Source organism: Euphorbia lathyris, chromosome 6 (assembly GCF_963576675.1).
Source record: "Euphorbia lathyris chromosome 6, ddEupLath1.1, whole genome shotgun sequence".
Lineage (NCBI taxonomy): Eukaryota > Viridiplantae > Streptophyta > Magnoliopsida > Malpighiales > Euphorbiaceae > Euphorbia > Euphorbia lathyris.
In genome coordinates this window covers 68,856,033-68,928,121 of record NC_088915.1, presented here as the reverse complement: position 1 = coordinate 68,928,121, position 72,089 = coordinate 68,856,033, and the positions used below count along the sequence as shown (strand labels likewise).

Below are 72,089 nucleotides of genomic sequence, written 5' to 3'. Positions count from 1 at the left end.
CATATCAACTTATCGGATTTGCACACGTATTCCAGGTATGATTTGTGTATATATGTTTGGTGTATGAATGCGCCCGAATGCGATTACCAAATTTGCATCTGTGTCGCATTTAGTGTTGAATGCGCTCAAATGCGACAAGGTTGGGTTGCTAACCTTGTCGCATTGGAGCGCATTCAAATATAATGCGACATGATTGGGTTGTAAACCTTGTCGCATTCGAGCGCATTCAAATGGAATGCGACAAGATTGGGTTCTAACCTTGTCGCATTCGAGCGCATTCAAATGGAATGCGACAATGTTATAATTCTTATCAAGGGATAAATCTTATTTGCAGACTTGGATTCTTGAGTTGTGGAATGTGACTCATGCATATTACACGATGAGAAGTGGCAACCCACTTCCACGCTTGCTGAGATGGACCCAGAGAATAGTCCCCTCAAACAAAGCAGTCAGAGAAACGTTTTCTGTAAGTGGAATGAGATTTGTATGTTTCTCTTTATTTTGTATTTGTTTACCAATACATTGCTATTTTTATTTTTTGCAATGTAAGGTTGCTGATCCTCCAGACGCGCGTCTTGTGGTTGAGGATGATGAGAAAGAGTTCGATTGGTACACGTATTTGGTGGACCATGTTGAAGGACGGGAAGCTGATATAAATGCAATATTTGCCCCAATAATGAAAGGTAAGGAGAAGGTTGAAGCTGAGGAAGAGGAAGGTGATGGGGAGGAGGAAGGTGATGAGGAGGAGGGGGATGATGAGGAGGGTGATGATGAAGAGGGAGGTGATGGAGGTGATGGAGGTGATGATGAAGAGGGTGGTGAGGAAGGGGATGATGAAGTTGATAGATATATCATTACATCACGGTCACAAACGACCGAGATAAAACAACTTCAAAAAGTTCTAACGGATGTGCTTGATAGGCATCATAGGTGGTGCAAGGGACAATTTAGCAAGGTCGACAGTAGGTTGGGCAACCTAGATGAACGAGTATCATTGATTGAGGGGGATATAAAATAATTAAAGGCGATGGGTCGACCCAATGCTAATGTGGAGAATGAGGAGGCTGAGACCAGTAAAGTTCGGGAGGAGCCGATGGTCCAAGAGGAGCCGATGAAAGATGGAAAGGAACAAGAGGCAGCTATGGTTCAAGAGGAGTCGATGAAAGATGGAAAGGAACAAGAGGCAGCCATGGTTCAAGATGATTTGACCAAGGGCAATGAGGAGGTTGAGAATGTTATTGTCGTACTAGACGATTCTGTGCCCGAGGAAGTTGCGCAAGTAGATGAGGTTGTCCATCTTGATGATTCTGTGCCTGAGAAAGTGGCACCAAAGTTGCAGCAAGAGGTACAAGTTGGTTGAATTTATACATATGCGCAAGAGGTACAAGATGTTGCATTATAGCTTGTCGCATTGGAGCGCATTCCTCTCTAATGCGACAAGATGTTGCATTATAGCTTGTCGCATTGGAGCGCATTCCTCTCTAATGCGACAAGATGTTGCATTATAGCTTGTCGCATTGGAGCGCATTCCTCTCTAATGCGATAAGATGTTGCACTATAGCTTGTCGCATTGGAGCGCATTCCTCTTCAATGCGACAAGATGTTGAATTACAGCTTCAAGGATGAATTATTCATTACCATTTTTTTCCTTTGTAGGTGGTTGCTCCAAAAGAAGATAAAGGTAGAGGGACCGGGAAAGATGAAGATAAGGAAAATACTCGAGGAGGTATAGTTCCAACCCGAGGTGGAGGCACAGTTAGAGGAAAAGGAGCAGCACGTGGAAAAGGTAAACGGGTTGCTAAGGTTAGCAAGTATTTGAATTCGCCGTGGACCGATCCATTAAAGTACACCGATCCAGTAGCATTATATGGTGGCCAAATCAAGTCCGGATTTGAGGAAAGACCAGCTATTTGTAATGTTGATGATCAGCGCCACCGAATAGATGCATGTTTGATAGAGGAGCTAGAAGCGTGGATCAACGGGCCTGAATCAACTGAGGGAATACGTTTGAAAGGTTTAGAAATGTACAGTTTAGATGCAAAATTTTTCAATACACTTCGGGATGTGGGGACGTATATCTGGAATGAGGTAACATTAATCAATCCAATATCCTATTCATTTGTAATTATGTGACTTTTACTGTATTAAATGTTTACATAATCTTGTTGTAGCATATCAATGGTTGGCTGTATTTACTGAGACGACAGTCAGTACAAACTGATGTGGATGCAGAATGGACTACTGTTGATACTGACTTTTTTGGATGTATGTGCCAAGCCATGTTTGTGAGGGGGTTCAATGAACCGGGGTGGGATAGTGAAGACTATTTCGTACGAAGAGTAAAAGGTGATGCAGATAATTTTGTATGCCCTTGGCACACAGTGAAGAGAGTGTTTATTCCGATAAATTACAAGCAAGAGCACTGGATCATAGGAGTGTTAGAGTTGCGGTCTATGCACTTATATATCTATGACAGTCTTGTATCAAACATGTCGGAGCAACCTTTGGATGCGGTCCTCCAAACACCCTTGCAAGTCATTGTTAGAGTAATGGAATTGAGTGGCTATTTCGTAGATGGACGGGAAAATGTGCGACGGATGATCACTTGGAGTAGAGTTCCAGGGGTGCCACAACAAATGTCCGGCTCAAATGACTGTGGCGTTTGGACTTGCATAAACGCACAATTCTTAAGTGGATTACATGATCTCCCGCATGACGACTCTTATGTATATCCATACAATTCTACGGATGGCACTTTCTTTCGTTTACGACTTACGGTTGAGTTGTTTCATGGACGTTTGTTAGACTTCAAATGATATTGTAATCTGATTCATGATCTTGTTATATATGTAATATTTATGTAATATTTGTTATAAACCTTGTCGCATTTGAATGGAATGCGCTCAAATGCGACACGAAGTATTCACACAAGGAATTTGCTGAACCGCATTTGAGCGCATTCAACACTCAAATGCGACTAGGATTGTTATAAACCTTGTCACATTTGAATGGAATGCGCTCAAATGCGACACGAAGTATTCACACAAGGAATTTGCTGAACCGCATTTGAGCGCATTCAACACACAAATGCGACTATGATTGTTGTAAACCTTGTCGCATTTGAATGGAATGCGCTCAAATGCGACACGAAGTATTCACACAAGCTAAAGTATTGTCGCGTCAAATACAAGATAAATTTGTTTGTACCCAATAAAATCATACAGTATTAAAACAAGAACATGCTAAAGACAAATGATATTAATGAACTCGATCATAAATGCTTCGAGGTAGTAGTGTTAGAACAACTTGCTGAACTTGAGATTACACTAGGAAGCCGAGTAGTGTTTGGAAGCATGGATGGACAATTCAAACGATTATGACCGATGCTTCCGCATCTGCTACACCTTGTGCGAATTACATCTTCACCCACAGATGGCCTTCTTTTTTGACCTTTTGGTCGACCAGCAGACCGCCCCTCCTTCTTGGGAGGAAGCACTTTCATAGGATTCTCGTTCACTTTCCATTCTGATTGATGACCAAGTGGATATATCGACTCACCCCATGCCAACTTAAGTGACTCGTTGGTGTAGTAGCGATGCACCCACCTATAGGCGTTATCCATCCTATGTTTGGAAGCAACTTTGCATACGTGTTCATATGGAAATTGGGCTAGTTGCCATTTCCTGCACGTACATGTTCCTGCATTTAAATCAACAAGTCCACCCTTAACCCGATCACCGATTTGAAAGGTGTGATTATCCACAGGGAAATATGAACAACGTATTGCTGCCCCTACACGCTTTATCATCTTTTCTTCCGGCTTCCTTACCAAATAGCCCACACGTTCTTCTGCAGAAACATATTAATCTCGTAAATAATTACGTATGTATAAATAAAATAAAATAAAATAGAATACACGTTTATAACCTGCTTCTATACGTCTCTCGTAAAACCATTTTTGTAGTGTCATACGTATGAACTCAACCAACATTGTGATTGGTAGACGTCTAACCTCCACCATTAACGCGTTGAATGATTCTGCGACATTCGTCGTGATAATGTTATACCGACGACCACAGAAGAATACACGAGACCATTTCTCTTTTCCAGCTTGCAGTAAATATTCGGCAGCACCGGAATGTAGTGAACGAAGTGTTGCAAAGGATTCCTCAAAATCAGATACCCGATAGGATTTTGCACATTTCCAAAACGCCTCATCTATCTTACGAATTCCACGAAATTTGGCCTTAACATTTTGTTGCAGATGACGAGCGCACGCCCCGTGAACAGCATTAGGAAAAACCAAACTAACTGCATGTATAATGCTTTGGTTCCGATCTGATATAATGGCTAGATCTTCAACATCATTCAGACACTCTTTCAATTTATTGAAAAACCAGAGCCATGATTCATTACTTTCTTTCGGTCCAACTCCAAATGCAACAGGAAAGATCATTTTGTTCGCATCAATACCAACTGCAATGTATAATATGCCGGGATATTTACCTTTTAGAAAAGTTCCATCAACGGCAATGACAGGTCGAATATGTAGTTTAAAACCTCTCAATGATGCACCCATAGCCATAAAGAAAAATCTAAATTGATCATCATCATCTGTCTCGATATGTGTCACGGTACCCGAATTTGTACTTTTCAACATCTCACAGTAGTCCGGCAACAACATGAACGATTCCTCCGGCGAACCACTTTGTGCTTCCAATGCCCAGTGTCTTGCTCTCCAAGCTTGCATATAAGAGAGATTAACGGAAAAATCTCATTCAAAATCGAAAACAATATCCTTTGGTCGATGCACCCGATTTTCCAAATCAAACCTGCTTTGGAGTAGTATCCCTGCAACACGTTTCCCCGCTTGCCTATGGTGCAAACATATCTGATCTCTCCCACATGTTGGGGTTTTGTGTCCTATAGTCAATTGTTGCAGGATACAAACTTATTGTAAATGAATTGTTCTTTATATCATTTGTTTTAATGAGATATATGTTTTATAACTATATAAATGCAATCCTTTTTAAGCACTAAATAAAGTCTAATAAAAGGAAATCCGTAAGTTTGTTTAAAGTGATTATAAAGTGTTCATACAAGCATGAAGTGAGACAAAACTTTATAATAAACTAATAAACTTAAAACCACCCCAAGTCAAGTGATATATTTAGGATTGATATATCACAGTTGAGACTTGTATGTAACAATGTCTTCTGTCCCACAGAAAGCTGATCTCACAAGCTTCACATATATAGATATCTGGACAGTTACATAGATCCGGTGAAACGTTGTTCATTAGGATTGGGGATCCGACTTGAGATAACAGGATGGGTAGATTCATCATTGTCAACTGTTCATCTCATTGGTATTAATAGGTATAACTAATCCTCAGACTCAAAGGAATGTTAATTGGTCATCCTGAATTACTGAATGTGAGACTTTGATCCTGTGGTCCCACGATCCTTAACAGAGATGACTCTGGGGTGTGAACTGCAAAGGTTGGGTGTCACAGGAAATAATTTCAGGGTAGTTATACATTGGATTGAGCATTTATCACTCCCGATAAATGGGAGATACATCCAAGGATCGCTTGTGGAAGACTCGACTCTAAACCCTTGCAAGGTGATAGCTTAAGAGTAGAAATTCGGATTTCACTTAACCTATCTTTTTGAGTTGACTTGGCCAATAACAAGTAAAACGAACGTCTCGCTATATGTGACTTGACATTACCCATAGTCATAAGATTCAGTTCAAGGATGTAGTTGATAAATGATCGTATTATACCGTAACTAATACGGAAGGGTTAACGACAGAATCAACCTGTCTTCTTAACGGACTCTGGAGGAATGATTACGGACTTGCCAATAACATACTCTATACATCATTCCGTTATGCAAGGGATTAAATATAATTCTTGAAGAAATTAATTTAATAGGTTGCATACGGCCAGAAGTAGTAAGGACCTAATGGATCACACATAAGACTTGGAACCAAAAGAGAGATGGATATGATTAATAGATGGAAGCCCAATTAAGTCCAGTAAGGCCCAAATACTAGGAAGGGGGCCAAAATTTATATATATGTTAGTAAGGAATTAATTTTATTCCATTAATCCTAATTAGATTAGGATTATGAATTAAATTAATTAAGAGATAATTAAGTTAGGAGTTTTAATTAGATTAATATACTCCTATTATTATCCAATTAGATTATTTATTATTATCCTAAATGTATTTGATATATTATAAGATAATAATTATGAATCCTATTCCGAATGGAATTCCTATTAAGTAACCTATTCCTATCTAACTAGGGTTTAGATACAAGCTAATATATATACCCCTTCCCTTAATGAATTTCGACTAAGCCTATAACCTCCCCCACTTGTGATTTTCGAAATTGCTTAAGAGAGAGAGAAAAGAATTCTATTCCCAAGTTCGTGAACAAGAATTCATACGGCATTCCATCGATTGATTAATCTTATTCATCCCTCTTTCTCTTTGATCTTGTGTTGGTTTATTAGAGGCAATCTATTTTGGTTGCATCTCATAAGGGTTGATTCTAACTTAATCTCACCGTGTTCACGAAAGAAAGAAAAACAATCAAAAGGGAGAAATTCGTTTTTCTTCGCCTACATCAGGTCAGTTCACTATTTCGAGGATTCCCGGAGATTGAACCGTCGGATCGTCGCGATTTTGGGACAGTAGCTTCTAGACATATTATTACACGTTTCCACCGAAGGGATTGTCGTTCGGAGGTCGGGAAAGTCTGTTTCGGATAGGGGCAGATTAGTAAACAGTTTACATCTCCTTTGAAGTTGTGGGCACTTCGTTTGCAACGGTAGATTAATCATCGAAAGGTATTTCTTCTTATCCCTCTTTATATGAAATAACGATTAACGGATCCTATGGTTAAAAGGAAGTAGGCTAAAATTTTTATATTTCCGCTGCTATACCTTAGCCTTAATTTCCTTCACCACAAGCGTGCATGTCCATACCATCTATTCTTGAAAACCTGAACAAATTAGAACCTGGAATGACGATCCCTCTAGCCCTCCATTTACATTTGCCCACATCCTTAAATTTCACCTCAAACAAAGACTTGTTTGATTTGTAAACCTTCCATTCAAACAAATTTTTAATTGCATATTTTCCAAGTGAATCTTGCAATTCAACTTTGTTTGAAAATATATCATTGACCCTCAAAGTAGTACCTCCGTTTGATTGTTTAGGTGCAATCATATTCACGGGCGCATCATATGGCTTTGGACACCATCGAAACGGATCAGTCATCCTTTTCATTCTATCTTCATCGCCATCCTCATATGGGATACGTTGGACGCATTCAGATTGCTTAACTGTTTCATGAACACTTTTAAAAGGAATTTCATTCTGAGTGGTATCTTCATTCTCCACATTGTCACCATTATCGCAACAATAATCATTATCATAATGCTCATGATTATCATTATTCATATAATCATCGATACCATTTCCACAATCGTTGTCATCCTTACCATGTATAGGAGCATCCAGTTCGATGGTGGGATCATTACTTACTACTTCCGTTGGTTTGCTTTGACCAACATGTCCATCCTTGTTAGGTCGCAATGTTGAAGCTTGTATTGTTCGCATGTTTAGAGTAACATACAATGGAATCAAATCGGTCGGATTCATTCGGCAATACTCTATGAATCCCATGACATCTTCATCGTCATCAATATCTGCTATCCCACCACGCAGTTTATTTGGACCATATGTCGCCTGCATGGACATTTGGAGATCATACGAGGTTGAGTCAACGCGAAGTGCACCATAAACTTTCTCTTTCAACTTTTGCAAGTCAATATCTGTTGGCAAAACCAACAACTTCGCTTTACCACCCACGTATGTCATCACAGTTCCTTCTGTGGTCCACAGTCCGTTCCAAGATAAAAAACACGTACACCTCTCTTTGGTTGACATACTTCTACATTTAGTAAAATGGACACGTGATCAAAACATAATAAAGCCAATTCATATGTAAATGATGCTCAAATGCGACATGATACACCAAAATGCGACTCAAATGCGACATGATACACCAAAATGCGACTCAAATACGACAAGCTATACCAAAATGCGACGGCCAAATGCGACATGCTACATCAAATGCGACCGCAAATGCGACATGGATATGAATGCGACAAGCTATATGTTAGTCCTTGTCGCATTTGATTCTCTGTGTCGCATTTGAGCATCAGAATGCAACACATCGGGAGACAATGGCGGAATCGGAAAATGTCAAGATTCAAGCAAATGTATTCGCATACCAACTGTGTATTTCTAGTAATGTGAATGAAAAATGAAGGAATGATACTTACATGAATTTGAATGGGGTATGGATGTGTTTAGATCTTGGGTTGAGTTGATGAATTTTGCTGTGAGAATGTGAAAGTAAATGAAAGGGAAAGAGGAGATGGTTGTTATATGAGAACAATGGTAGTTTTGTCCAAAATGGGTTTATTTGTCTAATTTGGTAAAATGAAAGGAATGTGGGTTAGATATGTAAAGTGGGGTCCTTCATTGGGTTAGATTAGTAATTATCCCTTAATAAAATCCGTATATTTTAGGGAAATGATGACTTACATAAATTTAACTGCATCATTAACTCGTTTTTGTCCATATCATCAAAAAATATAGCTAAATATTTACCTTCACTATTTTGTTAACTTTTAACAGATTTTTATTAATTTGGACTCTAAAATTACAAAATAAAAAGTTAAAGATTTTTATAGGCCTAATGCTTCCACAGCCCCTTAACTTGTCCAAATTGGTCATTTTACCCCCTCAACTCATCGAATGTCATATTTACTCCATTTAGTATTTCTCACCCCTTCAACTTGTCTATTTAGCCCCCCAATTCATAGAATGTTCTATTTATCCCATTAACTCCATAAAAGTGGCATTTCTCACCACTTACAATCCGTTATCGATGCCTAAATTTATACCCTTTTTAAACGTTAAACCTATATTGGTGCTATTTTGTACGTGAAACCTAAATTGATACTTCCCCATAAACCATAGACCTATTTTGGTACCTTATCCCTACGTATAATGTCTTTAACTTGTTTAACAAAATAAAGAGTTGAAATTAAAAAATATATATTTCAAACTCATTTGAATAAGTTCTATTAATTTTGCACTATAAAAGGGTAAGAAATACCACTTTTATGGAGTCAAGGGCGTAAATAGGATCATAAGGGGTGAGAAATACCACTTTTATGGAGTTAAGAGGGTAAATAGTGATAAGGGACAATTTGGTCAAAGCACCACAATCAAATTGATTGAGCAGATATCAGTTAGCTATTAATCAGTACATAGTTATCTATTATTTGTATTTCAAATAGATAGGACTTGTTATTCAAATTACCTATTATTGTGCAGTATTACGATTTAGCTGTTGTAACCTTTTATTGTAAACTTCTTTATAAGTCCTTCTTCACCAATTAATAAACATTCATTGAGACCTATTATCTTCATGGTATCAGAGCCACTTGAGGTTTAATAACCCTGAAAATACCAAAATTCATTTCTTTTCCTGTGTTAATTCTCGACAATCATGACGGCCAATGGAACCAATTCTGCCTACACCCAAAACACAGTACCCGAAATGAATTTCTCAAACACTAATCTTCAGTCTCAGGTTTCTCAAAAATTAACCTCTACAATTTTTTTGCTATGGCGCACACAAATCATGCCGATTTTGAAAGGGCAAGGGTTGGCACATCACATTGATGCAACCGTAGTTCCCCCTGCCAAGGAGTTGCCCACCGGAGCTGTAAATCCGGCCTACAAGGTCTGGGAACAGAAGGATCAACAAGTCCTCAGCTGGATCATTAAGTCCTTGTCTGTAAGTGTTCTGTCTCAAGTTGTTGGAGCAGAAACTGCAATTGATGCATGGAAGAAGCTAGTGAAAGCTTACTCAACTGGTTCTCGATCGCAAATACGCGATTTGAAACATCGCCTACACAATTTAAAGCGTGACAATGACTCCATCTCCTCCTATCTACAAAACGCAAAACATATAAGTGACCAACTCACTGCTTTACAAAATCCTGTCACGGAGGATGATCTTGTCGAATCTGTCCTTGATGGTCTCGGTGTAGCCTACAGGCCCTTTGTTCGTGCCTTGGAAGCCCGTTTGAAATCAGTCACCTATGATGATCTCACTGGCTTGTTGCTAAGTGAGGAGCGACAACTTGCTCCAGAAGCTCCTATTCAGTCTTTCTCTCCCTCTGTTAATTTCGCTGGACGGCAGAACAGTAGAGGAGGTCGCAATTTCCAATCCAGGGGGCGTGGTAATTTTTCTAATCAAAATTTCAATCGAAGTACTTATTCCACTACTGCTCCATTGGATGTCAGTACTTTAACTTACCACAATTGCAAAGGAGCGGGTCATATTGCCAAACAGTGTCCATCTCCCAAAATGAACCGGAATTTTCGAACTAGTTTCAAACCAGCCTCTAATATGGCAGTCACCTCCCAATCGAGCTCGACGGATTGGCTAATGGACTCTGGTGCTACTCACCATCTAACTGCTGATTTAGAGAACCTCAATGTTCATTCAGAATATGACGGACCCGAACAAGTTGTTGTAGGTAATGGAAATTCAATCCCTATTTCTCACGTTGGTAATTCCACATTCAATATTTCTAACTCTTCGATTCAGTTTCGTGACATTTTGCATGTTCCCAAAACAGTTAATAATCTATTATCTGTTTCTTCCCTAACTCAATCTAATCCAATTTCTATTGAATTCTTTGCTAATCATTTTGTTTTGAAGGATTTGACAACAAAGAAGGAGATACATCGAGGACTGAATAAAAATGGGCTCTACACCCTCTCGCTTCCCAAGTCTTTGCCGCATCGTATTCAAGCTTTTCATGTTTCCCTTCCGTTGTGGCATGCTCGTTTAGGGCATGCTAATATGCAAGTTGTGAAGGGGTAAAATGACCAATTTGGACAAATTAAGGGAATGAGAAATATCATTTTTATGAAGTTAAGGGGGTAAATAGAACATTCGATGAGTTGGAAAGATAAAATAATCAATTTGGACAAGTTAAGGGGGCCGGAGGAGCATTAAGCCATTTTTATATCAATAATTAAAATTTAGAATCCATAATGGTAACAGTCGATTAGTGAGAAATTCAATATGTATAAAAATTTAAATTTATTGGCTTACTATGGAAAAGAAATAATAAATAATTTAATCTTTAAAAACTTAAAAGTTTGAGCGGTTAATAATAATAATAATAATTATAAGATGCAAATTATCCATATCGTTTTATTTTGAAAGTCCAAATTCTCCCTAAGGTACAAATTGCTAAAATTTTATTTCTAACTTTTTGTAAGAAATATCAATTTTATTCGTATCTAACAGAAAATTTAGAAGACTGACTTACCGTTATTTGATTTTTTTTTGGTAGACAAAGAAAAGAAAAACAACTAAAAACACCCAAAAGAAAATTAATCCGGGATTAGCCTGGGAAAGCTAACCCCCACTAGATCATCAGAAAGTATAGAAAAAAGGCAGTCCGGAGGCGACGAGAACGTAGAGACTCCTAACATCCTCACATGGCCCGCAGCAAGGCGGTCAGCAGCCATGTTCTGCTCCCTGAAGACATGCCCAAAGTTGATGGTGTCGAAGGAAGAGCATAATCTCTTGATCCCTTTTACTAAATTTTGGCTACTCAGACACAAAGCTTTATTTTCAGAAATAATTTTCACTGCTTCTAGGTTATCCGATTCCACCATAAGACTTTTTAAACCCAGACTTTTGGCAAGTCTAAGCCCAGAGAAGATTCCCCAGAGCTCAGCAGAGAAGGAAGATCCCATTCCCAGGTTCTGAGCAAAGCAAGACACCCACGCACCACCAACGTCTCTCAAAACCCCACCAGCCGCAATCCTGCCATCCGACAGACATGAGCCATCAGTATTTAACTTCACAGTCCCTTCACCGGGCCTATTCCAACCCAATAAATGAACCTCATCCCTCCGCCTGGTATTAGATAAACTATCCTCCTTAAAGCTCTTAATAATATAGTATTAATTTTTTTAGAGAAAAATCCAAAAAGATTAGGAAAGACAATTGCTCTTTCTCCAAATATATCAGCATTCCTCCACTGCCAAAGCTAGTGACAGACGACGGCAAAGAGAATAGCACCATGCTCCAGCTCAGGCAAAAGCAAACCCTTAACACCATCTATAAACCAATCATGCCCAGGATAGACCAAGAAATTCCAAACATTACTTACATGTCTAAATTTTTTATTATTTTACTAATACAGTTATAAAAACCTACTAAAATTTCAACAGTTAAGTCTTACATATATAATTTAACCATAAAAAAATTGTCAAACATATTTATTACGTTATTAACTCAGTTACAAACGATCTATATTCTGATATCATATCGACAAACTTGTTTGGAAGGTTAAATATGATAGTAAAATAATGGTCAAACCAATATGTTTAATTTTTTTATATATATCTTATGGAGGTGTTAGCGATATTTTCGAAATATGCTGATTTCAACCTTGTCACGTGTGGTTAGGGTGCGGGTGTGCCAGAAAAATTATTTCTCAATTATGAAAACGGTTGCGTTTGTGAAATTGTGCGCCAAAACTTGAAATCTTAAACGAAACGATTGGTGAGGGACGCAAGGATTGAAAAAGTCCCTCTTGGGTCTCTCGCGCCGTTATAGAAACTTTGCGAGATATATTATTTTTATTTAAGCTAATATGGATAAATTAAAGACGGAAAGATAAAGGAAATTAAAGTGCGAAATTGACACGAGATTTTGGGAAAAATGATATTTATTGATATGAATAAGTGTTTGAATACATATGTTCAATGTAAGCATTAAAATGAAATAAATTACAATTGAGAAATCTCTACATTAAACATATATGTAATCAATTGAATTAGAATAAACAAATCAATACGAAGAATTGAAATGCGATAAAATAAATTGACATTCAACAACAAACTCGGAGCCACAATAGCTATCTCGGATTGATGTTGAATTTTGGTGTTGGTGCGAGGTCCTCGGAGAGCTGCAGCTGGTCGGGCCCATACGGTATGTGATCTTGGCAATGGCAAAACGTTGGTAGGCAAATGGGGCAGATTTAACCCTCAACTTCGGGAGGCTCGTTTGGATGCTTAAGAACACGGAATTGGACGAGTAAATAGGCTAAATTTAACTTCAGGAGGTCAGGAACAAACTTCTATAAGGGATCGAAGGCTAAAACAGATGCTAAGTAGACGAAATTGGGAGTTGAAAATAACTGGACGAATCTGGAAAATTCTGGAAACAGAATGTCTAAAAGGATTTGGGCTGGACAGATCGGCTTGTAAATAGAGTTTCTCGGCACGAAATTGGGAAAATAAATATACTAGATTGAACTTCAAGACGTCAGGAATAACTTTGTCGAAGGGATTGAAGGCAAAAAATGAATTTAAATAGACGCAATCGGGCTTTGAAAGTAATTGGACGAATCTGGAAAATCGATTTGAAAACAGAGCTCCAGCTAGGAATTGAGCAAATTAAAGACTTGGAATACTAAATTGAATTAGAAAAACTTGGAAAGAGGCTATTGGAACTTTAATTGGAGCTAAATAAGAGCTAAAAGAGGAATCGAAGCTAAGAAAAACGAAGAACGAAAGAAAGAACTTGAAGAACTAAGAACAAAGGGACTTAAGAACTAAGAACTAGAACTAAGAACTAGAGAGCATTGGAAGGGACCATATGAAGGGGTTTTGTTGTGTTGGATTGAGTGTGTTTTTTTTATGAAGGGGAGGGGGTCTATTTATAGTATTTTAGAGTGGCATTTTGGTAATTATTCAGTGGTATTTTGGTAATTATTCAGTGGTATTTTGGTAATTATTCACCAACTACCCCTTGAAATTCTCTCCCACTAACTTGCCACATCACCAACTAACTTAACTTCTTCAACTCCCACTAACTGCTGTTGACTGCTTCCAACTGCTGCCGGAAGAGAGGATACGCCCCGCGTAATGTCGGTTACGCGCTGCGTATCAGGGCTTCTAAAGCTTGTGCGTTCTGTCGATGACATTTACACGTGGCGTATGGAAGGGTACGTCCCGCGTAAACGAGTCTCTGAAGTGGAACGTCTTCGGATGCGCGGTATACGCCCTGCGTATGGAAATGCACGCCCCGCGTAAACGTGCTCCTGATCCTGAAACGCCTTTGGATGTGTGGAGTACGCCCCACGTATGAAGATGTACGCCTCGCGTATTTGGGATGAATTTACGAATGTATTTATTATTTTTATTTTATCATTATTATTTTCTAGATACAATGAAAACTATGTCCTAAAATTGACAAACAAGCATTATATATATATAAAATAAAATTTATTTATTTTGGGCCAACAATTGCCCCCCTCTTTTGTGCATAAATGAATTAACAAAAATAAAATTTATGCATAAAAGAAGTTTTATTAAATATCTTTTTTTTTATTATCAAGATAATAGAGAGAGAATCCTGCAGGATTTTTAGAATTTGAATTGCCTAGGAACTCTCTCCATCTTAATCAATCTACAACTCTTCTTCCTCTTTTGTTATTTTTGTTTCTACCATTTTCTTTCCCCAAAGCTCAAGAAGCATTCGGAATCAAGCTCTCAATCTTTTCAAACATGGGTATGCAAGCTATTTTCCTTCTATATTTTCTTTCTCTGTTTCTTTTGCTTTTGTATATGTAGAATTATATTCATTGAAAAGCTGATAAATTGAATTGAAATTTAATGTGAGAATTTTTAGAACTACCATGTGTGAATGGGATTGTATTGCTGAAATTTCGTGTCTGTCTGTCTCAGTTGCGTGTTCCTATTCTGACACCATTCGCGCTGATTCTCGCTTAGGCATAACACTTGGCTTGCAGGAGGTAATTTTCAATGAACTTTGCAATTTCCTGATCATATGTTTGAAGGTAGCATCGATAGGCTTTAATTGATCATTTTTATACTTCAATTTCAGGATAGTGTCTTTACTATTAGCCCTGTTGCTGCGAATAATTCCCCTTTGCCCCCATATCCCATGAGCAGTTCTACCGAATTGCCCCTCCATAGAAAAACTTATCAATTCCCTGCAAGTAAGAAAGGGCTGATATTTCCTCGCTGTTACATTGGATGGAATGACCTTGTAGATCGCCTAGAGCCGAGATATGCGAGTGTTTGGAACCAAGTTGGCATTAGGGATTTTATTCGTCTGACCCGTCATGAAATTACTCCTTGTGTGAATGTACTGGAGGGGGTGCTGAATTATTGGTCGCCGGTGTGTAATTCGTTGATCCTTCCGCTGGGTCCCATGTCTATCACCTTACGTGATGTAGTGGCTTTGACGGGGTTGCCTATTATCAGAGAGGAGGTCCCGAGTTGTGTTGAGACGAATGCGTTTCCTGAAGTGAAGGCTATCTGATCCAAAGAGGCCGGGACGTATGTCCAAATGATCAGAAGGAAATTGGACAAGAGGGAATTGGATGATGAGGATCATGTGCATTTTCTGTGGATGATGCTTAGCAATTATATCTTTGAGCCGTTAGGCCTCAGGCCTACTGCAGAAATATTGATCATTGCTAAGGCTCTGGCTTCGGGTCGTCGTTTAGCTCTTGGCACCATGTTGTTGGCCTCAACATTCCATCGCCTAGCTCTCACTGTTGAGGATAGGCCATTCATAAAACCTAGAGGTGGTTTGTGGCTGTTGCAGCTGTGGCTTTTTATCTATTTTTTTCATTTGGCCACCGCATCGTCGATGGAGACTTCGAGGCATCTTGGCGTGGACCTTTGCTACAGCTCTTCGAGTTTGGCTGTCAGTGTAGTTGTGAGATTTCTTCGTACTTTGGTGCCATCTGCTCATAACACGCTGTTTATTTTTTTGGGAAAAGAATAACTCATGTCTACCATCTTGGGCTCACTCTTATTTGTCTGCTGCCCCCCATGAAGGTGCTGAATGGTGGATGACGGTATGTGCGACACGTCGGTTACACCATAGGGTGAACCGAAATAGAATCTCTCGCTCATCAAACCCTGGTTTGACCTTGTATGCACCATGTCTTTGGGCACGTCAGTTAGGCTTTTTCCAATCTATCCCAGGGCAACTCCCATTTCCTACCCCTTCTCAGCGGTGTGGGGCTAGTGATGAAGATATAGCGGCTGCGGTTCTGGATGCGGGATACGATCAGGGACCACTTCTGCTTGGATCGGAGCAACCTTCGTTTGATGCTTGGTGGGAAACCATTTTCCAACATTGTATCCCACCTGTTGGTAAGTTCTTTTGTTTTATTTAGATATATATATATATATATATATATATATATATATATATATATTTATTTATATATCTTTGTTTTTATTTTTTTTTTATTTTTTTTTAGATTCAAGAGGTAGCTCAGGGAAAGACAACAATCCGACTCTCCTAGCCCCGAATGTGCTTGACATTAACGACAAGGGAATAGGAAAAGCAGTCATGATGGATGAGGGAGAGCGGGTGGCTATTGCTGCAGGGCCTTCCGTGAGACAAAGGGAAGAAGAGGACTCCGACGAAGGCCTATACTTCGGTTTTGAGGATGAGACACTGGATCAACTGGGGGCACGTTGGAACTTGACGTCTTCGCTTGGCACCTTGTCCCTTGATAAGGACTCGACTGAGGTAGCTATGACTCCATTACAACTTCCGGCACGAACCCATCTTCCTTCTGCGTCTTCCCTGAACCGATTGGTTCTTGCACCATTGTCTCAGGTTTGTGTGATCTTGCTAATCTGTTATCTATGAGCTATGCTTGAGATGAATTTTCTAGATTGATTGATTGAATTGCTGAAATATGGCAGGAATCAGCTCTTGTGCGTCCTTTGTTGTTGGTCCCTGTCGGTCTTAAAGCTGATAATCCTTTTACCGGCTTGGATTTTTCATTTTTGAAAGGACCGTCTACTGTTGCAGCTGATTCATCCTTGCCTAATGATGACTCCTTGAGTGACGCTCGTGCCAATCTTAGTAAGCTCGTTGCTTCTCCTCTTGATTCCTGGACTCCCACCCGTATTGAAAGGGCAATGATCGATTTTGATCTCATGATGGGTGCGTGCGCTCATCCTTTCAAAACTGAACCGTTGAAATCCGCCAAGAACCATATGTTGTTTTGCTATCAGTCCTACGTTACTGAGAAAAATGTGGCAGTGGGCCTTGCAGCTCGGGTTAGATCAAACATGGCGGAGCTTGAGTCCTATAGCAAGAATTTTAATGCTTTGGTTGATGCTGAAGAAGTGGATAGGCAGCGGCTAGCCAAGATTGCAGCTGTAGAGGAGCGCCTTTTAGTCTTAGAGAAGGAGGTGGCTGAAGCTCGAGCGTCTAAAGCGGAAATGGTTAGAGCCAGTTCCGGGTTTAGAGCTTGTTTCCCGCGGATGGAGGAAGAGCTAGGCCGTGAGAAAGATCGATTGGCCAATCATTATGACGAGATGTTAGAATAGCACCGACAGAGCGAGCAACACAAAGAGGCTGCTTCCAAACTTTATGAATCTTGGGCGAAATACCCAAAGCCTGATTTTTGTTTGTTTCCGTGAGATACGTTCATGGGTTGCTTGTGCTTTCCCTTTTGTTTTATGTTTGCGACTATGTACGCTCATTCTTTCATTCGTTTATGTATGTAGCACAAATGGACATTATTTTGCGAGCTGATTGCCGCTTGAATATTTGCTAGTTTATCTATTTTCCTGTTTGTGTCGAGAAGAATGGTATGCCCCGTGTAGGTCCAGATACGCCCCGCGTGTAGGAGCCTCTGATCCTGGGGCGTCTCATTGATGATGACTACGCGTGGCGTAACTTGCATTACGCCGCGCGTAGTTGAGCCTCTGGAGTATGACTTTCATGCGTGCTTGGTTTACGCCCCGCGTAGGTCCAGCTACGCTCCGCGTATTGGAGCCTCTGACCCTGAAGCGTCTTATTGATGATGACTATGCGGGGCGTTTCTGGTGTTACGCCGCGCGTAGTTGCGCTTCTGGAGTATGACTTCTATGCACGTCTGGTTTACGCCCCGCGTAGGTCCAGCTACGCCCCGCGTATTAGAGCCTCTGACCCTAAAGCGTCTTATTGATGATGACTACGCGGGGCGTTTCTGGTGTTACGCCGCGTGTATTTGCGCTTCTTCTACATCTCGCGGGCTGGTTGCTCCGTGCGGTGCAAGACGCTTTCGTTGGTTCCTATGCTAATTACGTCCCACATACTTTGAAAATATTTCTTCAAATATTTGCCGTTGATGTATCTCCTATGTGGTTCTCCGCCCAAGCTCTTCAACCAATATGCGTTCCCAGGAAGCACCTTGTGGATTTGAAATGGTCCTTCCCAGTTGGGTGACCATTTCCCAAGCTCACGGTCTTTTGTCCCGATTGGTAGGATTAGTTTCCATACTAGCTCACCCTCTTTGAAGCTTTTCTTCTTTACTCTCTTGTTGTACACGTCCTCCACCTTTTTCTTTTGGACCATCATGCAATCGAGCGCTTTCTGCCTTTCGTAGTCCAAATCTTCTAGTTCCATGGTCATGGCTTGCACATAATTGTCCGGCTCCAAGTCATTCTGACGTATTACTCGTAATGAAGGCACGATGACTTCTAAAGGTATCACTGCATCATTACCAAACGTTAGGAAAAATGGACTCACTCCAGTTGCTCGTGTCTTAGACGTTCGTATAGCCCAAAGTGTTTCTGAGAGAGCTTTATGCCACTCCCTAGGATTGTCTTCTAGCATCTTCTCCAAGATTTGGATCAGGATCTTGTTGGACGCCTCAGCTTAACCATTCGCTTGTGCATAAAATGGAGTGGAATGAATCAACTTAATCCCGTATTCTTCCACGAACTCATTCATATCTTCGCCTGTGAACATGGTTCCTTGATCCGTGGTAATGGATTCTGGAATTCCGAATCTATGAATTAAGTTCTCTTTGATGAACTGGATTACTTGTGCTTGGCCGACTTGCTTCATTGGTGCTGCTTCTACCCACTTGGAAAAGTAATCGGTGGCAACTATGATGAAACAATGGCCTTTTGATGAGGCTGGAAATATTTTCCCAATTAGATCGATAGCCCATCCTCTAAAAGGCCATGGTTTCACAACTGAGTGTAATTCTTCTGAGGGCACCCGTTGGACTTGGCCATACAATTGTCACTTCTTGCAACCCTTCGCATATGTGATGCAATCTCGTAGGATCGTGGGCCAGAAATACCCATGACGATTAATAAGCCACCGCATTCTCTTTCCCGACTGATGAGCTCCGCATATGCCTTCATGGACTTGCTTCATGACCTCCATTGCTTTTGGGAAGCCGAGGCATTTAAGTAGCATTCCGTCGTAGCTCTTACGGTACAAATCACCTGCCATCAACATGTAATTTCGAGATTGAATGCTTAGTGAATATTTTACTTTTTTGGATGGGTCATTGAGGTACTCGATGAATGGTTTCCTCCAATCTTGAGCTAAGTTGATATCGATGTCGAATGATTCGAACTGGACACCTCTATCCGCCACAGAGGGATGACCCTGTCTTCTGATGATGACGACTTTGTATGCTGTCTCTTTAGAGATTTTCATTCCAGAAGCGATTTGGGCTAACTCGTCAGCCTCCCAATTGTCATTTCTTGGAATATGCTCCAAACTGACCTCATCAAACATTTCCAGAAGTTGGATTGCAAATGCGAAATAAGGTAACAGAGATAAACTTGAGCATTTGTATTCTCATGTTAGGTGCCGGATGACCAATTGTGAATCTCCGAAAATCTTGACTTTTTTTGCTCCTAGGTCAATTAAGATTTCCAAACCAATGATCAGAGCTTCATACTCGGCTTGATTGTTCGTGCATTCGAAGTCCAAGTTTACAGCTAATATCGTCTTAGTCCCGGATGGGGCTGTGATGATTACTCCTGCTCCGTTGGAGCTGTCTGTGCTTGAACCATCGAACTTTAACTGCCAAGGCTCCTTATGTGTCAGATAGATTGGAAGTTCTACCTCTTCGGGATATTGGAAACTGGTTGGGTGGTCGGCTACAAAATCTGCAATTGCTTTCCCCTTTACTGAGGATTGTGGGAGATATGTTAAGGTGAACTCGGCCAATGCTAGTGACCATTTCCCTATTCTTCCTGAGAAGATAGGCTGGTTTAGCATGTATTTGATCAAGTCTGTGCTGGCGATCACGTAAACTCTTGCTTTGAGCAAGTAATGTCTCAACTTTGTGCAAGCGAAATAGAGGGCTAAGCACGTTTTCTCAACTGGACTATATCTTGTCTCTGCTGATAACAATGTTCGGCTTAGGTAGTAGATGGCTTGTTCATGGCGGTTTGCATTATATTGGGTGAGTAGACACCCAATTGACTCGTCGGTTGCTGATATATAGAGCTTGAGTGGGGTGCCCTCTCTTGGTGGCATCAAGACAGGTGGATTACTCAAGTAAGTTTTGATTTCCTCGAACGCCGCTTGATGCTTGTCATCCCACTTGAAACTTTCTTCGTCTTTGAGCCTCAACAGATTTGAGAATGCTCTGGATTTTCCAGCCAAGTTGGATATGAATCGTCTCAAATAGTTTACTTGGCCCAAAAATCGTTGTAACTCTTTTTTATTCTTCGGAGGCTGTGCTTCTTTGATTGCTTTTGCCTTATGGTTGTCGATCTCGATCCCTCTTTGATGGACCAAGAATCCGAGGAAGTTTCCTGCTTTGACTCCGAAGGCGCACTTTAGAGGATTGAGCTTCAAGTTATACTTCTGCATTCGTTCGAAGCTTTTCCTCAAATGACCGACATGTTCTGCTTCTCGCTTGGACTTGATAACGATGTCGTCTATGTATACTTCCATAGAGGCGCCAAGAAAATCATGAAAAATGGCATTCATTGCTCTTTGATATGTGGCGTCGGCATTTTTTAAACCGAATGGCATGACGACCCATTCGAACGTGCCGATTGACCCTGGGCATCGAAATGCCATTTTTGCGATGTCTTCTTCGGCGATGGGGATTTTGTTATATCCCGCATAGCAATCACACAGAGATATTAATTCATTCTTAGACATAACATCTACTAACATGTCGGCTATAGGCAATACATAGATGTCTTTTGGCGTGGCCAAATTTAGATCGCGAAAATCTATGCATACGCGTAGTTTACCGTTCTTTTTCACTACAGACACGACGTTAGATAGCCATACAGCGTACTTTGCTGGTCTGATGAATTTAGCTTTGAAAAGTTTTTCTATCTCCTCCTTCACCTTGCCTTCCACTTCTTTGCTCATTCTCCTTGTTGGTTGCTTGAAGGGTTTGAATTCCGGTTTGATTGGCAGTCTATGTTCCACCACGTCTTTGCTCAACCCGGACATTTCATCATAATTCCAAGCGAAACAGTCTTTGAACTCCTGAAGCAAACTGATAATGGCCTCTTTCAACGTTGGGCGTAGTAGGTTACTAACAAATGTAACCCGAGGTTCCTCTTCGGTTCCTAGATTTACTTCGTCCAAAGGATCGACTGCTATGGAACCTTCATCTTCTAACTTTGGGTTTGCCCTCTTCAGAACTTGTAGTTGGATTTCTTCTCCTTGAGGATTCAGTTCTGTTATTCCTTCGGGGGTTTCGACTTCTGAGACCCTCATGTCATTTTCTTGGTACAGTTTCTCCACTAGTTGTTGTGCATTCAGTTTTGATATAGCGGCTGAAGCTACCGCTTCTTTTCTCGATGTTGTCTTAATCATGGAATTTCTTCAATTACTGGTTCGTTATGGAATGGCCTTCGATGAGGCACAATTGCCGTTGGTTTTAGGATATTTTTAATCTCTTCGCCACATGATTGTTCTTTGTGGTTGGCCCCAATTCGGATTGGGCCAACAGATTCCTCGTAGAGTCTGGCTTCGACCACGTTAGAGTAAGTTTCGAACGGCTTCTCGTTTGCCCGAACAATTTCCACATCGTCTCCCTTCCAAAATAGGAGTTGATGTAATGATGAGGGGATGCACGAGTTGGAATGAATCCAATCTCTCCCCAAAAGCGCCTGATAGCTCGCAGTTGAATTTACTATGAAGAAAGCAGCCATGTCGGTGTGAGAACCAATAGTGAGCTCCAAAGGTAGGACACCGTAAGTCTTCGCAATTTCTCTCGTGAAAGCTGAAACCGACACTTCTGACGAGATTATGTCTTCCTCCGATTTTCCTAAGGCTAGGACCATCTTCATAGGCATGATGTTAACTGCCGATCCATTGTCGATGAGCACTCTGGAGATCGGTTTGCCATCTACATGAGCCTTGACGTATAGAGGTTTAATATGGCGAGTCATCCTTGGAGTGGGCTTGTCAAAGTAAACCCTCTTCATGCCCTCTTCACCTGATGCCTTCGGTACTGTGTCTTCTTGCTTTTTGTGCTCGAGTTTGGGGACTTCTTTCTTGGTGTCTTCACCTCTAAAATCCGAAGGTAAGATTAAAGAGGTAGCGGCACAATCTATTCGTATGATGAAATCTCCAACCCGGATCTGGAGGTTTTTCTCTTGGTTTTTTCCTCCTCCTTTCGCGTCATTAGAGTTAACGCTGGATGATTCCTTTCGATCATTCCTCTTTTCTGCCTCTCTCTTCCTTAATTTTCTTTTCGCATTTTTGGAGAGAGGTCTTGGGAACTTCTTGTGGCTATTCAATTGCCATTGATTGATGGGCGATATGCTTGAAGGTGTCACGAAACGTGGTCGTCGTTGTTGCACGTCTCTTTTCTTTGTATTTTGCGATTGCCTTGAGCTTTCCTCCAACTTAGATGGCGTCGCTTTTGGTACCCATATCTGCCGGGTTTTTAGGTCGCAACGTTGCTTTCCTTTGCCCCCCCACACTAGTGAAGTGGCATTGATCATGTTGGCTATCGGGAATGGGTCCTCATCGATCAGCATGCTTTCCTTCTTTTCCGGGAATTGGAGTATCCCGCGGTTAATCCTATCCTGCACAGCATTTCTAAAACCAAAACAAGCTTGAGTGTTATGGCTCCAGTTGTCGTGATACTTACAGTAATCTCGTCCGCGTATTTCATCTTTGGATGGGATCACATGTCTAGGAGGCAATGTGATGAACTGCTCTTTTAGCAAGTAATCGAAGATCTCTTCCGTCTTTGAGACGTCGAAAGTATATTGGGTGGTTGGAACCCTTTTGACTACCTCTGGGGTTTTGGGATTTTTTAACAACACGGGACATGTTCGAGATCCGGTGTTTGTTAAATCGGCGATGGCTACCTCATGTGTTTGTACATCCCCTTGATAGCTTCCCATCGAGTTCTTCTTGCGTCGATGATATTCTCTCATTAGTTCCTCATACTCCGAAACTTTGGCCACCATCTCATAGTAATCATGAAAATCAATCCCCTGAAATTTCTTCCAGTTCTCGAATTCTAGTCCGCGTTGGGCAATCTTTACGAATTCGACCTCGGGGATATTGATTCGACATCGATGTCGCATCTTTTTGAATCGGTTGATAAAATTTTCAACCGGTTCCCCATGTCGCTGTGTCATTCGGGACAGTTCCGCCACGCAAACTTCGGGCTCCATCCGGTAGAATTGGTTATGGAAAAACCTTTCCATTTGCTCCCATACGTGAATAGAACCTGATGGCAGAGTGGCATACCAAGAGAACGCTGGTCTCGTTAGTGATCCTAGGAATAGTCGCAAGCGCAACATGTCGAAGTTCGTATCCATGCTCAAACCACTTCACTGAAAGGTGAAGCGTGCCACATGTTCTACGGTGGATTGCCCTTCCTCTCCTGAAAATAAAGTGAAATCAGGGACTCTAAAATTGTGAGGTAAGGGATAGAGTTGGTCATACTACCGTGGGTACGGTTTTTGGAATTCGGGCCGGTACACCTCCCTCACGGCTAGCCCATAAATCTCTTGGACGATGTTCTTTATGCGTTGGGCCTCCCCTATGTTGTTGGTGGGTTCCACGCATGTATGCATCGTCCGTTGTAGGTGAAAGCTGCTTCCTCTCCCATTGCCCCCCGAGTTACGAGTATAGCTCTCCTCGTAATGTTCGGCATGGTTACTAGGCCCGGTATGAGACCTAAACTGTTGTTGAGGTGGTGGGACTTGGACGTGTTCTGGGCTGATCCTATCGCCGCATTCATTGAACCTGAGGTTTTCTTCTCGGATTGGTGGAGGGGTATATCTTTCGCTGGCACCTGAGATCGGCGTTCCTTTTCCATTACTTGCCGGTCCTTGGGATCTTGACTTTTGTGAGAAAAGCTCGGCGCATTTCTCTGGGATTTTGCCGATTTATCCGGTTAAATCGACAATCCTCTCCTCGAGGGCCGGAACCTTGTTGGAATCGTTTATCGCCTCGCTGTTAGCTTTGAATATGGCCTCGTCTCTAGCTTGCATTGCGCTGTATATAGCTTCATTATTCTCTCTCATGGTTTGTGAAAACCCATGTAGAAATTGGTTGATTTGCTTCTCCATATTTGCTATAAATGGTGCCAAGTCGAATATGGGCGGGCCTTGAGGTGGTTGTTGGTTTGTATCGCGACTATGGCTCACAGTCTCGGCCACAAAGCCTTCGGGCATTCCGGGTTCGTTGTTACGGTCTTGGTTTTGATTTTGACTCTCTTCGGAGTCCGATGGAATTGGATCTTTCCCGGTGTTCTTCTTGGGAGGCATCCTCCGTGAGTATTTATAAGTGAAAATGATGAAATTAAGTTAGTAAATCTAGTGTTGAAAAAAGAAAGAACAAAGAAATAAATAAACACTTATTAATGGAATTAAAGCAAAGCATGAAAAACAAGTGGTTTAAAAACTGAATGAAAAATATATACGTGGTTTGAAAAGAAACGAGCTTTTGCAATTTTTGGCAAAGCTTAAATAAATGTCCCACTGGGCGTGCCAAAAATTGTTAGCGTTAGCTAATAAATTTTGGTAAAGTAAAGTGGGATAATGAGTGTGAAAAAGATTAAGAACGTAAAAAACGAGTATAGACACAATTTTTTGGCAAAAGCCTAAAACAAATGTCCCACTGGGCGTGCCAAAAATTGTTAGCGATATTTTCGAAATATGCTAATTTCAACCTTGTCACGTGTGGTTAGGGTGCGGGCGTGCCAGAGAAATTATTTCTCAATTATGAAAACGGTTGCGTTTGTGAAATTGTGTGCCAAAACTTGAAATCTTAAACGAAACGATTGGCGAGAGACGCAAGGATTGAAAAAGTCCCTCTTGGATCTCTCGCGCCGTTATAGAAACTTTGCGAGATATATTATTTTTATTTAAGCTAATATGGATAAATTAAAGACGAAAAGATAAAGGAAATTAAAGTGCGAAATTGACACGAGATTTTGGGAAAAATGATATTTATTGATATGAATAAGTGTTTGAATACATATGTTCAAAGTAAGCATTAAAATGAAATAAATTACAATTGAGAAATCTCTACATTAAACATATAGGTAATCAATTGAATTAGAATAAACAAATCAATACGAAGAATTGAAATGCGATAAAATAAATTGACATTCAACAACAAACTCGGAGCCACAATAGCTATCTCGGATTGATGTTGAATTTTGGTGTTGGTGCGAGGTCCTCGGAGAGCTGCAGCTGGTCGGGCCCGTACGGTATGTGATCTTGGCAATGGCAAAACGTTGGTAGGCAAATGGGGCAGATTTAACCCTCAACTTCGGGAGGCTCGTTTGGATGCTTAAAAACACGGAATTGGACGAGTAAATAGGCTAAATTTAACTTCAGGAGGTCAGGAACAAACTTCTATAAGGGATCGAAGGCTAAAACGTATGCTAAGTAGACGAAATTGGGAGTTGAAAATAACTGGACGAATCTGGAAAATTCTGGAAACAGAATGTCTAAAAGGATTTGGGCTGGACAGATCGGCTTGTCAATAGAGTTTCTGGGCACGGAATTGGGCAAATAAATATACTAGATTGAACTTCAAGACGTCAGGAATAACTTTGTCGAAGGGATTGAAAGCAAAAAATGACTTTAAATAGACACAATCGGGCTTTGAAAGTAATTGGACGAATCTGGAAAATCGATTTGAAAACAGAGCTCCAGCTAGGAATTGAGTAAATTAAAGACTTGGAATACTAAATTGAATTAGAAAAACTTGGAAAGAGGCTATTGGAACTTTAATTGGAGCTAAAGAAGAGCTAAAAGAGGAATCGAAGCTAAGAAAAACGAAGAACGAAAGAAAGAACTTGAAGAACTAAGAACAAAGGGACTTAAGAACTAAGAACTAGAACTAAGAACTAGAGAGCATTGGAAGGGACCTTAGGAAGGGGTTTTGTTGTGTTGGATTGAGTGTGTTTTTTTTATGAAGGGGAGGGGGTCTATTTATAGTATTTTGGAGTGGCATTTTGGTAATTATTCAGTGGCATTTTGGTAATTATTCACCAACTACCCCTTGAAATTCTCTCCCACTAACTTGCCACATCACCAACTAACTTAACTTCTTCAACTCCCACTAACTGCTGTTGACTGCTTCCAACTGCTGCCGGAAGAGAGGATACGCCCCGCGTAATGTCGGTTACGCCCTGCGTATCAGGGCTTCTAAAGCTTGCGCGTTCTGTCGATGACATTTACGCGTGGCGTATGGAAGGGTACGTCTCGCGTAAACGAGTCTCTGAAGTGGAACGTCTTCGGATGCGCGGTATACGCCCTGTGTATGGAAATGCACGCCCCGCGTAAACGTGCTCCTGATCCTGAAACGCCTTTGGATGTGTGGAGTACGCCCCGCGTATGAAGATGTACGCCTCGCGTATTTGGGATGAATTTACGAATGTATTTATTATTTTTATTTTATCATTATTATTTTCTAGATACAATGAAAACTATATCCTAAAATTGACAAACAAACATTATATATATATAAAATAAAATTTATTTATTTTGGACCAATAGGAGGTAAAATTAGTCTCACTTGGAAATTGTGTTATAGGCGAGGTGCTAGATGCAATCAGTATTTTGATTGGAGTGCTTGGTCTTAGATGACTTTTGCTGAATTTGTTGTACTTTGGAGTTCTTTCTTTTAATATAAGATATATTTTCAACAACAAAAAAAAAAATTAGTCTCACTTGGAAAAATTTGAGCTAAAACTGTATTATTTCATATATTAAGATTAAATTTATACTTCTCGAGAATGATATGAGCAAATTTAAACCTTATCCCTAACAATAATACATTAGTTAATTAATAACATGAGAGAATAATATAAAGGAAAAATTATAAAATTGGATTAAATGGGAGATCCATTTACATTTTTAAGCCATTTACTCAATCTATTACATATGTAGACTATGTTTGTGTGACTTTCCCAAAATACCCTTAATATGTTTGTAATTTTATATCGCGCATGTCTTCCTCTTGTTTGACTTTGAAGATTTCACCTTATTCGAAGTCTGCGAAGATAATTTTTGGGTTATTAGATAATTTCAGTTCGGAGATCTCTCAATTTACGAAGTCCGAACGAGTTTTTACGAAGTGGTCTATAACAACAAAAAGACACAACAACAAGGGATCCCAACATTAAAATCATAACATTATCAAAATTTACAACAAGATTGCCACAATAATTCAACATTAAAATCATAACATTATCAAAATTTACAACAAGATTGCCACAATAAACTCCTTATAAATCATTTCAAAGTAAACGTAATGAATCTGGACGGAAATTTCTCTCTTTACAGGAAGGCTAAACCCTATAGAAATCCAGACTTTTTGGGATGGACGTATCACATGGTACACAATAAAATTGGCACAATATCTCCTAATGAATCAGTTTAAAGTAAATGTGACCAATCTTGAAGTGGAAGTCCCAGACCTTTTGGGATGGATGTCTCTCATGGCACCCCAGTACGCCGCTTTCCAGAAATAGATGTTATGTATTCAACCACCTTCAATTTTTTTTTTATCATTTTAGGCAGAAAAAAGGACGATTTGGCTTCGCGAAATGATGATTCGCGAAGTATGCGAATTTAAATGGAAGGGAAGAGGATGATTTTACTCCGCGGATCGATGATTTCGCGAAATCTGCGAGGCCTGAAACGTGAAGATCTACTTTGCGAATCGATTATTTCGTGAAGTCTATGAGTGAAAAATCATGAACTGTTCTACTCGCAGACTTCGTGAAATCATCGATTCGTGAAGTAGATCTTCACGTTTCAGGCTCTTTCTCATCGCAGATCTTCGCAAAATCATTGACTACACGAAGTGATTTTCTGGAAAAACACAGAGAAAGCAGTATATACTTACATTTTTCGTGCCTTTCACCCTTAAAACCGATAATAACAATATGATAAACTGGGAAAAACGATGAAAATAACGCAGAATAACCATTTCTTCGATGGTCACAAGAAGAAATAAACCAATGAACGAGTAGGAACAGGAAGATGAAGAACCATGACTTCATTTTCTAGGATTAAGAAGATGAAGAATCAAGAGATGAAGACAGGAAGAAGCGAAATACATGGTGATGTGGACAAATGGTGCAGATTTTATCAAAAGGTCTGGGAGAGCAACCATTTTCGCGTAACCAGACAGGGGAAGGGGGAAGATGAAAGAGTGAGGATATTATGGGAAAGTCAAACAAACATAGTGTAGATATGTAATAGGTTGATTAAATAGGTTAAAAATGTAAATAAATCTTCAATTTAACTCAATTTTTGTAATTTTTCCTAATATAAAACATGTTGTTTAAGAATTAATTATTTGATAAGATATTAGAATTTTTTTATATCAAATGCTGGAGATCGAATCTAAACATAAAAAGAATTCACATATGGAGATATGATAGTGATTAATATAAAAAAACAAATATGTTTGATGCCTTACAAATAGCTAAGTAGAAGAGAAAGAGAAAGAGAACGAGATATCATAATGTCCTATTTACATAATGGGGTAGTACACCCCATGTGACAAAAGAGTGACCCTTTTTCCCCATGTGGAACTAAAATTAATACAAGAAAAAGATCCCCTTAAATTACACCTAGAATAAATACGATAAATTACATCCATGGTCCATGAGCTTTATTTATTTTTCTTTTCCAATCAACCCCTCTTTTTATTATAGGTTTGATACAAGTTGTTTGAACTTGGCTAAAATATCGATAGTGTATCTTATTATCTCTTAAAATGATATGATTAAAATATATCATTTTATTATCTCAAAATTCGCTTAAAATGATATGATTAGTAAAAGATAATTTGGACAAAACATATATCATTTTAAGAAAGTTTAACTGTTAATAAGTCACTCTAAGCAAATTCAATATTCTATAAATCATTTTAAACAAATTTAAGTGGTTCAATGAGTTAAAGAGGCATTCTGTGGTTACATGGGACCAATTCATATTTTTTGCCAAGTTCAGAGCTTCGTGAACTTGGTCCAAAAAATCGATTGATTTCCTAAATTGTAAAGTGTTTTGTTAGCACCTTAAACTTGTTTAAAATCGTGAACCTCCTAAGTTCATGTGTCAGAACAAGATTAAAATGTATATTACTTAATTAAATTTAGAAGAGCAATTTAAAACATTTTAATTAAATTCATATTGGTAATAGATTATTTTAAACAAAATTAGATGGTTAATATGTTTTTAAACAAGTTAAGAAGCTAATAAAACATTTTATAAATTTAAGATTGGGAATCAATTTTTTTTTAAAACCAAACTCAAGTTAAACATGGGCATTTTAAGTTGAAGTCTAAAGGGGCTCATGTTAGATGGGTTTTTTTTTGGAAATATCTATAGACTATATATTGTTCCTAATTTTAACCTAACATATCGAGTAATATAACAAAAATAGGCTTAATACATAATTTGTCACATGAACTTGTGATTAGCCTCAACTTGTATAAAATGCTGAGTTAACCTCTTGAACTTACGCAAAATATAATTAATTGATCAATTAGTTGTAAAAAAGTAAGTAAAATACGGAAGATATATTTCACGCATCTTAAAAAAAAGTAAAACGACCAAGATCGGGTTATTCGGTTCTAATATTAGAGAAAGCGTGTTTTATAGTTGAATAAGAAATAACTTCCTTTTTAATCTATTTTTTAATTTTGTAATAACATTTTAAGACGCGTGCAATACATCTTCCGCATTTAACTTACTTTTTTTTTTACAAGTGAGTGATTAATTGATTATATTTTATGCAAGTGCATGAAACTAACTAAATTTTTTTATGTAAATTGAGAGGGCTATCGGGATATTTTGAAAGTTTAGAAGATCAATAAAATAGCAGTTATACACGTGTTATTGACATGGCTTTTAATCATGTCATACATAAAAATTGGGTGCAATTTTTCTTTTTGTAGTGATATGAGTGATTTTATTAAAATAAAAAAGTAAATTTAATGACCTTACTAAGGGGAAATGAAGTTTAATGAGGGGTTTTATTATCGGTATATATATATATATATATATATATAAAGAGACCAACGAGGAATTATCTACCCATGCATGTAATTGTGTTTTTCCAAACAAATATGGAAATTGTGTGTTCATTAAGAAGGCAGAAAACATGGTATCGTTTTCCGGTTTCGACATCAAAATCTTATGTGAGTAGTGAATTGTGTTGGGGGCCGGTGAGAAGGCGGCACCGAATGTCAGAAACCAGGCTGAGGCTGCTCATAACTAGAGCAAAACAAGAAGCTCTGGTTGTTTATAGCAGCAAATTTGAACCTGAACCTGTGAAACTCAAGATGACTGCTGAGGTTACGATCAGAAATTCAAATTCTGATCAGATGAGGCTTAATCTTACCCTTCCCCAGACCAGTAATGTCGTTTTGCAGCTTGTTAGCTCCCATGTTGATCCAAGTAACTATTTTATATATATATGCTACCTTTTCTATGGGGGATTAAACCCTTATTTACCTCTTCTAGTTTTCAAAATTTTGTTATTTGTCCGTTGTGTTATCCGTTGTCTGACTTATTCTCATAAGTGATATTTAGCTCAGTTTGAATAGAAAATTATTTGATTTGCATGCTGCAATTTTTAACATGTAACGTTACATGAAACAATTGGTTTTTTATATTAATCTATGGAGAAATTATACTGTATGCCTGACATACCATATCACGGTCCCATGTGATATGCCAAGACCAATAAAAACAGACAAGTGTCATTAAATTTTTCTAATGATTAAAATATTATTTCTTGTTTTTGATAAAAATTAAAGTATTATTTCAGTTAAAAGAATTTGAGTCCCAATCCTTCTCAAAACCGTGGCCGGCAACCTTCCATGGCGAAATAGTTCCACCTGTGTTAATATTTCCACTTTCCATCTGCTAAACTTTCTGAGGTGAAATTTGTTTTTATTTTTTCAATTTATTTTGCTTCCTCACAATTTCTCATCTATTAAACAATTGATTACAGCAAATTTTCAATCTTTTGTCTTTTTAATTTTTATTCAAAATTTCTTTGGTTGCTGAGAAAAAGGATGAGCAAAAAGGAATTTAGAAGCCTAAATAACATAAACTCACACTCTCTAAAAATTTATCAGCTGTCAAACAGTAGATTACATCATAAACAAAATCTCAATTCCACTGATATTTTAAAAACTTCATCAAATTAGAGAGGAGAGAGGATTAACATTAAAAAAAACGAATTAACAACACAGATATTTGGCTATGGCTGTAGACAGCGAAGGAGAACGAACGGAGCAGAAGTAGTAGCCGGCGGTGGTTTCGGAAAAAAGGACACAGAATCTGATTTTGATAAAGTGAAATTGTTATATTTTAATTAATATATAAACTAATGAACTTGTCTGTTTTTTATTGGCCTTGGCATACCACATGGGACGGTGATGTGGTATGCCAGGCATACAGTATAATTTCTCTAATCTATGACACATTCTGTACGTGTATGCTCCATAAGTATCGTGTACAATACAGAAGGATTCGAGCTCTGACCGTTTGGTCTAAGAAGCCATACCATGTCATAAAACTATTTGAAATAAAAATTTAAATTGATAGCTAAAACCAATTGATATGTTATTACGTCTCAATTTCATTTCTTTTTCCTTGTGAGAAATTGAAATATTTATTGTATAACTTACCTTCTTCAAAAAAAAAAACATAATACACATTTGGATCCTCAAACTAAAACTTCAAAATCAATTAGGATCCTAAACTATCAAAATCATCACACAGGTCACTAAACTAACCAAAAATCATCAATTGAATCTCTATTCTAAACAAAAATCATTAATTGAGGCCTCATCGAAAATCATTCGGATGAACAGTTTCAAACCCTCTTCCCCAAAACTAACACCAAGATTATTACAGTCCATATCAAATAGTCACAGTTTCTAATTTTAGGATAGAATGAGAACTCAATTGACGATTTTTGCTTAGTTCAGGACCTGATTGATGATTTTGATAGTTTAGGGTCCTAATTGACTTTGAAGCATTAGTTTAGGGACCCAAACGGGTGTAATACCAAAAAAGGAAAAGAAAAATGAAAGTGAAATCAGTAGTGCAAATATCTTGGTGTTTAGAGGTATATACCAATATTTAAGAAAAAAACTTTGCAGACTTATCAATTAAAACTAAATTCAATTTGCAGTTTAGAGGAATCCTTTTAAAAAAATATATATATAAGAAAAAAAAAACATTTTTACGCCTCTAAAAACGTTTTCTTAATTTTTTTTTATCAAGCTTATCATCTTTTAATTTTACATGTTAAATCCTCAATCAAATATAATCTATATATAATATAAAACAGTAACGATGGAACTGAAGTGTCACTTCCTCATTTTTTACTGATAAAAAATATAATACAATATATAATATACTAATTTTAATTATATTATTATATTTATCTATAAAAAGATTATTTTATCTGTACTATATCTAAGAGTTCTACAGAATTTAAATTAATATCTAAAATCTCTCTAATTCTCTGCATATCTATATATAATGTAAAACAGTAACGATGGAGCTGGTGTGTCACTTCCTCCTTTTTTACTGATAAAAAATATAATATAATATATAATATATTAATTTTAATTATATTATTATATTTATCTATAAAAAAGATTATTTAAAGTAAATGTGAAAATAAAATAATAATATTTAATTTATATAGCACATTTATATCATCAATTGTAATTATTAGATTATATTTTTGTTAATATTTATATGTTAAGATGAATCCGTGCATAGCAAGAGCCAAAAACTAGTCATACATATTAAACCATTACATGTTAAATCAATTAATTATAAATATCTAATTAAGTTATAAAAAATATTATTTAATATTTAATCTCATTTTAAAATTGTATTTTATACTGTTTGAAATAATATTTTTACTATTTTTTTTCTTTAAAAAATAATTAAATAATATTTAACTTTTGTTTTATATACCGGAAATTTGGTCCTAGTTTCGCCATTGATTTTATAGTATGAAATTTCTGATAAAATCAGTCAAGCAGATTAAGTTAGGGTTTTTATATTATTACTTTTAGGGACCATGCAAGCAAGGGTTAGCAGCGAAGCAACATTTATATTGTCTGAGAAGTTGACCAAATACAAGGTTGAATTTATGGTGGATTCAAACTTTGGGGTACCAGGAGCAATAACGGTATATAATAAGTACCAAAAGGAGTTTTTTCTGGAAAATGTGATCGTTGAAGGGTTTCTAAACTTCGCCTGCTCTTCTTGGATTCAACAACAGCAAAACAGAACATTTTTCGTCAACAAGGTCCAATTATTTGTTACTGTCACTTAATTCCAAGAATTTCTACTATATACCGGGTGTAATATTTACGAAATAAATACATACAAGTGACTTTTTTTTTTTTTTTATTGAAAGCGTATATTACTCTAAGAGTATAATAGAATTTCTATTTAATTCCTTCCAATTTAATTTTTCCATTGCAGGCGTATTTACCGTGTGAAACACCATTAGGTTTAAAAGAGCTGCGGGAAAAGGAACTTGAGCTATTAAGAGGAGATGGAAAAGGAATGAGGGAATCTACTGACAGAGTATATGACTACGATGTCTATGATGATTTAGGAATTCCTGATAAAGGCTTGGAATTTGCAAGGCCAACTTTAGGGGGTTTAAATCGCCCTTATCCAAGACGTTGTCGTACTGGTCGTCCTCGAAATACTACATGTCAGCTATTAGCTAATAATTGTTATTGTATGTTTGTTGCTGCTATTAGTTGATTAGTGTTTGATAAAATTGTTATTAAATGTTGTTGTCATTAGTATGTAAAATGTATATTATGAATATGTTTTAAATTAATCAATAAAAAAAATTATAAAAATAAAAATTGTAATATACAAATTAATAAAAAATAATTTAAATAATTAGATAAAAATAACAAGTAATAATTTAGTGAATGGAATAAAACCTTATTTGGACAATAATATTGTCGGAATAAGAATAAGGTTAAAGAAGAAACATTTTTTTTTTGTATAAATAAGAAGAATAATTTTGTCAATATCAATTAAATACGAATAGTGATTCATGAAGAACTGCGAAAAGCTCCAAAATTCGGTTGTTTTTGTTAAAAAAGATGAAAACTATTGTTTTATAAATGTAATGTAACCAAACACATCATTTATGTGGTATTTATGTGGTTTGGAGTGAAAGTTAAACCTTGTTCAAAAAAGGTGAAACAAACACTCCCTAAGTTAATAAAGCATAAGACAAAATCGTAGACAATTGAGAATAATTGCAATAAATTCCACATAGGATAAGTGTGATTTTCTGAGTTGTGACATATTTTGGGTAGAATTGGAATGGCTTAAACTTAGGCGTGATTGAAGCGTCTTGATCTGAAGAGCATTCAAAGAGTGGCTCATTTGTCCACGTGTTTTGAAGGATGCTAGATTTTGCCAAAGTGGACTCAATTTTTTTTTTATAATTAGGAGATGACTGAGATTTTTCGAGTTACTAAAAACAATGACCTTTTTTTTTGTTGAAACTGTTAAAATGACCACTAACGATCTAGAAATTGAAGAATTAATGATATTCTAAGTAATTTTAATTCTTCTAACTTTTTAATTTTAAAGTCATTTATATATTGTTTGGTGAGTAGAGAAAGAAAACTCCAAAAATCATGATTTTGCAAAAATAAAAAATTTGATTCCTTAACAAATGTGGTATTAAACCATTTTAATCCTTGAAATTTTTCATTTTGATATCGCTAAATATCATTTTTATAGCGTCAAATTAAAACATTCTCATTTTTAGCAAAGCCTAGCCATATGATTTTTTTTTTCTGGAATTTATCTTTAATATTATTACGAACTAGTCGAAAACCCGTTGATATGAAACTTTTATATAATTTAAATAAATAAATAAATTGACGTTTTATTCTAAAGTAATTTTATGTCATGCTATAATTTTTTTTATATTATGTATATTTAAAATTAATATATATTTTTTATTAATAATTCAAATCAAATTAAATTAATTTTGAAAATAATCGATTAATTTTTTTATAAAATTTTAATTAAAAGTGAATGATTTATTTATTTTTGCAAAATTCAATGATTTGTACTTTTTAATAATTTTAATACATTTGTCGTAAAAAAAATAATTTTAATACATTTTCATTTTTTATAACTGGAATTCTGTGAGACAATAATAATAAAATAAGAGATTAATTAAAAATATATATTTTTTTATAAAAATTTAAAAAATATATTAGAATATAATGAATACCCAAAAATTGAAATAAACTACAGTTAAAATAAAATATTATATCTACGATACAAAAGAATTACGATCTATGTTAAAATGGAAGCAACATCAATATATATATTATGTTATAAACTATTAGAATCAATACTTTTCTAATATTGCATATGAAGAAACTTTATCAATTCAATATGTTATATATATATATATATATATATATATATATATATATATATATATATATATATATATATTTTGCAGTTGCCTTAAAAAACTTCAATTACATATAAAAAAATAAAATTCATAAGAATTAGTCACAAATTCATTTTGATGATAATCATTTTTGCTTGATGGAATTTCATTATCACCAAGTATTCGAATTCAATTATTCAATAGACTACAATGACCCAATATATTCAATTGAATCACCTTAATATGATGATTTCTTCTATTTTTATCTCGTAATATCCCATCAAGACATTCAATCAATTGGTTCTTCATTCTTTCACTATATAGAATAACAGTCACACTCGCAGATATCACTTCTTTGACTTCATTAATATTTCCTAATAGTTATATATTCTTGAATTTCGTAAGCAAGAACATGAAACAAACAAAGGAATAGAAAACAAAAATGAAGGGACAAAAAAGTTGAGGAGAGAACTATCTTTCTCTCGTTTTTTTTTTCAAAAATAAGAGAAAATGTCAAGATATAGATATATAATGAGGAGAGTGGAAATATTTTTTATCCAGTAATTAAAATTTTTATTTTTTCTTAATGGAATATTAAGTCCATAAATTAATTTTAGTTAAATAGAATTAAATCTCAAATGTAACCACTCAGTAAAAAAAATGTTTTGCAATTAATATGTGAAATTAATTCTATTAATTACACTCATTATGCTCAACATTTGAGAATTTAAAGAGATTGAAATAATATTATTTTTTAATTAATATTTTCCAACAACTTGTCCTATGATTATATTTCATTTTCATTTGTAAAAAACACTTGACATACTAACAATTTTGTACAAACTACAATATAATAGTTAAAAACTATATAAGCCAAAGTGGAAAAGGCAATTATCTCAATATCCCATAATTAATATACATTTGTAGGATTTTGAGAATCAAAATTTATTTTTATTTACCTTAAAGAATAAACACATTATCAAGTGTATTAGACGCTTACAATCTCTTTGTATAGAGAATTGGAAAAAAAAAAATTCTTGATGATGATAATAATAATATAACATAATTTATAATTGAAATAAATTTCATTGTAAGCATATTAATTCAATATCTCTTTAATATTTTCTTCAATAGGTCTCCAACTTCAATGAACAACTATTATGTGAAACTTTATATCTATTGACCAAAATGCATTAAAAAATAAAATCCATATCAGTTAGATAAACTCAAACTAAAAGAATTAGTAGAATTCACCAGGTTCTGAATTTGAAAAATTAATCTAACTTCAATTAAGCCTAACAATTGAATTCATATAAAGCCGAAAATCTAAATTTTAGTTAGAGTTAACAATCAAAGCGATTACACCTAGCAACATATACTAAAAAAGAATGCAAATGTACAAAATCTTTATTTTAGTCATTTTGAAAAAAAGACAAATAAAAAAGAAAACATGGATAAAGTAGCAAGAGGTATGAAACCTGGATAACGGCAGAAATAGAATTTTATCTCTGAAAGATGAAACTATAACAATTATTGTTTAATAAAAATAAAGCAACAATACAATTGAGAACAAAATAACTGCAACATATGAAAAAAATCAAATAATTACCTTAAAAAACATAACGATTTCTTGTAATTTTTGACACCTTAGTGTTTCTCGATTTTAATCGTCCATGCATCTTCTAATTCTATCGGATTTCTTCAATTGGAGATATCAGTTTAAAAAAGACAAATAAAAAAGAAAACATGGATAAGTTAGCGAGAGGTATAGAACCTTTGTAATAGCAGAAATGAATCCGAAAGATGGAACTATAACAACTATTGTTTTATTTTATTTTATTTTTTTAAAAAAAAATTGCGCACAATGCGCTTACATTAAAGAAGAAAGAAAAATCCCAACCAAACCCGGATGTGATTCGAACCCATGACCTCCCAAGGTATAGGTAAGCTCTCAACCAATAGACTAAGAGCTCTCAACTATTGTTTTATAAAATAAAGCAACAACACAATATTATTAAGGACAAAATAACTACAATATATGAAAAAACTCAAATAATTACCTTCAGAAACATAATGATTTCTTGTAATTTTTTACACATTTGCGTTTCCGGATTTTAGTTGTCCATGCAGCTTCTATTTCTATCGGATTTTTTCAATTAGAGATATGAAAGTCTGAATTTTCCAAATTCTTGAAGAAAATGCTATTAAATAGTTTATCAATAGAAATCACTCCTAAATAAATTTGAATTTAAGAACAAAGTTATAAGACTTTGGTTTTCGATGATGACCAATGAATATAACGGTGGAATACTATCTATCATGCTTTATATATAAGTTTATTTGTGACTTTTGGATTTCAATTGATTTGTGTTTTTTTTATCTTCTTGTAACTCTTACCTTATTTTAACTAATGGGCTAGTAATTGTTTAATATATTATAAATGTAATATGTTATTTTTAGTTAATTAAATCTTTTAAATTTTGATTTTTTATTATGTAGACAACTCATAAAAAAGGTCTCTAAAACACATCTTCTTATTTCTCTTTGCTTCCACTATTATATATGATATAGATAGATGTCCATTAATGTTATGAATGATGCAGATATAAAGACAGAATCTCCAGTGAAAGAGGAAATGAAAACTTATGTACCAAGAGACGAATCACTTGCTGATTCCAAAACCAAAGCCGTTACTGCAGGAAAGTTGAGAGGATTGATTAAAAATTTGATTCCGGGTTTAAAAAATGTGGTCTCCACCCACGATGATTCCATCAAGAACTTTTCTGATATTAATTTACTTTACAAAAAGAAGTCAAACAATCAAAATCAAAATCAGAATCAGAATCATCCATTCTCATCAATCTTCACCCAAATCACAAAGTCCATCAATGAAATTTACAAATTCGACCCTCCCAAGGGCATATCTTGTAAGCACTGTAATTTTATTCTATTTCTCATTGAATATGAAAGATTAATACAACTTGTTTTCTATCAGTTTCAGGCCAAGCAACATGTTGCTTGAGAGATGATGAATTTGGTCGTTTAACACTTAGAGGTGTCAACCCTTTAAGCATTGAAAGATTGAAGGTGAGACTACATTGAACGAGTAAATCTAAGTATAAAAAATGTCATGACTAAGAAATTGAATATGAATTGCACAGAATGCGTATACATATATTTGGTTCTATTTATAAGGTGTCAAGGGTAAATCTGGTAGTTGGTTGGAGTGTTTGTCCTAGCTCTTTACCTTCCGACAGGTGTCGAGCTATGAACGACAGATGTGTATTATAATAAGGTCAGATTGTATCTTACTAAAATTATCTTTTTTGATTCCAAGCGCAGAATCATTAACAGTAATTTCAGAATTCTTCTCATATTGGTCAATGTGTCCTCAAGATTGATTGGTATATTATAATTTAGTTTGATCCGAAAGCTCTTCATACGACACATGTCCTTGTGTCTTCTATGAAGAAACGTGTACAACATCTTATATTCATGATAGTGCAAATGCTAGAATACTAATTAAGGATTTCAATTGCATATATAGGTTTTTCCACCTGTAAGCAAGCTTAATCCATGTGTTTATGGTGTTCAAGAGTCTGCCCTGAAAGAAGAACATATTATAGGATATCTTAATGGAATGAGCGTGCAACAGGTAAGGAAAACAAATCTACTTATTTTTCTTGTCGTTAGTTTTATTGACTGTTTTAGTTCAACAGTAACCATTACTTTTAGTTGTTTCATGTTTTTGTAGCGTGGGAAATACTTCCTAATCGTAACCAAATATCTATATCTATTGTTTTGAATAAAACGGTAAAATGTAGCTATGAAAGTGAGTACCAAATGGATACTTTAAGCGCGTGTTGTTAAAAAAATAAACTTAATTTTGATATAAGAATAATAAAAGAAAAATTAAAAGAAAAAGAAAAAAAGACATGTGATGATGACAAAGTCATGGTATGGGTTTGTGTAATCTATATTATTGATGTCCTAAATGTCAAAGTCATTGTATGGGGTTTGTCATATATATTTCCTAAATGTCAAAGTAGTAGAATGAGTTTGATTTTTACTTATCCAGGAAATAATGTGCACAATAGAACATATATATAAATACTCAATGTTGAGATAGTTTGTGGTGTAGAAAAAATAGTTTGTATCATATGTGTCTTGGGATGTAACATTTAATTTTCCATAAACTAATTAGTCCCTCAAAATTATATATTCAGTACTCGATAATTTTCAGTTTTAGTCCCTCTAGTCTAACAGAGTGGTATCAGAGCTTAGGTTAAGAGAGTTTATTCTTCCATAAAATAATATATCTTTCTTGAATTTAGTGCTTTGAGAGACCATATAAAAATGTCAGGCAATTTCAACAACATTTCCTTCCACTACCTTCAGCTCACGAAAACCAATTATGCAAGTTGGTGTATTCGAATGAAGGCATTACTCGGATGTCAAGATGCTTGGGACATCATAGAAAAAGGCTACATAGTTCCAGAAGATGAGTCACGACTATCTTAGGCTGAAAAAGATAGTCTACAAAAAATTGTAGAACTGATCAAAAGGCGCTCACTCTCATCCATCAAGGCTTGGACGGAGTCATGTTCGAGAAGGTAGCCGAAGCTACCACCTCCAAATAAGCGTGGAAAATTCTACGAGTATCTCTTCAAGGTGAAGAAAAAGTTAAAAAGGTTGATTTGCAAATGTCGAGATGAGAATTGAGTCGATGAGGATGGAGCAGGTGGAGGCCGTTATTGACTACTCCTCTCAAGTAAAATCCTTCGTGAATCAAATACGACAATATGGTGATAAAATTGAAGAGTTCATAATTGTTTAGAAAATTTTGGGATCACTACTACCAAAATTTGATTATGTAGTGGTGGCAATGGAAGAATCCAGAGACATTAGCACAATGATTGTGGAAGAAGTTATAGGGTCATTACAAGCACGTGAAGAACGGTTTGAGAAGCGTAGAGAAGAATCAACAGAACAAGTCTTGGCAACAAAGACTTTGTTTAGAGAAAACGAAAGTAGCCGAGACAGAAGCCAATCTGGAAGAGGACGTGGTAGAGGTCGAGGAGGAAATGTAAGAGGAAGAAGACGTGGAAGAAATCAAGAAAGAGGTGACAACAGCTACAACAACAATGGAAGAAGCACTCAATCCACAAGAGGTAGAGGAAAAGACATGGACGTGGACGAGGAAGAGGAAACTGGAAGTCGAATGAACGATGCGACAAATCTAGCATTCAGTGTTACAATTTCCCCAAATATGGTCATTATGCAATAGAATGTTAGAGTCCGCCTAAAAAGGTAGAGGAGACAACCAACAATATTCACGATGAGGAAGTAACAGTCACCGTGTTACTTACGTATGAAGGAGAAGGAAATCGTAAAAATAACGCAATGGTATTTTAACAATGAAGCAAGTAACCATATGTGTGGTGACAGGAAGATATTCATGGAGCTCGATGAATCCTTCAAAGGAAATGTTGTATTTGGAGATTCCGTAAAAGTTCCTATCACTGGTAAAGGAACCATTCTTATTCGGCTAAAAAATGGCGATCACCAATTTATTGAAAATGTTTATTATGTCCCTAACATGAAAAGCAATATTTTGAGTTTGGGACAATTGCTGGAGAAAAATTATAAAGTCATATGAGATGTCACCATTGATGAAGAGTTTGGGACTGAAGTGTCAACAAGCAAAACAACTATATTTTTTATCCTTCCATGGATGAAAAAAAGGTCAAGAAGAACCAGCGACACTCACATCCACGACACCAGCACCAAATTCAACATCCAGTTGGACATGATCAAGCTCATCCAGTTTAAAATTGCCTTCAAATGATGAAGAAAGTTTAGATGAATTTCCTTTTAGAAGATCGAAAAATTTCAGAAGTATTGAAGAATTTTATAATGATCAGCTAACACTTTGTTGTCATTTTATTAATGATGAACCAACAGATGCAGAAGAAGCCATGAAGGATGAAAAATGGAGAAAATCCATGGAAGAGGAGATTCATTCCATTGAGAAAAATAAAACGTGGGAGCTAACCACACTTCCAGTCAGTCAAAAACCCATTGGAGTTAAATGGGTGTTCAAAGCAAAGAAGGATGCAAATGGTGAAGTCGTTAGACACAAAGCAAGATTGGTGGCGAAAGGGTTCAATCAATGACCCGAAATTGACTATAATGAAGTTTTTGCTCCCATTCCAAGAATGGAGAGCACCAGACTAGTGATTTCAGTAGCTGCCCAGCCTGGGTGGAAAATTAATCAAATGGATGTCAAGTGAGCATCTCAATGGATATTTGGAGGAAGAAATTTATATCCAGCAACCACCTGGGTATGTTGTAGAATGCTAAGAAAATAAAGTGTTAAAATTGAAAAGGACACTTTATAGTCTAAAGCAAGACCAAATGCCTGGAACAGTTGTATTGACAAATATTTTCAAGAAAATGGTTTTGTCAAATGCCCACATGAATATGCCTTGTATGCTAAAGTGAAAAATAGAGATATATTACTTATTTGTTTGTATGTTGATGATCTCATTTTTACAGGGAACAATCCTAAGATGTTTGAGGACTTCAAGGAGACACTGGCTCGTGAATTTGAAATGACTGATTTGGTCTAATGCCATATTATCTTGGTATTGAAGTGAAGTAGAACGATGATAGAATTTTTATTGCTCAAAGTGGCTTTGTAAAGGATATCTTGAAAAAGTTCAAGATGAAAAATTGTAATTCCATCAGCACACCGGTTGAATGTGGAATCAAATTGACCAAAGATGAACGAGGAGAAAAAGTTAATCCGACGATATTTCGAAGCTTGATCGGAAGTCTCAGATATTTAACTTGTACGTGACCGGACATACTCTATGCAGATGGTTTGGTGATTTGATACATGGAAACGCCAACTGTGTCACACTGGAACGCAGCCAAAAGAATTCTTCGTTACGTCAAAGGTACAACTAATTTCGGTCTATCTTATTCAAAATCTAACGATTTCAAATTAGTTGGATACTGTGATAGTGATCGGGTCGGTGATAAAGATGATCAAAAAAGTACAACTGGTTTTGTATTTTTTCTGGGAGACACTGCATTTCCATGGAGTTCGAAAAAGCAAGCGATCGTGACGCTATCAACTTGTGAAGCCGATTATGTTGCTGCAACATCATGTGTATGTCACACAATTTGGCTTCAAAAATTACTCAAAGAATTTCAGATGACTCAGAATGATCAAACAGAAATTTTTATCAGTAATAAATCTGCGTTGGCACTAGCGAAAAATCCTGTGTTTCATGATTGAAGCAAATACATTGATACACGATATCATTTTATTCGAGAATGCATTGAACAACATGAGGTGGCAATGAAGTACTTGAAAACACAAGATTAGATTGCAGACATTTTCACGAAGCCGCTAAAATATAATGTGTTCAGTCATTTGAGAGCTCAACTGGGAGTCGTGGAAAATTAAGTTTAAGGGAGCATGTTAAAAATATGAACTTAATTTTGATATAAAAATAATAAAATAAAAATTAAAAGAAAAAGAAAAAAAGACATGTGATGATGACAAAATCATAGTATGGGTTTGTGTGTACCAATCTATATTATTGATATCCAAAATATCAAAGTCATTGTACGGGGTTTGTCTGTTTATTTATCATATATATATCCCAAATGTCAAAGTAGTAGTATGAGTTTGATTTTTACTTATCCATGAAATAAATTGTGCACATAGGTATGGTGCAAATAGAACACATATATAAATACTCAATGTTGAGATAGTTTGTGGTGTATAGGAAAAATAGTGAAGCCTTTAAGTTTTTTTGTATCATGTGTCTTGGGATGTAACATTTAATTTTCCATAAACTAATTAGTCCCTCAAAATTATATATTCAGTCCTCAATAATTTTCAGTTTTAGTCCCTCTAGTCTAACACATGTTTGGTTCAAATGTTCATATCTAGTGTTTGCTATTGTTATTTACTATTTATTGTTGCTGATAACTAGTATATATTAGATGAATTTTCTTCCGAAATAGTTATAGACATTTATTTCTCAATCCTAAGAAAACATTTCTATTACACTATTTGGAATAAAAAGAACTAAAAAAGGAGGACCAAATCAGCATTTACGGATGGAAATCTCTTGAAAATTGGCTTATAAAAATAATGTATCGTACACCCTACTTCACTAGATGCTTTATTCATAAAACATACCTCATCCAATCATCATCCAATCATTACTATTCCTCATCCTTCACCAATCATATGGCAAGGCGCGGAAGACAAGCTTTTAAATACATCACATGAATGCATTGACAATGGAACAAAAAATGTTAGTCAAAGCAGTATATTTATATGAGTTGTTTGAAATTTTAGTGTGCAATAAAAATTGTAATAAGAGAGTGTATGTGAGGAAAGCTTGTGAGGTTCTGCCCATTGTGTCAATTCAATATTATGTACACAATGGTCTAAATTATTTCTCCGATATCCATGCTCAATCATGAAGAAATCAAACTACTTGTACCATCGTCGAGGTGCCTCCTTAAGTCCATATAATCTCTTCTTCAACTGACATACCAAATCTTCTCTTCCTTTGACTTTGAATCCTTTCTGGTTCTTTCATGTATATTTCTTCTTCAATATCTTTGTGAAGAAAAGTTTTCACATCTAGCTGTTTTATCTCGAGATTCAGGCTTGCAGCCAAGCCGCTGTATTGGTGACATCTTCACTATAGGTGAAAAATATCTTCAAAGTCAATTCCTTTCTTTTGATTGAAACCTTTCACAACTAGCCTTGCCTTAAAGTTGGGCTTAAAGTTGTTTTCTACCTTCTTCAATCTATACACCATTTGTTCTTGTGTGCTTTTCTACCTTTTGGTAGGTTCACCAAATCATATGTGTAGTTCTCATGCATAGATTGTATCTCTTCATGTATAACTTTCAACCACTCATCTTGTTAATCACAAGTCAGTGCTTCTTCATAGCATTATGGTTCTCCCTCATATATTAAGAGAATATAATCATTTAGAGAGTACCTACTCGAAGGTCTCCATTTTCTAGTTGATCTTTTGGTTGAAATTTAGCTGTTGGCTCTTCATGGGATTGTGCTTCTTACCCATCATCGTCTGCATCATCTGCTACACCATTTGTTGTATGGTCATCACTCATGTCACTATCTACTGGTTCATTTATAATAGGACCACTGGTTGGATTATCAATATAATTAGATTCATCTTGCTCATTATTGTGCTCGAGTGGAGAAGGATCTGGATCTTAGTTAGCTGGATATTCCTTTAGATTACTAGGTTTATCACCTCTTTGAATGTCTTCAATGTTCTGATCTTAAAAAAAGACAACACATCTGCTCATAATCTTTCTAGCCATAACCTATAACTGAATTCTTCATTCTCATATCCTATGAAGATACATTCTTTCAATTTCACGTCGAGCTTGGATCTATTGTATTTAGGAATATGTACAAAAGCACTACAACCAAAACTTTCAAATTATTGTAGAAAAAATCTTTTCCTGACTAGAACTTGTTTCGGACATCACCATCCAAAGGTGCTAAATGAGAAAGGTTAATTAGATCAAATATAGTCAGCAAGGCTTTACCCCAAAAAATTTGGCCAGCTTGGCATGAGATAACATTGTTCTTATTCTTTCAACAATTGTTATGTTCATTCCCTCAGCTATTACATTATGTTGAGGAGTCTAAACATACCAATGTATTCTCCTTCGTTATTGGTGCAAATACACTTCGAGCTTCTACCAGTCTCTTGTTCAATGCTGACATGAACATGCTTGAAAAGTTCATACACTTAACCTTTTGTTCTAAGTGCGTAAGCCTATACCTTCTTAGAATGATCGGTAATGAAGGTAACAAAATATCTTGCATCATCAAGAGAACTAATGGTCGTAGGACCACAAAAATCACAATACACCATATCCAATACATTAGGTTTTATTTGTGCATGACCTTGTTGAAATGAAGCTCTATGCTGCTTTCCAGCCAAGCAATGTGTGCATGATTTAGAGGTATGCCTTTCTTCATTCAAGCCAGTTCCTCTCTTTTAGCTAGAATTTACAGCCTTTTCTCACTTACATGACCAAGTCGTTTATACCATAGCTTGATTGAGTCTTCTACAAGAGCAGTTACATACCCATTACTAACTTTTTCATATGTCATGTATATGGTGTTCTCCTTCTTCCCTCGTGCTAGGAAGAGATAGTTTTTGCTGAGTTCCATTTCCCTTCAGCAAAGGCATTGATGTATCCTTCATCATTAAGTAATCTAGTGGAGATTAGATTAAGACACATGTCTGGAACATGTCTCACATACTTGAGGGCCAAGTGACAACATGTGCTAGTATCATAGGAAATATTTCATCTTCCCATGATCTTGGACAATTTGTCATTTCCCATCTTGACATTACCAAAATCTCCATAAGTGTAAGATGTAAAGAAGTCCCATCGTGAGGTGACATGAAATGATGCACCAAAATCTACTATCCATAATGTATATTCAAAGGCAAGGTCAATGAAGCTATCACCACATAGAATAATTACGTCATTTCCACCAGGGTTAGTTGTGGTCATGTGTGTGGCATCACTTTTTTCGCGACCTCTATCTAGCTCTCATTTAAACAACTTGCACCCTCTCTTCATGTGGTATGTCCTACGGTAGTGGTAACATTCTAGGTTCTTTCTTGTCTTAGACCTTCCTCCCCAACCATCTCTTGACTTGTCCTTTGACTTATCTCGCCTATGGAATTTTCTATTGGTAGTTCTTCCATGATACTCTATGACGAGGGTTTCTGAATCGACTACTACACCTTGTTCTTTCCTTCTTACTTCTTTATTCAACATGTTATCTTTAATTATGTCCAATGTAAGAATGCCTTGAGAAGCTAGATCACTTAAAGATACTACTAGTGTATCCTAGATATCAGGCAAAGAGTTGAATAACGCTAGTGCTTGTAACTCATCATCCAGCACAATGTTCACATGTCCTAAAACTAGAAAGGCCATCACAAGTTATGCAGTTCTTCTAGGCAATGCATTAATCTAATAAAGGTCCAATAAACAAAGAACCATGCCGAAGTCTTCCTCTGAGGCTTAATACAGGTCAATCGCTTTATTTTCATATGAGTTACAATGGATTCTTTGCCCGTTAATGGATCTGCACTTCACCTATCGAGCCTCAACTCTCATGTTTTGTGACAACACATGCGATTCATATAATTTAGAATCCAGTCTTTCCTCAGTGTACTAAACATACTGATATATATTTCCATGTTATTCGAGAGAGGGTTGCTTCAGGATTGATTCGTTTAATGCCTATCTCTACCGCCTTGCAGATTGGAGACATTTTCACCAAGCCACAACACTCACCTCAACTCGCTTATCTCATTTCCAAACTTGATCTTCACAACTTGTTCTAAGCTAAGTTTGAGAGGGGGTAATAACATACCATACATCCTACTTCATCGAATCCTTTATTCATAAAATACACCTCGCCCAATCATCATCCAATCATTAATTCCTCATCATTCACCAATCATATGGCAAGGCGTGAATCTTTATTGAAACTAGTGCACATCATTTTCTACAATTTTCCCTTTTTTCCCTTTTCTCGTTCTTGTTTTGTTAACCGTTTTTGTATTCACTTGCCAATAAGAGCACGCTATATTTTCTGTTTTGAATCAATAAGAAAGATCATCTCCTTCATTATTTTGTATTATTTCCTTATGATATAATCAGATTTTTATTATTATTTGCAGGCATTGGAAGAGAATAAACTATTCATATTAGACTATCATGATATATATCTTCCATTTCTGAATCGGATAAATAGTCTTGGAGAACGAAAAGTACATGCAAGTCGCACTATTTTTTTCCTGACTAAAGTTGGAACTTTAAAACCAGTTGCGATAGAGCTCAGCCTTCCAAATAGTGAGATGAATACGCAATCAATGCAAGTGCTTACCCCTCCTAAGGATGACACCACTTACTGGCTTTGGCAACTAGCTAAGGCCCATGTTTGCTCAAACGATGTTGCAGCTCATCAACTAATTCATCACTGGTATGCAATTTCTTCAAACTCTAATCATTTAGGAAAGATTATGTTCAAAATTGGATATTACAGGCTCTAAACTTTATGCTTTACTAACATGATAACCTTGTTGATCAAGATGACTATAGTAGTACAGAAATGGCCTATAGCTACGCCTTATTAGCCACTGTTATTTAAAAAACCGTGGCTAAAGATCTTTAGAGTCGGTCGTTAGTAAGAACCGACTCTAAAAATACTTTATTAGTCACGCGCGTTCAATTGAAGGTCTTTAGAGTCGGTTTTTTCAAACAACCGTCTCTAATATGTTATTATTAGGGTCGGTTCGGTTGTTTATAACAACCGACCCTAATAACTTATTATTGGCCACGGTTCATATAAAACCGACTCCAAAGGGTAAATTACACCAATGGCCACTGAACTTTACCCATTTTAACATTACAACAACTGAACTTCAATTCTTAACGGTATGACCACTGAACTTTACACTTTTTAATATCGGTGACCACTCAATTTTAACTAACTCCTCAAAATGACTGTTAATGACCTCAAAATAAAAATATTAAAAAATTAACGTTGTTCAGAGCGACATTTACCATGAAACCACATTTTTTATTGTATAGCTAGCTACTCCCATTATAGATAAACCTCCATTGTATAGCTAATGAAAATGTTAGTTTAAATAACTTTTTTTCTTAAACTTTCTATTGTGGTTATTTAAATGTTATTTGGTTTCAGTGGCGTATACAAGATTGGTCTATTTGGAGGCCAATTTTACACTTGTGTAACAACAACAACAACAACAAAGCCTTAGTCCCGAAATAATTCGGGGTCGGCTAACATGAACCATCATATAAAACCGTGAAATCAAGTTGCGTCAACGACACAAATTCGCTCCCTCCACTCCGTCCTATCCACTACCATATTTTCCTCAATTCCAAGTAAACTCATATCACTCTCGATCACCCTCCTCCAAGTTTGCTTAGGTCTTCCCCTACCCCTCACCACTACATCCCTTTGCCACTCTTCGGTCCTCCTAACCGGCGCATCAAGTGCTCTACGTCTCACATGGCCAAACCACCTTAGTCGGTTTTCTCTCATTTTACACTTGTGTGTAATAAAAAAATTACTAAATCGAACTTACTCAAAATTTCCAAATATATATTGGTCCAAAACTAAGTTTTACATATGAATATAAAACTTACCAAAATTAAGCTAGATTTGTACTACAAAAGTCAGATTGTGTCGTTTTTAACAAACTTTGAAAAATTTATCGTCTATCATATATTAATCTAGTTGAAATTTGTAATAAATACAAACTCAATTAGTTAATTAACCACTCCAAACCTTAATTAAATACAACATCAATTAGTTAATTTTGCACTAATCATATAGTAATCCCCAATATATGAAATCCCCAATTTATCAAATACCCAATCAAAATTCTAGGTCAAATCACTAATTTATCAAGGGTATTAATTTATTAGTCCCTATATTTTGACAAAACATACTATTTAGTCCCTGTATTTTCAAAAACACATGGTAAGGTCCCTAACTTTTTTCTCGATGAACTGTTTAGTCCCTAACATTTTTCTCGGTGAACTATTTAGTCCCTATCGTTAGACTCTCATGAAGATTCTGTTAGTTAATTTGGATTAACAGAAACATCTTTCGTCATCTCTAAACTAGTTGGCAGTAAACATGAGTTGAGAATATGGAGGAAATTAAACTCACCATTGAGAGTAAGAGGATTCCCACCTTCAATTCTAACAGGAAGAGTAAGCGAGAGAGATTTGAGTCGATTTCTACCTTCAATTCAAACAGGAAGAGTGAGAATGAGTGATTCGATTATGAGTTAGGGATTCAATCCTTTCTCCATTTTTTGTGTGAGCACGAGTTGTGAGAGAAAGAGATGGAGGTGTGAATTGCTTTTGACTGATAAATAGTAAAGGGTAATTTAGTCATTTTCGAATTCATAAACGGTATAAAATCTAACAAACAGATAGAAGGATTAAATAGTTCACTGAGAAAAAGGTTAGAGACCTTACTATGTGTTTTTAAAAATACAGGGACTAAACAGTTTGTTTTGTCAAAATATAGGGACTAACAAATTAATTACCCATTTATCAAATACGCAATCAAAGTTCTAGATCAAATGCTCAATTTATCAAAAGCTCATTCAAAGTTTAATCAAATCACTAATTTAACACCCCACATTCTCAAATTTTGTGAAAACAGGTGGGCCGGAACCACCTCTGGTTATGGTAGTTTCGGCCACTGGAGCCCTGTATACGCCTCTGTTTGGTTTAGACATAAAAAATAGTTGTTTAGAGAGATTTAATATGGTAGTTATATGGTAAACTGAATTTGGAAATAGTGTAGGTTACGAGTGCATGCATGTATGGAACCACTGATAATAGCAGCAAACAGACAATTAAGCGTAATGCATCCAATTTACAAACTTCTGAAGATTCACATGCGAGACACATTGGCTATAAATGCACAAGCTCGTGAAGTTCTCATCAATGCAGGAGGTATAATTGAGAGTTTCTTCACTCCCGAAAGATATTGTATGGAGATGACTCAATCTTCCTATCAAGATTGGTGGCGTTTCGACTTGGAGGGCCTCCCTGCTGACCTTATTAGAAGGTACTTAACTTAACTTCCATTTATACAGCTGCTGATCATAATCATTAAAATAGTACAATTTTACCCCTAACGATAATTTTACTCTTAACCTGTGTAGCCAAGAGTAACTTTCCCATAAGGTTGATAATTTGGGTCAGTTTCAGACACTATTATAAAACACAAATATTTTTATTCCTTATTTTGTACCAACTGCCTATCAATTTGTGTTTCATTTTTTTTATAATTTAATAATAAAATTGAAGATTAATATTTATAAATTCCGTGAATTTTTTGAATTTTTTTATCTAATTCATACAAAAGACAATATTTTTTATCATCCCAAGATATGTTTGTGATTTGCTAGTGATAAAATGACGCACGTGTGTAAAGTGTAAAGTGTAGATGACAAGATTCATGACCGAACATACAGTTTGATGAATTATTTCTCAAATTGACCAAAATTATCAATGTTAGGAGGTAAAATTACGCTTGGCTACAAACGTTAGAGGTAAAATTATATCATTCTAGACGTTACTGTTAAAATTGACCCTGACTCAAAATGTTACCAATATTTTTGCCCCTTAACCCATCATTAAAACATCTCCTGTCATTACTCATACTTGTGTTGTTATTATAGAGGAATGGCAGAAGCAGATCCAACCCAGGAACATGGACTCAGGTTGCTAATCGAGGATTACCCATATGCAAATGACGGGCTACTAATATGGTCAGCCATTGAGAAACTGGTTAGGACCTATGTCAAATATTATTATCCTGACTCAAGTCAAGTCCAATCCGACACTGAACTTCAATCCTGGTACAACGAATTCATCAACGTCGGACACGCCGATATCTCTCAGGCAACTTGGTGGCCGGACCTCTCAAATTCAGAACACCTCATATCCTTTCTCACCACCATTTTATGGATCGTAACAGCTCAACACGCAGCACTAAATTTCGGACAATATCATTACGGAGGATACGTACCCGTTAGGCCACCATATATGCGCAAACTAGTGCCTAAGGAGGGGGATGTCGATTATGAAAATTTTCTGGCAAATCCACAGGGTTTTTTGCTATCTTCATTGCCGAGTTTGCCTCAGATAACGTATTTTATGTCTGTACTTGAAATTCTATCCAACCATGCGGTGGGAGAGGAGTATATCGGCGGTAGGAGAGACTTGTCGACATGGTCAGGTGATACGGAGATTGTTGAGGCGTTTCATAGATTTTCAATGGAGATAAAGAAGGTAGAGAAAGTGATTGAGAAGAGGAATTCTGATCCTAACCTGAGGAATAGATGCGGGCCTGGAATTTCACCTTATGAATCTCTAATGCCAACATCTGCTCCTGGTGTTACTGGAAGAGGCGTTCCTAACAGCATATCAATGTGAAGATAAATAATATTTTAATAGAAGAATTGACAATTGGATCATAAATATATTGATTTGGATTGGTTGCCCGATGACTATATAAATAATATATATATATTTTAATTTAATTTAAATTATAAAATTTAATGAGAGTTTTAAATTTTACTTTAGGTATATTTAAAATAGTAAGTAAGTTGAATACATTAAGCTATTGGTCATTTATTTGAATACATTAAGCCTTAGTCATTTATTTTTAGTCTCATTAAGTCTTTGATGACCAAATTAGTAAGTTGTGATTATGTAATTCGATTAAGAGATTGTTATTCATTGCACCTACATTCGAAATTTTTATTTTTTCACAGTTTGAAAGCAGTTTTGGATGCCTAATAGGAAAACTGTAAAAACCTTAATTCAAACTGTAAAAAATTATTTTTTAATAATTTCAAATACAAATGAAGTTAATAATGTCTTTTTAACAGAATTACATGTTTATAACTTACTAATTTGATCATCAAGGGCTTAATGAGTCAAAAAATAAATGATCAAGGGTTTAATGTACCCAAATAAAAGATCAAAGGCTTGATGAACTAAAAAATGAAAGATCATGAGCTTAATGATGCTTTTTGCCTAAAAAATATGAATTTCAGAGTGCATGCATCTATGGAACACTAATAATAGCAGCAAACAGACAATTACGCACTATGAAGCACTGATTCGGGTGCGGACACGGATGCGGACACGGTAGACGACATTTTTAGAAAATATGAGACATGGGTGCGGCAGGACACGACAAGGTCTATATAATTAATTATATATATATTAGATAATATATAAAAAAAACTTGCTAAATCACAAAACAAATCGAAGAAGGAAGAGAAAGAAGCTCTAAGCGTTTATAATCGTGATACACAAGTGAGAATTAGATGTAGTTTATGTTTTTTTTTTGTCAAATTTAGTAATTGAACCATAGGTTTTAAAAGATTTTAAAGAAACCTAAACTTTTACATATTTTCACCATTAGCCGAGTCCCCGCCGTGTCCCGCCGAGTCCCTACCGTGTCACTGCCGAGTCCCATCCGTGTCCCTGTCGAGTCCCATCCGTGTCCCCGTCGTGTCCCGCTGAGTCCCCGAGTCCGACGAGTCCGAGACGGCCACGACGACCCTAGGGAAGAGTCCGTGTTTCATAGATTACGCATAATGCATCAAATTTACAAACTTCTGAAGATTCACATGCAAGACACATTGGCTATAAATGCACAAGCTCGTGAAGTTCTCATCAATGCAGGAGGTATAATTGAGAGTTTCTTCACTCCTGAAAGATATTGCATGGAGATGACTCAATCTTCCTATCAAGATTGGTGGCGTTTCGACTTGGAGGGCCTCCATGCTGACCTTATTAGAAGGTACTTAACTTAAATTCCATTTATAGAGTTGTATTAAAATAATAAATTTATAATCAACAGAGACTTTATTCTTCGCATTTTAAAATGGAAGACACGATGCGAGAAAGGAGGGTCAGGGACAGGTCGTCGGAGAGGGCAGTGCCAGGCGGTGGAGGGGAGCGGCGGAGGGTGGATAGGGCCGATCGGGAGGCGGGGTCAGGGTTAGGAGGGGATCTGGGGTCGGATGGGGAAAATGAGGGGAGAGGAGTGAGATTGGTGGGATTTAAGAGGGAGGCGGCTGGATCGATTTTGGGGAGGGAGGAGTTGAGCCAAGGCTCAGATCGGCTGGGGGGTGAAGGTAGAGAGCAGGGCGTGGATGAGGAGCGCACGGTTCAAACGAGGGGTGTGAGTCGGCTGGCGGTCGACGGCAAGGATCTCCTTGCGGCAGGGGGTGAAACTGCTAGCGGTGGTAGGGGAGTTAAGGCGGGTGAGGGTGCGCAGATCCAGGAGAGCGGGCCGGCAGTCCAGGGGGGCGGGAGGCAGTCCAGGGGGGCGGGCAGGCAGTCTAGGCGCGCGGACTGGCAGTCCAGGGGGGCGGGCCGACTGTCCAGGGGATGGCGGTTCACGATGCATCCATGTCCAATTCGATTGTGGGTCCTAGGACATTTGTTGATGCTCTAAACAAAAAATCTAATGAGCTAAGCTTGGGGAAAAACTCCTGGAGAGATACAGTGATGGGGGTGGTCGAGGAAGAACCCGTGTTAGATGAAGAAATTGTAGAGGATGATTCTGACGGGGTCTATTCTGACTCCGATGTTGAGGATGAAGAACAGGATGACCCGTTATGTCCTGTGATTCGGCTTTCCTCGGCGGATAAATGCGCCCTCAGGTCTAAATGGAAGTTAGCTTTAATAGTTACTGTGCTTGGTAAAAGGATTAGTTTTAATTATTTCGCTCAGAGAATCCAGGCGCAGTTGGCTAAAAAAGGGAAAGTCACCATTACTGACTTAGAAAATGACTATTATGTTATCAAATTTACCAGGGCGGAGGATTTTAATGCTGTTATTAATGGTGGCCCTTATATTATCTCTAATCATGTTCTGGCTTTAAGGCCATGGGTCCCTAATTTTAATCCTCATGACTGTTCAGTTAATAGGATTCTAACTTGGGTAAGATTCCCGGGTTTACCTATTGAATACTATAATGAAAGCTTTCTTAATAAAGTTGGTGATCTTGTTGGGAAAGTTCACCATGTGGATAAAACCACCATTGGGGCAGTGAGAGGTAAGTTTTCCAGGGTCTGTATTGATATCGATCTAGCTAAGCCTCTTTTGTCTAAATTCTGTGTTCAGAATGTGGTTTACTATATTGAATATGAAGGCATTCATAATATTTGCTATGAGTGTGGTATGTTTGGCCATACGTTTGAAGGGTGCCAAAAGAGAGAGAAGCTGGTCGAAGAGGTTATGGTGGCTGATAAAGAAAGAAAAGAGAGGATTCAAGGTGAAGGGAGGAACTTTGGTCCCTGGATGCTGGCTCAGAGGTCGGTTAGACGAAGGACTTGGGCAAATGTTGTTCAGAATCGTCCTCCTAACATTAGTAAGGAGATGAATACTCTCCAGATTTCCCTTGAGATCAAGGAAAGGCCCTCCAATAAGAAAGTTGGTTCTAGTGATGATACGGTCCTCGGTTCAGGATCTAGATTTGGGATCCTGTCTATAGAGGATGTCTATGAATCTGACCAATCAAATGAGCATATGGAGCTAAGCATGCCAGGGTTGGAATCTGCTGAGCCGGAGCCCAATAAAGTTGAGACCGTTAACCCTCTGTTTGAGTCCAAAGTTATTGCCTTGGGGAGCTCCCAGAATCATGCCCCATTTGGGAAAAAGAAGCACAATGAGGTTAGTATCCCGAAAACCAATGTTGATAGTTCAAATAGAAAGGCTATGGGGGTCAATAAAATAAATATGAAAAAACCTAAGGGTAATCAGAAAAATAACCATAGCTCTTTGGATGTTTGGGATAAAAGGGGGCCTGCTGGTACCTCTTCAAGGCTCTCAGGAGCCCCGAATAAGTACCTGGTTTAGGGTGTTGGACCTGTGGTCAGTAGTCTGCCTTTTTGATGGACTTTTTTGTATGGAATGTTAGAGGTGCTTCTAGTAAGGCTACCCGTATCCATGTTAAAGATTTAGTTAAACAATTTAACTCTTCTTGTTTTGCTTTGCTGGAAACCAAGATCAGTGGTATTAAAGTAGATGAGGTGGTTAGAAAGTTTAGAAATTGGAATTGTGTCAGATCGGAGGCTACTGGCCGGGCTAGGGGGATTTGGCTCTTCTGGAAGCTAGATCGTGTTTAGATTGACATTTTCAGTATGGACAAACAATTTATTCATAGTAAGGTTATTTATCCTGGTAATAAACCTTCTTTATCACCTTTGTTTATGCTGATCCTATCATGGCCAATCGTAAAAGGTTGTGGGAGGTCCTGTATACTATGAGTACGAGTATTTTGGATGCTTGGTTTGTGGCTGGGGATTTTTATGATATTGCCCTTATGAGTGATCAAATAGGGGGTGGGAACCACTATGTGAACCGGTGTCTCAACCATAAGCAGAATATGGATTTGTGTGGGCTTTCTGATTTGGGAGCTGCTGGTCATAAATTTACTTGGAAACGTAATAGTGTTTTTGTTCGTTTGGACAAAGTTTATGCGAATATTGCGGCTATCTATAGATTTCCCAAAGTGAATGTGTTGAATCTCCCTTTCCGTCATTCTGATCACTGTCCTATTTTAGTTAAGTTGGTTAAAAGCCATCGGCTTAAAAGGGACAGACCTTTTAGATACCAGGTGGCCTAGGATTCTCACCCTGAGTTTAAAAGCTTTGTTTAGGACAATTGGCAGCCCCGCTCCAATGTTCTCCTTACTGCTGAGGGGTTTAGAAGGAATGTGGTGGGTTGGAATAAAAACATCTTTGGCCATATTATCAGAAGAAAGAATAAACTTTTAAGCAGAATCGAAGGCATTCAACGTAATTTGGAGATTAGTTTTGATCGTAGTCTGAATGGTCTTCTTAGAACTCTCCAGAACGAATTGGAAGCTGTGCTGAGGAAGGAAGAGCTTCTTTGGTTTCAAAAATCTAGAAAGAATTGGATCAAAGATGGAGATCGCAATACAAGGTTTTTCCACCTTTCTACTATTATTAGAAGGCAGATGAATCAGATTGATGCTATCAAAGATTCTAATGGATATTGGGTCTATAAGGATGAGGAAATTCGTTGTTTGGCCCTTAATTTTTATAAAGACTTATTTAAAGAGGAGAATGTGGAGCTGGATAAAGCTCTTTCTAGGACTTCGTTTCCTAGGTTGGAAGAGGAAACGATTAGGGAAGCTTTCCATCCCATTGACTAGAAAGAGATTGATCTGGCCTTCTCGAGTATTGGAGCTACCAAAGCTCCTGGGATTGATGGTATTCCTGTCTGTTTTTATCATAAACTTTGGGATACTGTGAAGGAAGGCATTTACAGTTTTGTTAAAGGAGTTTTCAGTGGTTCCGACGATATTAGGCTTGTGAATAAAACTCTTCTGGTCTTGATTCCAAAAGTTGAGAAACCGTCATCCTTTTTACAAATGAGGCCTATTAGTCTTTGTAATGTGTTGTACAAAGCTATTACAAAAATTGTGGCTAATAGACTCCGGTGTATTCTTCCAGAGATTATTAGTCAGAATCAAGGTAGTTTTGTTCCTGGCAGACAGATGATGGATAATGTTGTTATAGCCCAGGAGATGGTTCACTCCATGAAAATTAAAAAGGGTAGGAGATGTATTGTGGCTCTGAAGCTGGATCTGGAGAAAGCTTATGACCGTTTAAACTGGAGTTTTCTTCTGGATAGTCTGAAGAGAGTTGGTATCCCAGATAGTTGGAGGAGATTGATCGAGGTCTGCATTTCTTCTCCTGTGTTTCAGGTTTTGATCAATGGAGATATGTCGGAGGAGTTTACTCCTTCCAGGGGTATCCGTCAAGGGGACCCTATGAGCCCTTTCTTATTTGTTATTGCTATGGAAAGATTGTCTCACCTTATCCAAGAGGCTGTGGGCAATGGGAATTTCCATCCAGTCTCCATCAACAAATTCTGTCCTTCGATTACTCATTTGTTCTTCGCAGATGATGTTATGATCTTTGTGGAAGGGAATGAGGAGCAAATTTGTGTGGTTATGGATATCCTTAACTGTTTCTGCGCTGCTTCTGGCCAAAAGCTCAATACCCAAAAATCCCGGATGTTGTGTTCTAAAAACATGAGTAAGGGTGTCTGCAAAAGGCTAAGTGAAATATCTGGTATTCCTCTGACCAATTCTTTGGGTAAGTATCTGGGGGTTCCCCTCCATAGTGACAGATTCTCCAAAGCCTCATTTAAAGAGACTCTGGACAAAACTAATGGTAAATGTGCCAGTTGGAAAGCTAAAACTCTTTCTCTTACGGGCCGTCTTACTTTGATTCAGTCTGTCAATTGTGCGGCTCCTAATCATATTATGTAAGCTTGTAGATTGCCTAAGCCTGTTCTTAATGATCTTGATAAAATCAATCGGCGTTTCCTTTGGGGGGACTCTGCGGAGGGGAAAAAGATCCATCTTGTTCCTTGGAAGAAGGTTTGCCAACCTAAAAAGATGGGAGGCCTGGGGATAAGACAAGCTAAGGACAATAACAAAGTTTTATTAATGAAGCTTCTGTGGAGAATGTGGCAACTCCCTTCTTCTCTTTAGGTTCGTTTTCTTTGTGGAAAATATAGAAAAGATAAGATTTTTGGGGGCCCCAAGGAGAGAGTTGTCAATTGTTCTTTTCTTTGGAAAGGCCTCAGTACTGTTTTCTCAGAGTTTTGCTCTGGGATAGGTTGGGAGGTGGGGAATGGTAAGTCCATCAGCTTCTGGAATGACATTTGGATTGGAGGCAAATCTTTATTAGAGCTGTGTAGCTCCCCGCCGCCTAGTAATATCCGCAATTAGAGGATCGCCGATGTGGTGGATTCTGAGGGGGATTGGATTTGGTCTAAATTTGAATCTTTTTTTAGTCTAGATACGCTCCTGAGGATTAGAGGGGTTAAGATAAGTAACAAGGAGGAAGATAGGGATAGTCATTGTTGGGCATTAACAAACAATGGGGCTTATACCTGCAAGTCTGTCTTTGAGGCTTTCAACCAAAATGGGACGGGTCCTCACTCTAAAGTTTGGAAAATCATTTGGGCTTTAAAAATTCCTTACCGCATTAGGAGCTTTCTGTGGCTGGGTGTTAAGGACAGGCTGCTCACTAATTCAGATAGAAATAGACGGCATCTGGTGGATTCAGGTGCTTGCAGCAGATGCAGAGGGCATGTTGAAACTATTTGCCATGCTCTTAGGGACTGTACTAGGAGTAAAGAGGTGTGGAGAAAAGTTCTCCCTCACCACATGCTTTTTACTTTCTTGGCTCACTCTGATCATGACTGGTTTACTGATGGAGTTAGTGGGAAGCTATTGGCTAACCTTGAGCATGGTGATATTTTCTTTGCTATTGTCTGTCACCAGATTTGGAAGTGGAGGAATGAGGAGATCTTTGGAAGAAAAACTGTTTCTATTCCTAATTTAGTTGAGTTCTTCTCGGAAAAATTATTCAATATTACTGATAGCTTCAAAGGAGATTCTCTTGCTAGGACGACCCAGAAGAAGACTGTTCACCTCATTGGTTGGTGCAGGCCTAGGGAAAGGGTGGTGAAATTAAACACGGATGGTTCTTGCCTAAAGGACGGTAAGATTGCTGCAGGAGGTGTTCTCAGAGATGATGGGGGTGCCTGATTGTCTGGGTTTGCTAATAATCTGTGTCTGGGTTCGTCCTTCTCAGTTGAGCTTTGGGGGATTTTTTTCTGGCATTAAACTTGCCAAGAGTCTATGTTTGAAGAAGTTGATTGTAGAATCAGACAACCTTGAGGCTATCAAAATGATTTCCGATAGAAATGCTATTTGTTTAAATAGCCAAAATCTAATCAAAGGTATTAGAAGGTTTTGCTCTTCCTTTGATTTCATTAATTTCAGCCATATGTTTAGAAAACAGAACCGGGTAGCGGATCGTTTGGCAGCTGCTGGTCATGAGGGGATGTTGGGCGTCACAATCTTTTCTTATCCTCCTGATTATCTTTCTTCTCTTCTTATGGAAGATGTGGTAGGGGTTAACTTCCCTAGATTGATCCCAGGCTAGGTCTTTGGTTTTTGTTTTTTTTCGTTTCCTGTTCTTACCAAAAAAAAAAATCAACAGAGTCTTTATTTTGATTGTTAGCAAATTAAGTTCACTTGTAACTATTAGAGTTACTTTAAGTTACTTTAGAATAACTTATGAGAACTTACATGAAGTTAAGTTAAGTTCTCGGTTAAGGTGCAAAAATACCCCTAACCTTTTGGGTCAGGAACAATTTTACATCTGATGTCTAAAATGGTGTAATTTTACCCCTAACGTTAATAATTTGGGTTAACTTAAGAAATAATTCATCAAACTCTCTTCTCGGTCATGAATCTTGTCATCTACTAAAACTAGTATGAACACCCGTGCAATGCACGAGATTGGAAACGCATTGTAATTTTATATTGAAATAAAAAAATCAAATTATTTTACTAAAAATTATGGTAGATTTTGGACAAAATGATTTATACAGATATCAAATTAGAATCAACAATTTGAGAATTTCTTACCTTGTAACAAAAAAAAAAAGAGGACTAAATTATTAAATTAAAAGTGCTGGTTAAAATTTAAAGGTCATACAAGATTTCTTTACACGATTAGCTTGAAAAATATATCAAACATATAACTAAAAAACAATAATATAAATGAAATCCGTGAGGTGAGACGTTCGCTGCTTACACTATCTTCATTTTATATATTTTTCGATTTTAAAGTAGCAAGACCATCCTCATTCTACGTTCTTTCATTTTCAATCACTTGTCTTTTTTTCTCCCGCTTCTACATATTTCTTGGATTATGCTTAAATAAATACAAAACTCATGAAAATTCATATGAAGAAAATTAAAGACAAATTTAATCTAATAAGATAATAGGTTATTTATATATCATGTGAAAAGAATCAGCATTATAATTTATAAGATGCATCTTTCTCTTTTGCTACTATTAACACGTAAAAAACACTCACTAATGATTTGGAACTTAAATACTCTAACAATATAATGGATCAACCAAACCATGGGCTTCCCTACTATCCTAATGAATCAAAAACCAAATTTATCATAGGGTACATCAGGAGCAACATGAACATATTCCAGCATTGATGGATGTTAATATCATAAAATTCTAAATAATTTTCAAACGGTACAATGTCTAACCAAATGGAAGTTCCATTTTATACTGAATCATAAAAAAAACCCATTAAAGTTAAGCTTATCTTCTACACAATCTAAATATGAGGAGTTTCACATGGATGAAAATACTCGCGAGAACCATGTTACTTTTTAGTAATTGTCGAATTCAATTAAGCCAACCAAAACTGAATTTAATTTGCAATTTGAACATGCAGAAGAAAATTAGATACAAATTAAAAACATGGATGTTACAAATGGGAAAAATTGATAAATAGAAAATATGAATTAAATAAATCTGAAGTGAATAATCAGATTTCTAATTATGGAGCAGAGTTCTGAATAGCCTTTCATAGATGAGGTACATGTCAACTTTTGGTTCCTTTTTCAATCTCTGGCCATTAAGGCAACAAAATTATTGGCAAAGGAAAGAAATAATGTGAGGGTAAGCTATCATAGAATGGGTAATTATACTCCAAAAGCAAAACATACACTGAGACTAACTTATCATGAAGACATTTATACCATAGTAATATTATGGATGGAGCTTGTAATAATTCATAAACCATTAGTGTGAAATCCCATAGGCTCAACCTGGAACTTAATTGCTTCAATTTTCTAGTTATTTTAACCCGTGCTATACATGGATTCATTATTATATATATATATATATATATATATATAGTTTATTAATTAAAATTAATTAAAGATACATTTTTATTTTATTTTTACACAGATTCATCTTTAAAAATATAAATATTATAGTTAAAATTTACTAATAAAAATTAATTATCGGAGAGCTACATTTTTAATTAATAATTCTATTTTATTTTTACATTTTTTTAAATATTACGATTTTGTTTGACCTAAAGAAAAAGAAAAACAATATCATTTTGAACCTACTGCACATGGTTATTATTTTTTTCCATTTTAACCAATATATTTATCTATTAAAAAATTTAAATATAAAATTGAATGAATATTCAATATTTATTTTTTTTGGTAGAAAAGGAAAGGAAAGCAAAGTAAAACAAGCAACTACACCGGGATTAGCCTAGGAAAGCTAACCCCAATCCTATCCTCTAAAAGAAGAGGAGAAAGAGCGATAAGGGGAACGGTAAGGGTAGAAACACCTAACACCCCCTCATGGCCTGCCGCCGCCAAGTGATCTGCAACACGGTTCTGCTCCCGGAAAATGTGGCTGAACTCAAGGATATCAAATGAGGGGCTAAGCCTCTTAATAGCTTTAATAAGGTTGCGGCTATGAAGACCCATGGCATGACTACCCAAAATCATATTGATGGCCTCCAAGTTATCTGACTCCACAGAAAGCCTCTTAACACCCAGCCTAATCGCCAGCTGGATCCTAGAGAGAATGCCCCAGAGCTCCGCAGAGAAGGAAGAACCCAAACCCAAATTCTGGGCAAACCTAGAAAGCCAGGCGCCTCCCGCATCCCTAAGAACACCTCCGGCAGCAATCTTACCATTACTGAGGCAGGAACCATCAGTATTCAGCTTCACAACCCCCTCTCCCGGCCTGCTCCAGCTCACGAGGTGGACATCACTACTCGGGGAAGATCTGGCAAGGGACTCACCTTTGAAACTATCAATAATAGAGGAGAGTTTCTTCAAGAAGAACTCAGCTAAGTTAGGCAAAAGCACAACTTTATTATCAAAAATCTCCTCGTTCCTCCATTTCCACACTTGATGACAGATAATGGCAAAGAAAATGTCCCCATGCTCCATATAAGACAATAACTTTCCCCTAATACCATCTGAGAACCAATCGTTCACAGAATGGGACATGAAGGAAGGGAAAGTATGATGTGGGAGAATTTTCTTCCAAACCTCTTCACTCTTAGGGCAATCCCTAAGAGCGTGGCACAACGATTCAACATGGCCTCTACATCTACTGCAAGCTCCAGAGGTCGCCAAATGCCTTCTGTATCTATCTGAGTTAGTAAGTAATCTGTCTTTAACGCCCAGCCACAAGAAGCTCCTCATGCGGTAGGGGATTTTAAGGGACCAAATGGTCTTCCAAATATCCGAGGGATTATCAGTCCTGTTAAAGGAAAAAGGTTCAAAGGCAGATTTGCAAGAATAGACTCCATTGTTAGTCAGCGCCCAACAATGCTTATCCATGTCTTCCTCTTGATTACTCACCTTCACTCCTCTAATTCTAAGGAGAGTCTCAAGGCTAAAGAAAGAATCAAATTTAGGCCAAATCCAGTCCCCTTCAGAGTCCACCACATCGGCTAACCACCAGTTTTGGATATCACTAGGCGGGGGGGAAGTGCACACATCCACTAAAGGTTTATCCCCAATCCAGGTATTAAACCAGAAGCTTATGGACTTACCATTACCCACATCCAGACCAACCCCCGAGCAAAACTCAGCAAAAACGGCGCTAAGCCCTTTCCAGAGGAAGGAACAATTGATAACTCTCTCTTTCGGGCCCCCAAAGATCTTATCTTTTCGATACTTACCACAAAGAAGGCGAACCCAGAGAGAGGAGGGGCATTGCCACATACGCCAAAGGAGTTTCATTAATAAAACTTTATTATTATCCTTAGCTCTCCTAATGCCCAAACCCCCTGAATCTTTGGGCTGACAAACCTCACTCCAAGGCACCAGGTGGATCTTTCTTCCCTCCGCAGCTTCCCCCCATAGGAACCTTCGGTTAATCTTATCAAGATCATTAAGCACAGGATTCGGAAGCTGACAAGCCTGCATGATGTGGTTGGGAGCAGCGGAATTCACAGATTGAATTAAAGTCAGACGGCCAGCGAGGGAGAGAGTCTTGGCTTTCCACGTGGCACACCTCGTATTGGCTTTGTCCAAAGTATCTTTAAAAGAAACTTTAGACACTCTCTCACTATGGAGAGGAATCCCCAGATACTTCCCAAGAGAATTAGTAAGATGAATACCAGACAAATCACTTAATCTTTTACAAATTCTCGGATTCATATTCTTAGAGCACATCATCCTAGATTTCTGGATATTAAGTCTCTGACCAGAGGCCGAACAAAAACAATCCAGAATATCCATAATGACACTCAATTGCTCCTCATTACCTTCAAGAAAGATAAGGACATCGTCCGCAAAGAATAAGTGGGTCACCTGGGGACAGACACTGTTGATGGCCACCGGGTGGAAACTCCCAATATCAATGGCATCTTGAATAAGGTGGGACAACCTCTCCATAGCAATAACAAAAAGGAAAGGACTCATAGGATCACCCTGACGGATGCCCCGACCCGGAGAGAACTCCTCCGACATATCCCCATTCACTATAACCTGAAACACAGGAGAAGTAATACAAACCTTAATAAGATTTCTCCAACTGTCCGGGATCCTAGCTCTCTCCAGACTCTCCATCAGGAAGTTCCAATTGATGCGATCATAGGCCTTCTCCAAATCCAGCTTAAGAGCCACAATGCCTTTCTTCCCTTTCCTAATCTTCATAGTGTGCACCATTTCTTGGGCAATCACCACATTATCCATCATTTGTCTATCGGGTACAAAACTACCCTGATTCTGACAAATGATCTCCGAAAGAATGCCACGAATTCTATTAGCCATAATTTTTGTAATCGTCTTGTAAAGAACATTACAAAGACTGATGGGTCTCATATGCAAAAAGGAAGAAGGCTTATCAATTTTAGGAATAAGGACCAAGATAGTTCTATTAACCAGCTCAATATCCTTAGACCCATTGAACACACCTATGATAAACTCATAGATACCCTCCTTCACAACACCCCAGTGCTTGTGGTAGAAGCCAGCTGGAAGACCATCAATACCAGGCGCTTTAGATGCCCCAATGCTGAAGATGGCATGGTCAATCTCTTTTCGGGAAATAGGAAGAAAGCCACTCTGACTGATATCCTCACTGATCAAAGGAAAGGTAGCAATAGAGTGATCCCTCTCCAGTTGAACAAGATCCTCTTTGAAAAGCTCCTTATAAAACTCCAGAGCCAAATTCCGAATCACCTCATCTTCATACACCCACTCCCCATCAGAATCTTTGATAGCCTCAATTCTATTCCTCTGCCGCCTGATCATAGTAGACAGATGGAAGTACCTGGTATTACGATCCCCATCCCTAATCCAGGATTTCCTAGACTTCTGGAACCAGAGAAGCTCCTCTTGCCTAAGCACAGCTTCCAGCTCCTTCTGAAGGGTTCTAAGGAGGCCATCTAAACTGTGATCAAACCTCACATCCAACCTACGCTGAACGCCCTCCATCCTTTTTAACAACTTATTCTTTCTTCTAATAATGTGCCCAAAGACATTCTTATTCCAACCAAGCACCTTCTTCCTGAACCCTTCAGAAGCTTGCAGGACATTCGAATGAGGTTTCCAATTATCTTGGACGAACTCCTTAAACTTAGGATGGGAATCCCACGCCAGATGGTACCGGAACGGTCTCTTCCCCCTAGGTCGGTTGCCTCTCAAAAGTCTAAACAAAATAGGGCAATGGTCTGAATGACGGAACGGAAGATTTAAAACAGAACACTCAGGGAAAGAAGTCAGGGCAGCCACATTAGCATAGACCTTGTCCAAACAAACAAAGGTACTATTGCGTTTCCAAGTGAATCTATGACCCGAAGCCTCCAAGTCGGAAAGCCCACATAAATCCATATTATTTTTGTGGTGAAGACATCGATTAACATAATGATTGGAACGTCCTCTCTGGTCACTCATAAGGCCGATATCATTAAAGTCTCCCGCAATAAACCAGGGCTCAGAGATGCTGCCACTCATCGAAAAGAGGATCTCCCACAGCCGTTTGCGATTAACTAAGATCGGATCAACATACACAAGGGTAGTCAAGAAGGGAGTAATACCAGAAATGCTCACTTTACAGTGAATGAACTGCTTATCGATACTAATAACATCAAAATGAATCCGATCTGGCCTCCAGAAAAGCCAAATCCCACCAGCTCGGCCAGTAGCCTCCGATCTAACACACCTCCAGTTCTTAAACTTATTAACCACCTCATCTGCTTTCTCTCCACTAATCTTAGTTTCCAGTAAAGCAAAACACGAGGGGTTAAACTGTTTAATTAGGTCATTAATATGGATACGGGTAGCCTTGCTAGCCGCACCCCTAACATTCCAGCACAACAAGTCCATAGAAAGGAGGAGACTGACCGCACCAACCTACCTAAGCCAGGTATTTACTAGGGGCTCCTAAGAGCCTCACCGAGGTACCCGCAGGTCCCCTCTTCTCTGAAAAAGCCAAGGAATTCTAGATGCTTTTTTGTTTGCCCTTTGGCTTTTTCAAGCCAGGTTTAATAACCCCCATTGGATTCCCAATTCCAGGTCCACCAGTAAGAATAGAAGAACTACCCTCATTAGTTTCCTTCATCTTTCGGCCCGCCTGAACCAGGGGGCCCCCCTGAGATTCATTCTTGGAAGCAAAGAGGGGATTAACAGAATCAACCACTAGCTCAGAAGACACAACAGACTCCAGACCCGGCAAACTGTGTTCCATAAGCTCATCTCCCTGGACAGGCTCATGAACGTCTTCAATAGATAGGGCACCAAACCTAGAGCCAGACCTAAGAGCTAAGCTGGTACCAACCTCCTCCCTAGCCTTGGGGATAGGCTTCTCCTTCACACTAGGGGCAACCATAGGCTTAGAAGGAGCGGAAATCCCCTTCTTGATAATATCAGGAGGAAGATTCTGTATAATAGGAGGCTGAGTTCTACGACGAGTAGTCCGTTTAGCTACCATCCAAGGACCGAAGTTTCCTTCATTCCCTTGGTTACCTACAGAAATACTCCCACTCTCCATAACAGTCTCCTTCAAAACATTTTCCCTTTTGGGGCAACCTTCCTGAGAATGACCATAAATGCCACAATCATAACAAATGTTATGTAAGCCTTCATATTCGATAAAGAACACCTTGTTCTGAACACAGAACTTAGATAATAAGGGTTTCGCAAGATCCACATCCACACAAACCCTAGCAAACTTGCCCCTAATGGCACCAATAGTAGTCTTACCCACATGGTGGACCTTCCCAACCATGCCTCCTATTTTACTTAGGAATTTCTCACTGTAATACTCAATGGGAAGGCCCGGAAACCTAACCCAAGTCAAAATCCTATTAACAGTAGAATCATGGGGATTAAAATTAGGAACCCAAGGCCGTAAAGCCAGAACGTGGTTGGAAATAATATATGGGCCCCCCTTGATCACAGTATTATAATCCTCAACTCTAGTAAACTTGATGACATAGAAGTCATTTTCAAGGTCAGTAATACTGACTTTCCCTTTCCTAGCCCACTCGGCTTGAATCCTTTGGGCAAAATAATTAAAGCTGATCCTCTTCCCCAACACCTTAACTATCAAAGACACCTTCCACTTCTCTATGAGTTCCCTCTTCTCTTCCGAAGACAGTCTAATAACCGGACAAAGAGGATCATCCTAGACACCATCCTCCTCGTCCGAATCAGAGAAAAGATCCGCAGAATCCCCTACCATTTCCACTTCCTCAAAGCAGAGCTCCTCCTCAACCACTCCCATAACAGTGTCTTTCCAAGACCCTTTACCTATCCCGTTATTACCAACTGCAGTCCTGGGGGAGGCCATGTTCCCCTGTCCCTGAATATCATGCCCAGCCTCAAAAGGGCTCTAACTCGAGGCAACCTGCCCCCACAAATGCAGCCTCAGCCTGCCCAGCACTGACCGGAATAGGACAATCAATGCCAGGCACAATGCCAGAAAAACCAGGCCAACGCCCAGCCCCAGCATCGGCAGGCCCCCTGCGGTGCCCGGGTCCATCGGCAGGGAGGACAGGCGCCGCACAGTCCGCAGGCGACAACTTGCCCACCCGTCCATCCGGGATCGCGGGGAGCAAGGGGCGGGCAACCGCGTCACCCGATCCCATGCGCCCACCTCCCAAACATCCTGCAACCACTGCCCCAGGCATAGGGCACCGCTCGTCCAACCTCCCTGCCGATGAATCCCCCTCCAGCGGCGCCGCTTGCGTCCCAACCGAATCCGCAAGCAAGGCAACCGATCCAGGCGCCACGCCCCTATCCCCACGATCCCAGGCCCCTCCAGCCCCCTAATCCCCTAAACCGGCGCCGCATCCTGCCGGATCTAACCCATCGGACCCTTGCCAAGCCCCCCGACCCCGCTCCCGGGAGCGGTCCCTCACCCGCTCGCCATGCCCCCTCTTCTCGCTTGCATCCCCTGCCAAAGCCACAACGCCGCCAGCCGACACTCCATCCTGCACCAGATCCGACGCCCGCCCTACCCCAGCCGCCCGATCCGTCTCACCAAGATCGGAATTGCCACCATCACCGCCCCCCTCTAAGGTCCGCCTAACCCTAGGTCTCTCTCTCTGGCTTTCGCCATCAGATCTGCGAGAGAGAAGACAGATGTGAGAGAGATAAGATAGATCTGAGAAAGAGAAAACAGATATGAGATCGAATGAAGACAGATCTGAGAGAGAGAAGACGAATCTGAGAGAGAGAGAAGACAGATATGAGAAAGAGAAGACAGATCTGAGAGAGAGAAAATAGATCTGAGATCGAATGAAGACAGATCTGAGAGAGAGAAGACAGATCTGAGAGAGAGAATAGATCCGAGATAGAATGAAGACAGATCTGAGAGAGAGAAGACAGTTCTGAGAGAGAGAAAACAAACCTCAAAATAACCAAACCACAAGCCGTAGCTCCCACGAGAAGGAGAAAACCATAGCTCCCATGAGAAGGAGAAAACTTCTCTAATGAAAGAATATTCAATATTCAATATTTATAGTAAAGTGATATAATTAAATATACTTTTTTTTGAAGAATATAATTAAATATAATAAATGATTAAAACTTTATAAGAAAAACTCTATTAGAAACTATATTTTTAATTAGGTAAAAAGTATAATAAATCTCCTAAACTTTACCTATTTTCAGTATCAAGCCTCTGATCAATTAATTTTTCACATTAAGCTATTGATCATTGATTTTATTATAGATTTGACATTTATTTAACTTTTTTGTGAGTTTGAGAGAAAAGATCGATTTGGCGATTCTAATGTTGAAAATCACAAAATGGGAAAGGAGAATATATACTTTGGAAAAACCTATTGGAAATTAATTTCTGTAACTTTTTGTTACGTTTTACTCTCTATCTATCCTAATCAATAAACTCTTATGTTTATTTGTCCACGTCAATAATTCGAATCGCCCTAACGATGTGTACCGTCTAAATTTGAAAGAAAAGTTAAATAAGAACCGAATCCATAACAGAATCAATGATTAAGGGCTCAATATAAAAAAATAATTGATCAAAGACTTAATCCTTAAAACATGTAAAATTCAGAGACTTAAATATGCTTTTTGCCTTTTAATTATGATTATATGTCAACTTTTTTTTTTTTTAACTCTTGAAATCGTCGCATAAAGAGACGAATAAATATGATTGACTCCATTTAAATCTGAAAATTAATTTAAGCGTATGATTGAGTCAAAAGAAAATCAATTATTCTCCTAACTCATTTACAGGCAGCCATAATTTGTGTTTTGCATCAACAGAATACGAAAGAATTGTCTCTAATGCTTGATCAATTGAGCAATCATTGTTCTAATCTGGGCTTACAGTTCTGCATTTATCATCAATATTCTGTGATCATCAGGCATAGCACTAAAAGCAAAACATTGCTATATCACGCATCCAGGAAAAAAAATATCAAGCAACGCAAATCCCTCAAAGATATAGCTCAATCTCAATAGCATATCACAAGGACCCAACATTATGCCTACATAAGGCTTGAAAATGAGGCACTAGAAACCCGAAACATTTACCTGTATAAATTTGAACTAAGACATGCATTATATAAAAGAAATTTATGGTGATAATGTTTTTGAATTCATAATAAGTATCTATCCATAAGGTAAATTTCTAGAGAATAAAAGATTCTTACTCAAAATGCTTCAATTCAACTAAGACACTTATTTCATGAATGCATACTGTGTAGGCAATAAAAAATTGCATCGTCCAAAGATATATGAGAATCAAAATATATGTAGGAGAAGCTAAGGCATAACTAATCTGAGTGACTGAGTCATGACAAAGTTCACGGCTTAGCTAATTACAACAAACCAATCAAGTTTGAATTAGATTTATAAATAGGAGTTAGTGCATAAACAGTAGGGCGGCCCGGTGCACTACGCGTCCCCGCTGAGCGAGGATCCGGAGAAGGGTCCCACCACAAGGGTGTACACTGGGGGCAAGCCTTCCCCTGCCAATTTATTTGGCAAGAGGCCGCTCCTAAGACTCGAACCCGTGACCTCTTGGTCACACGACAACAACATTTACCGTTGCGCCAAGGCTCGCCCTCTTAGTGCATAAACAGTAATAACAAAAAAAACAATTCACTTGTTCAATCGACAACTTTCCTTCAAATAATTTATTATGTGTAAAATGTATCGTTTGAACAAAGCTTAATCTGCATAATGAACAACAACCAAAGGACACAGTGATTGGAACTGCAATCCAAATAACTATTTTATCCAAAATTAATTTTCCAAATATAAAAACTTTCTTTTTGTTTCAAAAACTCCATCAAAGCTCTCAAATAAAACATTGCAAGGTCTGATTAGAATTAATTAAACAAACCTATTGAATAGAAATCATTCTCAAACTCTGAATTGTCTCACACCTATGATCTTTCCATCTTCGGAGAGAATGACATACAACAAAAAAGAGGCATAATATCAAAAGCATTCATAATCTTTTTGGTTTCAAAAAACATGGTCAAATCTCTTTGCCCGAATTGTTAAGGAATTTAAATTGGTAAATTTATCATTGTATATACCCAGATTTTAATCAAAATAAAGTCTCAATCCAAAATCACATAACCATAAAATAAAGATTGAGTAGTTAACTATATTTACATGATGAGCTGATCATTTGCAGCAAGAACCGTGAGCTCCAATGGGGCAAAATAAGTGAATGATCTAACAGCTAGCCGGACTTGGCTACACGGAGACCAGAAATCTCATCTTCACCACACATAGAACTCTCTTTTCTCTAGGAACTTGGGCCTCTAGAAATAGCATTCACATTTACAGAAACATCACCAGAAAAGCTAAAATAACTATGAGATTAACCACCAAATCAACCCATGTTTTAGTGAGAATGCACACCATAATGACCATTATCATGAAAAAGACAACTGCATTAAGGTTAGAAAAACTCAAATACAATACAGTATCACAACCTGTAGAATCCGCAGTATGCTCTTTCAATGATGCTACTCCAGAAGAGGATGAGCCTGGACGACCATGACAGCCATGATCTGTAATAAATAGTTCAAAAACAAAATGCAAAGAAAAATGAATGCAGCATCTCATAAAAGTGTCCAAGTAATAAGTCTTTCATACCCCTCCCTGGTTCCACCTGAGTGCCTTTTATTATTACCCAAATAAAACCAGAAAATAAGAACATAAGAAATGCCACATGACAAATATTACTAATGAGCTATGAAATATTATGGAAATCCTAAACTGCAATTTCTCTAGATGCTGCCAAAAGCAAATCTAGCTATCACAAAAGCAGTATGACAATCTCAGAAAGAGCCCAATATCAAAGCATCAGACAGCAGTATAAGTTATAAGGTAAATGTAAAATCTTGAGTTTGCGTTCTTTCCAGAATTGTCTTTTTCGGAACCAAGAGATGAAAAATCTCCAGTGCTGATAGAAAATCCATCATTCTTGGAGGATGTCACCCCTGTATGATACAAAAAAATAGAGCTAATTGGGGAAGTGTAGAAAGAACAAACCGTGACAAAAATCGAGAAACACTTGCAACCAAGAAGCTACCCTCAAAATTGGAGATCAAATTAATATTATTTATTGTATCACCTGTTTGATGACAGGTTCACAAACAATTTATCTAATATAAAATGGCAAGAATTTTTTTTATCACAATTAATATATATGCTCGAGATCACATTAATATTATTTATGGTATCACCTGTTTCATTTTGATTTGAATACCTTCTTGCTACAAAATTTACAAAATCCCATCCCCGCCCACAGCAACTGCCATTACTACGCTTGCTGCTCTCAATCTTCTCCACCTCCACAACACTTATCAATTGACCCTATTTTGCAAGCTCTTTCCCTTCTCCTTCAAGGGCAGCAACCCAATCAGAAACCTAAAAAGAAACTAAAAATAAAAAAGGTATGAAATTAAAATAAATAAGTATCATTTCCGGGGAAATGAGGATTATAATAAACCATAAATCCTTAAAAAATGTGAAGACTTTGCCAATCTTGAATTTTAACTGGTTTACCTCCTTTTTCTGCACAAAAGATACAAATAGGAATAGATCAAGTTGGTAATTTCAAATATTCAACAAACAAAACAAATCAGATGAACAACAT

The 72,089-nt window shown here is 37.5% G+C and overlaps 1 protein-coding gene and 1 long non-coding RNA gene across 2 annotated transcripts in view; one reads left to right on the top strand and one right to left on the bottom strand.

Annotated features, from left to right (window-relative positions):
• Positions 1–30,510: 30,510 nt before the first annotated feature.
• Positions 30,511–51,993, top strand: LOC136233540 (lipoxygenase 1, chloroplastic-like). The gene is made up of 9 exons (XM_066023228.1): positions 30,511–30,860; positions 33,512–33,747; positions 33,927–34,164; positions 38,496–38,819; positions 38,888–38,979; positions 39,440–39,547; positions 47,682–47,983; positions 50,354–50,620; positions 51,237–51,993. Exons 1-9 carry the CDS (start codon positions 30,530–30,532, stop codon positions 51,991–51,993), a joined length of 2,655 nt encoding a protein of 884 aa, XP_065879300.1. The 5' UTR covers positions 30,511–30,529.
• An 18,466-nt stretch (positions 51,994–70,459) lies between these two features.
• Positions 70,460–72,089, bottom strand: part of LOC136233208 (uncharacterized) — a 2,268-nt gene continuing 638 nt past the window's right edge. Inside the window, exons 2-3 of the long non-coding RNA XR_010690731.1 lie at positions 71,677–72,089; positions 70,460–71,430 (exon numbers count right to left, since the gene is read on the bottom strand). The exon at positions 71,677–72,089 is cut by the window's right edge and continues 358 nt beyond it. This is a non-coding gene — a long non-coding RNA (uncharacterized lncRNA). The remainder of the gene's footprint in view (positions 71,431–71,676) is intronic.

Bases quoted from the DNA above. Each gene is read 5' to 3' on its own strand.
- LOC136233540 (XM_066023228.1), top strand. From the start codon at position 30,530: ATGGAAATTGTGTGTTCATTAAGAAGGCAGAAAACATGGTATCGTTTT. The intron at 39,548-47,681 runs GTAAGGAAAACA...TATTATTTGCAG, and splicing joins ATGGAATGAGCGTGCAACAG to GCATTGGAAGAGAATAAACT. The intron at 47,984-50,353 runs GTATGCAATTTC...GAAATAGTGTAG, and splicing joins CATCAACTAATTCATCACTG to GTTACGAGTGCATGCATGTA.